The following is a 61,188-nucleotide window of genomic DNA, read 5'->3' as shown; positions in this document are numbered from 1 at the left end:
TCCCTCAGCTCTTCAGCTCAAGGCTAGCGCTCTACCACTTGAGCCACAGCACCACTTCCGGCTTTCTTTTTCTTCTTCTTTTTTTTTTTTGCTTATGTGGTGCTGAGGAATCGAACCCAGGGCCTCAGGCATGCAAGGCAAGCGCTCTACCACTGAGCCACCTTCCCAGCCCTTGTGTTTTCTTTTTTAAGTCTACTGTAAAGCATGAAACCTCACTGGTTACATCAAGGGTTCTTTCTCTCCCTATTTCAGCCACTTCCGTCGATGGTACTACCACCCAGGTGCTAGTCTGGGCATTTTTTCCACATCTGTAGTCGAAATTTGTTCACATAAAACTCACCCACCCTACCCCATACTCTCCCACTTTTACTTCAGGGCCTGGACGCTGTCCCTGAGTTTTTTCCACTCTAGACTAGCGTTCTATCACTTGAGCCACAGCTCTACTTACGACATTTTGTTAGTTATTGAAGATAAGAGTCTCACAGACTTCTGCCCAGGCTGGATTTGAACCGCGATCCTCATAGCTCAGCCTCCTACGTAGTTAAGATTGCAGGAATGAGCACCGGTGCCCAGCCTCTTCCTTTCTTAACCTAAAAACCAACAGTTCCTATCGCTTTCCGCATGTCCAGTGATTGTTTCTTCTAAGTGTTCTGTGGATCTCACCAGCGTTCCCGGGTTGAGCTCGGGGGAACGTCATGACAGCACCTCGCACCCCAGTTCTTTTTCACGGCGTCCTAAGAAACGTTATCGCACCTTTCGATGGAAGCAGTGACATATTTTTATTGAAGTGCAATCATTTCCCAAGCAGCAGAGTGGGCCGCCCGGCTCCCGGTCTGCACACAGCGCAGGCGAGCACACACTGCCGCGCTCCGACGCTAGGGGACGGCCTTTCCCACTTCTCTACGTTAGTAGGACCCTTCCGGAACCTTTCCTGCGGAGCCCTAGGCACTCCACCCGGACAACGCCGCTGAACACACAACACAGCACGGATTAGCTGGTGAATTCTATGCCTGAAAAGTTTGGCGAACTTGTAAGTCACCAGAGACGGGGGGGAAATCCACCCTCAAGCATGGCAGTCTTCAAAATCTAGAATATTTATAAAGTTTTGTATCTTGAAAAGCAATAACGAATCGATTCCAAGAAAAGTTGTTCTTTCTGGTCAGGCACTTATACGAACAGCCACTTGAAACGACCGAGGAAGGCGGGCCGGGAGGTGGGGAGCGGAAGTGGTGGGGCTTTCTACATCCGGAAGTCCCCGGAGCTGGTGCCGGGCTTTTCGCGGAGCCCCCACTTCGGCCCGGGGCTTCGAGGCGGGCGGGCGGGCGGGGGCGGAGGCGGAGGAGTTTCTGCCGGAGCGGGGACCGGGCGGCCCGAGTCCGCAGGGATGAACCTCGAATTGCTGGGTGAGTAGGGCCGGGAAGGGGTCCGACGGCGGGGCCCGGCCGCCCCACCTCGGCGTGCGGCTCAGGCTGCTACGGGCGTTCGGGGGGTGGAGTTGCAGCCGCCGGAGGAAAACCAGCATCTGCGCGGGCAGAACGCGTCTCCTCCCCAGAGCCGCGCTCAGAGCCCAAGTCGGGTAGCACCGAGACACACGGTACTTGTGTGGGGCCGCCTGAGTCGCAGGGACCGAAGGAGTTCGGAGCAGGGTGGGCCGGAGATGTTGGAGACGCCGAGGCCTGAACTGAAGCCGTGACAAGGGGCTGGGTTCCTGGACAGGTTTTGTGAGGACACGAGATGTTTAAGGATAGTTTCCGGTAGAAACCCTCCCCTCCCCTTCCCCATTGAACAGATTTTGGGGAAAGAAAGTTTCAGATGGTCAGGACCGGGCTCTAGGCCCAGAAAGTGGAGTAGTTAACACTGAATGCAGTTGTCACTTCTTGCAGTGTAACCACCAGGGAGGGATGCGTGTGAAGCACCAACGTGTAGTTGCAGAGACATGTGCTTTTAGTCACCTTTTCGTGAAGTAATTTCCTCCCCTACCCCTTATCCAAGTTGACCCTGTCTTCTGAGTTTTCATTAGTTAATGCTTACTATGATAGCTTAGGGATGTCTGAGGTTTTCGGGAACTCCATGCCCGACTTACCGTTTTTAGTCATTAGCTTTCTTTTTTTAAAAAGAAAGACTCGCAGAAGGTGTGCTGACTATCCAAAAGGCTACAAAGAACTTTTAAGAAATAGTCTTACCCAGGCAAAAGCGGCTCATGCCTAGAACCCTAGCTACTTAGGAGGATGAGATCTGGTGATTGTGGTTCAAAGCCAGACCTGGCAGAAAAGTCAGACTCTCTAATTACCCAGCAAAAAGCCAGAAGTGGAGCTATGGTTCAAGTGGTAGAGCAACCAGCCTTGAACAAAAAAGTTCTATGACAGTGCCCAGGCCTTGAGTTCAAACCCCAGTAGGGAGACTAGGGGGAGGGAGGAGAAAAAAAGAAATGCTGTCTTTAAAGAGCTTCTTGTAAGGTGATTATGTAAGCAACCTGAGTACATTGCAAAATGTAGCCTTGTTAAGAGTCATTGCCAGGTGCTGACAGTATTTAGAGGAAGAAGAGGGGGGTCGGGCAAGGCAGTCAGGAACCCCCTCCCCCCCCAACTGGTGAGTGGGGGAGTTGGAGGCTGTGTGTGTTTGTATGTGTGGTTTCTTGCCTATGCAGGCATGTATGCTGAGGATTGAACCAGGTGTTGGAGACCTAAATAGGTATCTAAAGTTGACAAAATACTGACAGAAAATGTGAAGACATGTGAAGGGATGTTCACTAGGAATATGTTTGAATTGAGACAACAGTGAGAAAAGACCCAAAGAATTTTCTTCTTGGCCAGAATGTGGGTACTGTGATACAGAAAAGACCATGAGATGGGTTTGGTTTTATAGAGACTTGAATACCAAGCTGGAAAGGTTGCCTTTTAAGGAAGATAAGGGTAGATTGTAGTATTAACCTAGTAAGAAACTCAGTTGGAGCACTGATTTATAATGTTTATGTGTGGTTGGTTCTTGGAGGGCTATAAAACCAGTTTGGAGGGCTACAGAGATGAGTGGTAAGTAATGTCTGAGGTAGGAAATGGAAAGAAAACACATCAAGAAGACAGTTTTGACACAAGCCCAAATTTTCTTGCATGTAAGAAGTGAAAAATGGTAGGCACAAATAATAGTCCTGTTGATAAAATAGAAGGAATTGGAAAGACAGCTTGGGCATGTTGAGTGGACTGAGCTCAGGTGATATAGGTTTAGTGAGATTCATTGTACAGGTGGACTAGTAGAAACCTTGTTAGTAGATGATAGGACCAAGGGAGGAAGTGGGAGAGGCAGAAAAGTGCCCAAGACAGAATCTTGGATAATTTGCTTTATTTAGGGGGAAAGAAGATGAATAAATGATTGTAAATCAGCTAGCAACCATCTAGTACTTAACTATGGATTAGGGACATTTTCAAGTGCTTTTTGAATGTTTTTTTTTTTTTTTTCTGGTCGAGTGGAAGAGAATGCAAGCTAGTGTGATGCCAGCCCATTGGGGAGCAGTGGGGCTGGGAGCAGAGAGGGCTGCTCTAATCAGTCCTTGGGAAGCTTTGAGAGACAAAATATTGGCAGGGAAACTTTTATTTTTTATTAAAAAAAAAAAGGATGGGGGCTGGGAAGGTGGCTCAGTGGTAGAGCGCTCGCCTTGCATGCCAGAGGCCCTGCGTTCAATTCCTCAGCACCACATAAGCAAAAAAAAAAAAAAAAAGCCGGAAGTGGCGCTGTGGCTCAAGTGGTAGAGTGCTAGCCTTGAGCTGAAGAGCTGAGGGACAGCGCCCAGGCCCAGAGTTCAGGCCCCATGACCAGACCCCCCCCCCAAAAAAAAAAGTTAAAAAGACCCTTCCCACCCCACTCTCCCATCTTAGACCTGTATGCTGCGCTAGTTGCTCCCACCTTAGCTCATGACAGCTTTTCTTGTTAAGTTTTACTGCAACTCATAGTAACAAATACATTCTGTATCATAACCCACTATATAAATGTGTACATGTAACTTGACCTTTCAAGATTATATGTAATCCTTGTGCTCTATTCTAATCTATTAAAAAAAAACTTGTTGCAACTAGTTACATTGATTTATCCATTTATAGGGAGTTGAGTCCCTACCATTTGAAAAACATTAATGTATGATAACTGCCTATATCCAGGATAAAAAGCAGACGTAGGAAAAGCGGCAAACATGACTGGATAATACGAAATCATAATAAAATAATACTTTGCAAAATCTAGAAGAAAGTAGGAAATTTTGTACTATTGGTGTGATTGGCTATAGAATTTGGGGAAAATGGAAGTACCACTTAACCTAGTAAAGGGCTGGAATTGCAGCTAAGTGGTAGAGTGCATCCCTAGCGTGGTAAGACCTGTGACTCTTGTACCAGACAACCAGATAAATAATCTTTCATGCTTTAATTTCCTGTTGTTATTATTTGCTAATTTTTTAAAACGGTACTGAGGCTTGAATTTGAGGCTTTGGGCTCTTGCTTGCCTTTGTGTTCAAGGTTGACACTCCACTACCTGAGCTATATCTCCACTTTTAGCTTTTTATTGGTTATTCAGAGATAAGAACCTGGAACATTTGTCTGCTCAGGCTGCCTGTGAACTTTGATCCACAGATGTGAGCTTCCTAAGTAACTAGGACTGTAGGTATGAACCACCTGTGCTTGGCTTTTTGTTGGTTTTTATAAAGGAAAGAATGTAATAAAACTTTTGCAGACTTAAAGCAGTAGATTTTTGTGTGTGTGTGCCAGTTCTGGGGCTTGAATTCAGAGCCTGGGTGTTGTCCCTGAGCTTTTTCACTCAAGACTAGCTCACTGCCACTTGATGAAACTCCTTATAAGTAGGGATGGTATTACTATACATGATAGCTCAGAGTGCTTATTACTGGTGTACAAATACCAGGAAATGCATTGTGGATGTCTGTACCAAAGTGTATAAGAGATAAACTTAGAGAATTGTTCAGTGAACTGCCAAATTATGTTAAAACCTAAATGTTGTTAAGCATAGTACTTCACCTATTGTAGGTATACATTCTGGGATCACTATTCCTAAAACTCTGCAGGACTGTTTTCCTGTGCACACGTGCTTCTGTGATAATGGTGCTGAGGCTTACACCTATAATCCTAGCTCCTGAGGAGGCTGAGATCTGAGGATCATGGTTCATAGCCAGCCTGGGCAGGAAAGTCTGAAAATCTTCTCCAATTAACCACTAAATAACAGAAGTGGAGTGGTGGTTTAAGTGGTAGAGCACTAGCCTTGAGCAAAAAAAGCTCAGATACAGCATCAGACCCTGAGTTCAGGACCCAGGACGGGCACCAAAAAAAACCCCGAAACCAAGAAACGACAACAAAACCCTTTCAGAGAGTATTTGGGATGAAGATAATGTGACTGGTTTGATTCTTGCCTTCTCTCATCATTCGTTTTAGTAAATACAGAAATAAATTGTGAAATGTTCACAAAATGATGGGGAAAGACTTGCTAGAACTTACCTACCTATATCAGCATGTCTGAAACATTTTGATTCTAGGGTCCCTTGCTTTATACTTTTAAGAAGTTGAAGAGCCCCAAAGATGCTTTTGTTTATATGGAATGTATTCACTGATACTTATTAATTTAGAAATTAAAATGTGTTTTTAAAGCATATTATTCAAAAAATCATTATAAATGCATTAGAATTTGATATGACATATGTACGTATATATAGCTGGTCCTGGGGCTTGAACTCAGGATCTGGGCATTGTCCCTAAATATTTTTTTTGCCCAAGGCTAGCTAGTGCTCTACCACTTCTCGCATTTTGAAGATGAAAGTCTTAAGGACTTTTCAGCTCAGATTGTCATCGACATTATTCAAGATCATGGCTTCCTTGAATAGTCAGGATTACAGGTGTGAGCCATTGTCATCTGGAGAATATTTGGTTCATAAAAATATCTTTAATTAAAAATGTTTTTAAAAAGTCTTTAAAACCTATAATACCAGCCACTTAGGAGGCTGAGATCTAGAGGATTGAAGTTCCAAGGTAGTCCAGGCAGAAAAGTCTGCAAGACTCCATTGCCAATTAAGCAGCAAAATCCAAGACTAGAGGCATGGCTTAAGTGGCAGAGTACCAGCTGTGTGAGCAAAAAAGCCGAGTGACCATGATACTCAGTAGACACTATTGAAAATGACCTATGCAACTTGTGGACAGGATGGTTGGGGGGGGTGGGAATGGGGAAAGTCCAAAGAGAAATGTATTCATTACCTGACTTGTGGAATGGCAGCCCTTGTGTATATCACCTTAATAATAACAATTTTTTAAAAGTCCAAATGAGAGTGCAAGGCCTCAAGCTCAAGCCCCAGAATCAGTGCTCCCCTGCTGTGTTGATGTTTCACCAAATAAAAGCAGACTGGATTGTCATATATCTGCATCCATATTTATTTTGTTGCAATATCACAGGTCATATATCTATCTTCAGGAGAATTCATGTACTACATAGTTACAAAATAAGAGTAAACTGGCAAATACCCTTTTGTGTGTGATATTGGACATAGGTATGACTTCACCCTTAAAAGGGCATCAGTTCCCTGTCATGGCAGGGAACTGTTGGTGCTGCTGGTAAGCTGGTGTGGCTAATGTGTTCCTTACACTCTCTTTGCTTCCTTGCAGAGTCCTTTGGACAGAACTATCCAGAGGTAAGAGACATTTGGTCGTTATGGATCATGGAGACTACATAGTAATTATGTTTGATGAAAAGAAACATTAAGTGATTTGGCATATAGTTTGTTGTAATTAAAAAATGAAGTGTCTAACTTAGAGCAAGGAGAAATAGTCGGTACTGATTGGAGATCTTTTCGTAGTGTTATAAATCTTAAATAAAAAATTACAATTTTAGGGGCTAGGAATGTGGCTTAGTGTTAAAGTGCTTGCCTAGCATGCATGAAGCCCTGAGTTTGATTCCTCAGTACCACATAGAAAAAGCCAGAAGTAGTGATATGGCTCAAGTGGTAGAATGCTAACCTTGAGCAAAAGAAGCTCAGGGACAGTACTCAGGCCCTGAGTTCAAGTCCCAGGACTGGGGGAAAAATTACAATTTAATATAAGTTTTTCATAAGTAATAATATCAATTGTTGCATAGGTTTTTTTTGTGTGTGTGGTTTTTCAGATTTTAATCATTGCTTTTGCTTCTACTGACAGTGTGAAGTGTGCTTTTTTTTTAAACACTGGCATAAGTTTCAGTACAATAATTGTTATTTTCAGAGGCTTGATACCAATGTAAAATCCGATGTAAAATAATGTGTTTAATTTCCCCATTGTTACATACCTGGTAAATTATTTCATTTGGAATGAATTCCTGGAACACTGATTACTAAGTAAGTGTGACTATTTTCAGGATGTTGGTTATGCTTTTTCCGTTTGGCTTTTAGAAAGTTTGTACAGTTACAGTGGTAATGTAAGGGATTGACCACATCTGATTCCAAAATTAGTGTTTAACTTTTGTGAATATTTCTTCATTTAAATTAATTTAGAAAGTATTAACGACTATGCAGAGATTATTTCAGCATGTGTTGCAACTTAAATTCAGGACATAAGTGATAGGGAACACTGTGTGTGTGTGTGTGTGTGTGTGTGTGTGTGTGTGTGTGTGTGTGTGTGTGTGTGAGCGTGTCAGCGTCAGCGCGAGCATGTGCACGCGCTGGGGCTTGAATTCAGGGCTGTATGTGTGTGTGTGTGTGTGTGTTTGTTGTGTGTCAGCGTCAGCGCAAGCATGTGCGCGCGCTGGGGCTTGAATTCAGGGCCTGGGTACTGTCTCTGAAGCTTTTGTGCTCAAGGCTAGTGCTCTACCACTTGAGCCTCAGCTCTACTTCTGGTTTTGTTGGAGATAAGAATCTCACAGATTTTCCTTCTTGGGCTGGTTTTGAACTATAATCCTCAGATCTCAGCCTCCTGAGTAGCTAGGATTACAGGTGTGAACCACTGGTGCCCAGGATAGGGAACCTTTAAGAAACGGTTTAGAAGCCAGGTGCAAATGGCTCATGTCTAGTACTAGTTACTCAGGAGCCTGCGATCTGACGATTGTGGTTCAAAGCCAGCCTGGGCAGGAAAGTCCCTGAGACTCATATCTCATTACCCAGCAAAAAAGCTGGAAGTGGAGCCTTTAGCAAAAAAGTTCAGGGATAGCAACCAGTATCCTGAGTTTAAGCCCCAGTAGTGGTGTTTAAAAAGAATTTTAGTACATGGCCATTTTTGTGTGTACTTGTTTATCTGCTTTGGTTTTTAGGAAGCTGATGGAACTTTGGATTGTATCAGCATGGCCCTGACTTGCACCTTTAACAGGTGGGGCACCCTCCTTGCTGTCGGCTGCAATGATGGCCGCATTGTCATCTGGGATTTCTTGACCAGAGGCATTGCGAAAATAATAAGTGCACACATCCATCCAGTCTGTTCATTATGGTAAGAATTTTTTATTTGTGATGAACCCAGGGTCTTGCACATGCCTGACAAGCCCTCTGTTACTGAGGTGCAAATGGCCCAGAACAAGAACATTTAAATTAATATGTTAAGTGTAAGTTGAAAAAGAAATGAGTGGTAACTGTATTTGCTAAGCTCTACATAGATTTTTCTAGTGGTTTATTGGAGATAAGAGTCTCACGGACTTTCCTTGCCCGGGCTGGCTTTGAACCATGATCCTCAGATCATAGCCTCTTGAGTAGCTACGATTACAGGTGTGAGCCACTGGCACCTGACTTCTATATAGATATTTTAATAGTGTTTTAAGTATTTAGCCATTAATCATGCAGTTTCTCATACAGGTCCTAGAATCACATTTGGGGAAAAATTTGTTGTAATATGGACTTATATCAGGTCCTGTCTAGAACATTTCAGTCCTGCAAGGACCTCTTTTCAGATTGCAGCTTATAGTATAACTGTAGTGTTTACCTTTCATTTAGAATGAAGTCCTGGTTAGCAGGAGAACTTGGAGTCATCTAGCCCAAGGGCTGGAATCCCAGTTGAAGGGCTGGAATCCCAGCCACTGTAGCAATCACAAGCATGCCCCTATTCCTTCACTGGAATAAAGTTTTCTTTTTTTTTTTTTTGTAGGGCCATGAATAAAGTCTTTATTCAACTTCAGGGATGAAATTTGATTCTTCTTAAAAGAGTTGGAATAAAGTTTTCTATCAAATATGTTGATTTTTTTTTTCTTTTTCTTTGTCGGTTGTGGGGCTTGAACTCTGGGCCTGGGCACTGTCCCTCAAGTCTTCAGCTCAAGGCGAGTGCTCTACCACTTGAGCCACAGTGTTGTTTCAGGTTTTTTGAGTGGTTTATGGAGATAAGTGTCTCATAGGCTTTTCTGCTTGAGCTGGCTTTGAACCTCGATCCTCAGATCTCAGCCTCCTGAGTAGCTAGGATTATAGGTGTGAGCCACCAGCACCCAGCTTTTTATTTATTTATTTGCTTTTTCTTGTGCTAGTCTTGGGGCTTGAACTCAGGGCCTAGGTATATTCCTTGAGCTTTTCTGTTAAAAGGCTGGTGCTGTGCCACTTGGCCACAGTTCTGACTTTTTTTCTGGCTAATTGAAGATAAGAGTCTCATAGGATCCTCCTGGGCCTGGCATCAAGCCAGGATCCTCAGATCTCAGCCTCCTGAGTCACTACAATTAAGGCGTGAGCCACTGGCACCTGGCTAATTTGGAGACTTTTTAAAGATGTTTGTGTTTCTTGTTTCACCAGGCCACTTGAAGGATTCTTTTGAGGTAACATTAGATATAAAAAAATACTATGGCTAGCCAGGCGCTAGTGCCTCACACCTATAATCCTAGCTACTCAGGAGGCTGAGAGCTGAGGATCACAGTTTGAAGCCAGCCTATGTAGGAAAACTGTAAACTATAAATAGATAAATCCTGGCTTAAGCTGTGGCTTAAGTGGTAGAGCTCTAGTCTTGTGCAGAAAACCTCAGAGACAACTCCTAGGCCCTGAGTTCAAGCACCAGGACTGGCATCAAAACAGAAATATCATGGCCAGGCAGAGTGTTTTTTATCTTCATTCAATAATTGCATGGCAGGCAGAGATCTAGAAGACTACAGTACAAGGCTAGCCTGGGCAAAAAAGTAAGATACCCATCACAACAAAACAAGCCATGTGTAGTGCGACCCTACTGCAGTCTCAGCAATGTAGAAGGCATGGTAGGAGATAGAGGATTATGGTCAAAGGCTGGCCTGGTCAAAACTGTGAGACTATCCAAAAAAATAGCTAAAGTAAATAGGGCCTGAGGCATTACTTAAGTGGTATAAAAGGCCCTGGGTTTAAACCCAAAACTACCAAAAAGTAGGGCAAGGGGAGGTGGAGGTTCAATCATTAAGAGCATTCTTATTAACTGCTTAGTTAAGAAAGTTTTTGTAATTTGAATAGGTTATAAAACATGTTAACTTGCACAGTTAGGACAGTTTGTGAGGCTTCCACATTTTATCCATAATAATGCTATGATATTTTTACTTCAAAAATGTACTAAATTACCCATTTTCTTCCTAGCTGGAGTCGAGATGGTCATAAGCTCGTGAGTGCTTCAACCGATAACATAGTGTCACAATGGGATGTTCTTTCAGGCGACTGCGACCAGAGGTTTCGATTTCCTTCACCCATCTTGAAAGTCCAGTATCACCCACGAGACCAGTATGTTTAAGACTCCTTCCCCCTGGGTGGGCTTTAGTTCTGTGTGGACAGCTTAGGTCAGGACAGTTGCAGTTTAAGGCTTCAGGAGGCAAAAGCACACAAAAACAAAACTACAGAAAATAACTGTTCTTTGATGCATGCATTTTAAGGTGATTTTCATGGATTTTTGAAATTGTATATGTACTCAAAAATCGGTGGTAAGACTTTGGCAAAGAACAAAGAAAGGAATATATATATATATATATATATATATATATATGTTTTTATTTTTATTTTTTGGTCAGTCCTGGGGCTTAAACTCTAGGCCTGGGCACTGTCCCTCAGCTCTTCAGCTCAAAGTGAGTGTTCTACCACTTGAGTCACAGCGCCACTTCTGGTTTTCTGGTTATTTATTGGAGCTAAGAGTCTCACAGACTTTCTTGCCCGGGCTGGCTTTCAGCTGTAATCCTCAGATCTCAGCCTCCTGAGTAGCTAGGATTATAGGTGTGAGCCACCAGCACCCGGCTTGAAAGGAATAAATTTTAACAACTGGACCTTGACCTGGAGCTTTTTCTTCCTTGATTATTTTGATTTCTTTTGTATGAGAAAACAGTTTTTAATATTAAAACTACTCCATGAAAGAGTAATTCACCCTGCATTGTCCACACATAGCATTTTCATTTCTCAGAGGTCTCTTATAGTCAACTCTTTAAATGGAAAACTTGGGTTAAATAATGCCCCATAGCTCAGTCCATATTTGATATACTTGAATATACATTTTTGTTGGTAGTGGTGATGGGTCTTGAACTCAGGGCCTGGGCACTCTCCCTGAGCTTTCTTGCTCAAGACTAGGTTTCTACTACCTGAACTACAGTGTCATTTCTAGTTTTCTTTAAAAAAAAAATATGGAACGCTTCACGAATTTGTGTGTCATCCTTGCGCAGGAGCCATACTAATCTTCTCTGTATCATTCCAATTTTAGTATATGTGCTGCTGAAGCGGGCACACCATTTCTAGTTTTCTGGTGGTTAATTGGAGATCAGAGTCTCATGCACTTTCCTGCCTGGACTGGCTTTGAACTGTGATGCTGAGATCTCAGCCTCCTGATTAGCTAGCATTACAGCGAATTAGGATTACGGGTGTGAGCCACCAGCACCTGGCTTAAATAGACATATTTTGTGTGTGTATGTGTACATGTGTGTATACAAGTACTGGTGCTTGAACTCAAGACCTCTTGCTCTTGCTTTATCATTCAAGACTGTTGCCATGCCTCTAGTTCTAGTTTTGCTGGTTAATGGGTGGGAAAAGTCTCTAGGACTTTTCTGCCCAGGCTGTCTTTGAACTGTGGTCCTTAGATTTTAGCCTCTTGAGTTGCTATGATAATAGGCATGAGCTCCCAGTGTACCCTGCTAAAATATACATTAAAAATATATATTAAATAAAATAACCAGTATTTTAAAAAAATTATTTCATATTTTACTAATTTATCATAGTTTTTTCTTTTCCAGTCCTGGGCCCTGAGCTAGGTTTGAGTGCTGACCCTGGACTCCTTTTGCTCAAGGCCAGTGCTCTACCACTTGAGCCACTTGCCTTTTTTTGTGATTTACTGGAGATGAGAGTCTTACAGAGTTTCCTGCCGGATCTGGCTTTGAACTGTGATCCTCAGATCTCAGCCTCCTGAGTATCTAGGATTACAGGCTTGAGCCACCAGTGCCTGTCTCATAGTTTTATTTTAAATGATCAAATTTTGTCAAAATAGTATCCCATAATTTCATTCAATTTTTCCCGTTATTCAACATATAAATTTTGTGCTTTTTATGGTTTGAAATCTGCATGGCTTGGGAGAGTGAGAGTAGGGGACAGGAATTGGGGGAGAGGACAGGAAATCAAGCCTGTTGATACCAAAGCAGTAGTCAATGTGCTGTTCATATTTTTAAACAGGAACAAGGTTCTCGTGTGTCCCATGAAATCTGCTCCTGTCATGTTGACCCTTTCAGATTCCAAACACGTTGTTCTGCCGGTAGACGATGACTCGGATTTGAACGTGGTGGCATCTTTTGATAGGCGAGGGGAATATATCTATACAGGAAATGCAAAAGGCAAGGTAAGCCAACCCTGGGAGTTCTTATGCCATGTTCACTTAAAAAAATTTTTTTTGTTATTATAAAGGTGATGTACAGAGGGATTACAGTTACATAAACCAGATAGAGAGTACATTTCTTGTTGGCCAGTGTTACCTCAGGTTCCCTCAGTCTCTCTCTCTGTTTTTCACTCCCATCCCCACCCTCAAGTTGTATAGTTTATTTTCAACATAGTGTCTAGTGTGTGCCACTGCTGTATTTGTTCACCTTTTGTCCTGCTTTTGTGACTTATTTTTTTAAATATCTGTTTAGGGCTTTAACTCAGGTCTTGGTGGTGTTACAGGGTATTAGTGCTCAAGGCTACCATTTGAGCCATTGCTGCATTTCTGGCTTTTTTCTGATGCTTAACTGGAGAAAAGTCTTATTCTGCCCAGACTGGCTTCATACTTTGATCCGCAGAGCTCAGCATCCTGAGTAGCTAGGATTATAGGTATCAGCCACCACTGCCTGGCTTTTTTTTTTTTTTTTTCCCCTTTAAACTGGGATTTAAACTCAACCTTTTTGTAAGTTCATTGGAGATAAGAGTTTCTCAGACCTTCCTGCCCGGGAAGGCTTTGAACCACAATCCTCAGTTCTCAGGCTCCAGAGTAGCTCTGATTACAGATGTGAGCCATTGATGCCTGGCTGTAGCCCAGCTTTTTGCTGGTTATTTGTAGGTAATGTTTAATGGACTTCGCTGCCCAGACTGAGCCTCAGTCCTCTGGATTCTCCTCAGGAACTAGGATTATTAGCCTGAGCCATTAGCTCCTGGCTTGGACTACTTTTTTGAAATGTCTTTTATTCCTGAACTAAGTATGCAATGAGCAAATGTAGCTCATTTTTCCTTTATGCCTTCACAATATTTTTTTTTTTTTTGGGTCTGGTTGTGGGGCCTGAACTCTGGGCCTGGGCACTGTCCCTCAGCTCTTCAGCTCTTCAGCTAGCGCTCTACCACTTGAGCCACAGCGCCACTTCCAGCTTTTTTTTTCTTTTTGCTTATGTGGTGCTGAGGAATCGAACCCAGGGCCTCATGCATGCAAGGCGAGTGCGCTCTACCACTGAGCCACCTTCCCAGCCCTTCATAATAATTTTGTTTCTTAGATTTAGAATCGACAGAGATCATTTGACCTAGAAGAAGCTAAAAGGTCTTTTGTTAAATGGTAGTAATGAAAAGACATTTCAGCTGGCAGAACTGCAGCACTATGCCTATTAAGTAATAATTTCCCAGTTCCTGCTCTTAACTAATCCTTGGCAACCATCTTCTGCTTTGTCTCTGTGACTTTGACTGTTGTGCGTACCTCTTATATGTGGAATCATGTGTTCTCCCTTGCCATACTTGGGTTGCTTCTACTTCTCAGCCTTTGTGAACAATGTTAAACACCATATTTTAAGAGTGGATGCTTTAGACTCAGTCCTTAGTTTGAAGAAGTAAAAGGTAACACCAGTACTGGTATTAATGGGAATAGACATGTTTGCATTGCTATTCAGCCTCTGCACTATTTTAGAAAGAGGAGCCAGATCAATTACTGTCAGTTATCAGAATACTTACTTAAAATTCTTTTTTTCCCTGTAAACTTTAGATTTTGGTCCTAAAAACAGATTCTCAGGATCTTGTTGCTTCCTTCAGAGTAACAACTGGGACAAGCAATACCACGGCCATTAAGTCAATTGAGTTTGCCCGGAAGGGGAGGTGAGTGTGGCCTTGTCATCTTTGTATGTGATGGTATTTTTTGTTTTGGAGTTGTGTTCTCACTCCATTCTAAGTGCAGGGATTACAGGCATATATCACCATATTTGGTCAGATCCTGTTCTTTTAGGAACAGGTTTTAATAGTGAGTAGAATGTGAAAGAATGTTGAAAAAAATTTTTGTTGTTTTTGTGTATATTCTAATATTGATTGAAATTGTTAGAAACACAAAGTCTGGTTCCTGATTTTATAAAATTTCCCTCATTGAACTTGAAGTTATATCTTCTTTGTTTAATAACCAGGTCCTTTACAGAAAAGGTACTCAAGAGGTCAGAACTTATTCCCAAAATGTCTGGCACATCCTAAGCATTGGATAGTTTTATTTCATTTTTCAAGTGGGGGTTGAGACCCCTTGCCACTAAGCTCTACCACTGAGCTAAACCCCAGCTCCTAAATATTTTTATAATTAGAACTGGTATCATGAAGTTTATGTTGCAGTCAAATATGCATATATGCACTTACATAAAGCATATTTACCTATTTTGTTTTTTGGTTTCTTTTGGTGCCAGTACTAGGACTTGAACCCAGAGCCTGGAAGCTTTCCCATTAGCTTTTTTGCTCAAGGCTGGTACTCAATATCTTGAGCCATATTGAGCTCTATTTACACCTTTTTGGTGGTTACTCTTCTTGCTTGGGCTGGCTTTGAATCCAGTTTTCAGATCTCAGCCTCCTGAGTAGGTAGGATCACAGGTATGAGCCACAGCACTCATTCCCTATTTACCATTTAATTCCAGATACTATCTTGCTAAGTTTGTTTGTCCAGTTAGAGATAGATATATCAACAAAAACGGGAAGAACCAGGTGTCAGTCAGCAATACCAATCATCCTATTCTGTTTAGGAACACCCATATGTACTTAGAGGACTTTCATGTTCAGGATACTCTGTGTGTGTATGTGTGTACACCTGTGCATATGCATGTGTATGTTTATGGTACTGAGGATTGATCTAGCCAAGCACTTTACCACTGAGCAGTCCACCAACTCAAAATACTCTGAATTAAGTACAGCACAAGGCTGTGTTAGAAAGTGCTAAAATACTTTGTGTTTTGAACATATTTCTATGTTTTGTTATTACAGAAAAAAGTTGGGTGTTTATAAATGATATGCTTAGTGGCTCATGCCTGTAGTCTTAGCTGCTCAGGAGGCTAAGATCTAAGGATCATGGTTCAGAGGTAGTCAGTGAGACTTTTATCTCTAATTAACTACCAAAAAGCCAGAAGTAGAACAGTGGCTGAAGTGGTACAGTGCTAGTCTTGAGCTAAAGAAGCTCTTGACAGCACCTAGGCCTTGAGCTTAAGCTCAGGGACAGACATACACACAAAAATAATGACCTATTTAGTTTATTAACTCATTAAGAATATACTGTATTCTAAACAGGCCAGAGAAATGAATTATTAATGTACATTGAATATAGGCTTGTGAACTTAGTAAGCTCGCGTCAGTTTAGAAATCTTGGTTCTCAGTTAAGTACTGATGATAGCTTAGACATGCTGGAGTCAGAGTATATAGGAAGAATAAAAAAATTCTCACTGCTTTTGCTTTGGAAGGTGACAGAAGTTTTTAAGTATTCTAGTCTTAGATTTTTACTTGGTTTCTATGTTTTTTACTTGCTATCTATGTTACCATTCTAATAAAATGATAGTAGTAGAAATTGTTAACAGGATATTTTTCTCCTTTCTGTAGTTGCTTTTTAATTAACACAGCTGATCGGATTATTAGAGTTTATGACGGCAGAGAAATCTTAACCTGTGGAAGAGATGGAGAGCCTGAACCCATGCAGAAATTGCAGGACTTGGTGAATAGGTGTGTATGGTAGTCCAAACGTGTGTGTGTGGTAGTTCTTCCCTTGGCCTCAAGTTCCAGTTCCCTTTGGGGACTTTCTTTGTTCTTTAGGACCCCATGGAAGAAATGTTGCTTCTCTGGGGATGGAGAGTACATAGTGGCAGGCTCTGCCCGACAGCATGCCCTCTACATCTGGGAGAAGAGCATTGGCAACCTGGTGAAGATTCTCCATGGGACAAGGGGAGAACTCCTTCTGGATGTAGCTGTGAGTGGAGCATGCCATCTCGCTTGTCATCTGTATAGCCCAGAACATCTTCAGTCTGTTCGAATAACTCATTTTTCTTTGCCTCATTAAATTTTAGTGGCATCCTGTTCGACCTATCATAGCATCCATCTCTAGTGGCGTGGTGTCCATCTGGGCCCAAAATCAAGTAGTAAGTATTCCTTTGGTTGATTTGCTTTGAAACTCGATACTCGTTTTAGTCAAAGAACTTTATATTATAAGCTCAAGACTACCTAAGTTACTTTCTTTGCATATGTGATGCTTACAAAGTAGATCAATAAGTTCATTGTATATAGTTCTACTTCATTTTGGTGAGAAGTTCTTTTTTTCAATTCAAGTTATTTTATGTCTTGATTTTACTTTGGACAATTTTAAGCTTTAATTTATTCATTGTAGTCATAAGAATTTAACATTTTACTTCAAAATTGTATCTTAAAGAAAGCAGGCAATATCAATTAACTTGGAACCATTTGGGTAGAATATACTTTAAGGTGGTAAACCTTAAAGCATATACTTAAAGAATATACTTTAAGGTGGTAAACCTTAAAACACACCTACTTTTTACTCTTCATGTTCAAACAGAACTCAGCATATTATGCACATTTTTCACTTGTTAGTGTCTAGTTACTACTTTCTCATATGGTGAACTAGTGTTTTTTGTTGTGGTGTAGGAAAATTGGAGTGCATTCGCACCAGATTTCAAAGAGCTGGATGAAAATGTCGAATATGAGGAAAGAGAATCAGAGTTTGACATTGAAGATGAAGATAAGAGTGAACCTGAGCAGACAGGTAATAATTCTCAGCACAGATAGGACTGCCAGAAGGAGGAGTGATTGCTTTACTTAATCTTAATTTGTGTAGTACATTTCTTTCAGCACTTAGTCACCTGTCACAGTTTTCAGAGTTTCAATTTATAGCATTACTGGGCCTAAGCAGCTCTCTTGACTTCGCACTCTAGGTAATTAAGTGACATTGTGCAGTAGCACCCATAGTGGGGCTGAGTACTCAGCTGTTCTCTCCTTTGTTAGTAAGAGAAAGGTCAGGAGCATGGGCTGTGGACTCAGACCCCTTTGCAGAATACTTCCTCTATAAAATAGTGCAATAGTAGTATTTGTTCTGTCCTATAGGATTGTAGGGAATAAATGTTCAAGTAAAGGACTTAATATATATCTAGCCCATAATAAACACTCAGATGTCATTTTCTAATACTATGTTCATTGTTACTGTTATCTTCTGAACTTCTTTTTTAAATCTTTTTTTGTGTGTGAGGGAGTGGGTATTTTGAATTCTGGGCTTTTGCTCAAGGCTAGGCTATCACCTAGAGCTACACTATTTTTGTTTAGTTAACTGGAAATAAGAATCTCACAGACTTTCCTGCCTGGGCTGGCTTTGAACCTCCATTCTGAGATCTCAGCTTCCTGAGTAACTAGATTACAAACATGAACCAGCAGCACCAACTTTTATAGATAGAACTTCTTGAAGATAGAGATTAGCCATTTTATATGCTTCATGGTGTGTGGCGCAGACTTTTACATGTGGTGGGACTGGTGACTAGACATGCTCGTTGTGCTCTGTTGGCACTACGATAACACCACAAGGCAGGGGTTCCTGGGCTACTTCTGGAACAGGACCCTGGGGGGTGGGATTGAGGTTGGCGTTTGCAAGGGGCTGTTCCTCACTCATACGGCACACTGGCACGCCTCCTGTGCACTCCTTTCTTTTCACCAAGGGATACAGAGTGCGCTGGGTAGTTCGAGCAGCCTTCTCAGACTTTCACATAAATTTTCCATCTTTCCTGTCCCCAAGCACATTGCACATACCTTCACTGCACTTATTGTAGTAAAGTCAGATGAACACTTTGTGTCTGTTTTCCCAGTAAAACTTCAGTTTTTACTAAAGAGCTGTTCCTAGCTTTCTTGGTCATTGGTCATTGCTATTTCCTGTGCCTAGCCTCTGGTGAAAATTCGGCCCTTCTTTGCTAGATGATTAAGCAAATGAACTTTTTTGTTTTCTTCCCTGGTAGCTCCTGATTTGTAGTTGGGAAGATCATGAAGCTGTAAGTAAAAAGCAATTTTCCACCTCTGAGACTTCTCCTGTGTATTACAGGAGCCGATGCCGCAGAGGATGAGGAAGTCGATGTCACCAGTGTGGACCCCATCGCTGCCTTCTGCAGCAGGTGAGCTGCAAAGAAGGCAAGGTACATTTGGGCTGTTGCTCCTGTTTCTGCTGGGGTACTGCTTGGTTCCCCTGCAGTCCCATCTTGAGTGTGGAGAGAAAGAACTCCTTTGGTGTATAGGAACTGAAATGCAGTCTTTGTCCTGTAGTCCTGCTTTCCTGGCCCTTCTCCCCGATACAGAACTTTAAAAAATGGAGGTCATTTATTCAGTTTCTCATTACTTGTTCTGATTTCCTTATTTGTCTTGACATTCTTGATCCATACCCATTGTGTGCACTTAACATAGGTGTTAGAGTAAGGGCTCGTGGTTTAAGCAACTGTCTCCTCTTTTTTCCAATCCCTTGTCTGATCCTGTCCCAAATAGTGATGAAGAGCTGGAAGATTCAAAGGCTCTGTTGTATTTACCCATTGCCCCTGAGGTAGAAGACCCAGAAGAAAATCCTTACGGCCCCCCACCAGACGCAGTGCAAACCACCCTGCTGGACGAAGGGGCTAATTCAGAGAAGAAGCGGCAGTCCTCAGCCGATGGCTCCCAGCCACCCAAGAAGAAACCTAAAACCACCAATATAGAGCTGCAAGGAGTACCCAATGATGGTAAGGGCCACCTCCACGGGCACTCTCCAGCACAAACTAGCAGTTTCCTGCTTGAGTGACTTTGGCCTTAAGGGAATTTCCCCACAAGTCTTTTTATAGTGCTTTACAGCCTTGTAATGACTGGGTCTGGCGCACGTGTGTGTGGGTGTGCGTGTGTGTGTACACTGGTCCTGGGCCTTGAACTCAGGGTCTGGGCATTGTCTCTGAGCTTTTGTTTGCTTGCCACTTGAGCCACAGCTCCACTTTTTTGGGGTGATTAATTGTAGATAAGGGTCTCATGGGCTTTCCTGCCTAGGCTAGTAGTTTTGAACCATAATCCTCAGATTGCAGTCTCCTGGGTTCACTTTTAAATTGGGGAAATTCTGCTCTTCAGTGCCTTACCTGAGATGACACATATTTGTCTCCTGACACATGGCTCAGAATTTGCCTCCTTGAACTGTTGGTTTTCTTTAATAAAAATGTTTTCCCCATAAGAATGGTTTTACTAGGTAGTGAGATACTGATCAAGTGTGAGTGGTGTTTTTGATGTTTGCTGTTGTTTTTACCAGTACTAGGCTTTGAACTCACAGACTCACACTTGCTTGGCTTTGCTTGTTTGACTTGGCATTCTACCACTTGAGCCATGTTTCCAGCCTGGCTTTTTGCTGGTTAGCTTTTTGAATTAGAGTCCTGTAGACTTTCTGCTTTTGCTGGTTTTGAGCTTGGCTTTTTCAGTAGCTAGTACTACAGGCATGAGCCACCAGTACCTGGATCTCATTTTATTCTTTCTGCTTTTACAATGTGACTTTAATTTTTTTTTTTTAATTAAGATGACAGGGCTGGGAAGGTGGCTCAGTGGTAGAGCACTTGCCTTGCATGCCTGAGGCCCTGGGTTTGATTCCTCAGCACCACATAAGCAAAAAGAAAAAAGGCGGTGGCGCTGTGGCTCAAGTGGTAGAGTGCTAGCCTTGAGCTGAAGAGCTGAGGGACAGCGCCCAGGCCCAGAGTTCAGGCCCCACAACCGGACCCAAAAAAAAAAAGATGACATACAAAGGGGTTACTGTTTTATAATTTATAATTATATAAATATACTTAAATAATATATAATTTTATAATTTATAATGCTTTGGGGGGCAGTATTACCCCTTCCTTCATACTCTCCCAGTTACAGTGCAATTTTGAAAGGTTTTATTACTACGTTCTGGGGTGGGTAAAGTGGGATGTGTGTTTGTGTGTGTATGTATGTGTTTGTGTGTGTATGTTTGTTCCTGTACCATTGGGCATCCTCCTCTCCTTTAGCAATCTACAGATCAGTTAACTGTGCAACTACACATTTTCCTGATGTTTTCAGTGCATCTATTCTGTTCCAGGCACCATTGTAGTTTATATGCCACTGCTGATATTTCATTGACCCTGAAAATTGTTTTACTGTTCCTGCTTTGCAAAGGGGAAAATTTAGGCTAAGGTTATGTAACTTGCCCAGGATCCTACAGAAAGTGCTGGAGTCAGAACTCCACCCGGGTCTGTCTGGTTCCAGAGTATGTGCATATACTCATGAATGCATTCTGTTCTGCCTTGGTTTGCTGTGGTATCTTTCAGCTACTTTATCAATTTTGAGTTGCCGTGGCTTTTAAGGGCCATGTATGCCCTTTGCTCTAACCTCCAAAGATACTTGATGACCATTCCCATTTTTAAAATAATGAACAAGACAGACTTTCCTGCTTGTGTAGGTGACTTGGACCACAGAAGCAGTGTTCTTTGTGCTCAGAGGTCTGGTGGGGTGCTGAGACCAGTGTTGTGAGGATCCCTTTCCATGCCTGTCTGTCCTTCTACAGAAGTCCATCCACTACTGGGTGTGAAGGGGGATGGCAAATCCAAGAAGAAGCAAGCAGGCCGGCCTAAAGGATCAAAAGGTAAAGAGAAAGATTCTCCATTTAAACCGAAACTCTACAAAGGGGACAGAGGTTTACCTCTGGAAGGACCAACGAAGGGTAAAGTGCAGGCGCCCCTCAGCCAGCCCTTGGCAGGTAAGGACACATTGGGAGCACTGTCTGGCTTGCTTTGTGGCCTTGCTTTGTTCAGCCCCTGACTTCCTTTAACTGCAGCTTTTTTTTTTTTTTCCTTCTCTCTTGTTTCCAGCAGCAAATAATCTCTGAATTTTAAGCAGCTAAAGACAGGCTAAATCAGAATTGGATTAATTCAGTGATTCTTAACCTTGGGTCTATAAATAGGTTTCAAGGGGCCTACATTCTCCTGATAATAAACGAAAAATATTTTATGGATATTTTTCTGGGGAAGATGCCCATAGCTTTCACCCAGTTTTTATAGAGGAATCCATGACCCCCAAGAATAAGAACCCCTGGTTTAATCCATTTCTTCAGCTGTTTTGGCTTTAAGTTTCTTTTGTTTGTTGGTATGTTTTTTCATTTCTGGTGTTTTGTTTTTTTTTGCTTCAAATAAAAGAGCCAAATACTCAGAAATGTAAGCTTATCTTACAGCTTCTGCTTGTTTAACTGTAGCATCTTTTCTGTCTTTTTGTTGCGTGAACTCCACCAGTGGTGGTTGTCTCTGTCTGGGGACTCTAGAAACAGTGAAGCTGTTAGTATAACTAACAGGAGGAAAAGAAGGCTTTCAGTGTTCCTCCCACTGAAAACAGGAGGAGAGAACCAAAAGACCAGAAGCATATAAGTATACCATGTAGTATGTTAACTCCTCAGCTTTTTCTTTTTTTAGTTTGTTTTTGTTTTAGACCTAAAGCTTTTGAAAATATCTGTTAGTTTTTTTTCACTTTTCTATGATAGAGGAGAATCATGATCAGTATCACCTCTTTCATTAATCTCCTCCCTTCCTCTCAACCCGACCCTTTGATGGAAGAATTTTGCTGGGGAATGGGAAACTTTTTCAGTCTTCCTGTCAAAGAGGGATACTATGAACAAGATTAAATGGTCTTTTGCTTAGAAAATATCAGTCTAGATTTCATTTCTATTAAGATATTGTTGAATTTTGGAAGTACATGCACTAAAACGTTAGTTAATACATTGCTCTTAGTTTTTCTTTTTGTGGTTTATTGTGTAGACTCTAAGCAGAATTGATGAAATATCAGTAGTTGTATTTAGGTTTTAGATTCTTTTCTACAGGGAAGCTCAAGTGATCACTGTGTTAAGTATTCTACTCCAAGTTGGCTAGATTTAGATTTAGTTTTCATGGGCCAACACCATACCACGAACACCAATATTTCTTTTCCCAGTAGCAGTATTTATGATTCATCACTGGCAGTCAGTTACCAGCTCCACATTCATTTCTCCTAAGGCTATGTCTGTCTGCTAATAGCTTGAACAGTCCTATGAGCCTTGCAGATCGATGACTGACTAGACATAAATAAACTCCATCCTTCCTTGGCCCATTTCTTGCACAGACTGGTGCCACTACAGAAGAAGCTTGATGTGGAGGTGAAATGCATTTTCTTGGCACGGAGAGCTCAGTTGCTTTAGGGGGATTTAAACGAGGCCAGATGTGTTCAATTAATTAAAATGCTGTCGACATAGTCTCCTAGCTTCTTGGAAGCCTGTCTGTAAGGACTGGAGGTGCAGCCAGAAGTGCTTGCCTAGCATGAGTGGGGTCCCCAACACCACCACCAAAAAAAAAAATCCCAAAACTCTGTTATTAATCATGTCTTTGCATAGGAATTTTATGGTAAATGGTAAGTAAACCCCTTAATTTTTTTTAAAGCTCACCCTTTCTTCAATAACACAGTAAATTTAACTTTGACTTATAATTGATGTGGTCACTTAGCTCTATAAATGAGAGTCAAAAATATTTGTTTTTTTCAGTCCTGAAGGAATGGGTCTTATTCCCTAAAATTCTCAAATACTGAGGACATACATTTTAGTATTTATGCATCTAAACATTTCATAATCCCTTCTAGTAATTGATAGTGCTGTTATGGATCATTAAGGACATAATCCATACTCACTTGGTTAACAAGATTAGAGGAAACACTCACTTCACCAAAGGCTAATACTTGCATCTTGGAAGAGCAGGGTGCTTTATGCTTTATGTGTGTTCATTTCTTAATTATTTTTGTTAGGTGGGTCAGCCATAATGGAGGCAACTTTATCTCTCACAAGGACTAACAATACCCCTCTGTGGGGTGTTGGCATTTTATAATATACACAAAGCAACCGCATAGAGTACTACCACATTCCCCACCACTCCTGATTGCATGCATTATGTGCTTCCCCATGTGATCTCTTCATCCTCCTCCAATTTTCTTCTTCTTCTTTTTTTTTTTTTTTGTCAGTCGTGGGTCTTGAACTCTTGGCCTGGGCACTGTCTTTGAGCTCTTCAGCTCAAGGTGAGCGCTCTACTGCTTGAACCACAGCGCCACTTCCGGTTTTCTAGTGGTTTATTGGAGATAAGAGTCTCACAGACTTTCCTGCCCTGGCTGGCTTTGAACCACAATCCTCAGATCTCAGCCTCCTTAGTAGCTAGGATTATAGGCGTGAGCCACTGGCGCCCGGCTGGAGCCAATTTTTTTGAAGGCAAGACTACAGGTATGCACCGCACATACCAATCTAGGCAAATGACAGATGGTAATATCTGCAGCTCATAGCTACTGCAGAATCAGTTCTATAAATTTTGAGTAGCCCTACCAGAAAGCCAGTGTAGGCTATTGTGTCATAACAGGAGATTGTGTATTTCAGGGAAAGTTGGAAGGCAAGTAAACCACTGTAGAATTCCACCTGGAATGTGGAATGATAGAAAGTTGTTGGCCATCAGCTCATCAGTGTCCAGTAGCAACAGGGCCACATCCATGAAGATGCACTGTATTGAGGGAGGATGCACCCATTGACGCTTGGTGAAGGTGACCCTGAGTTAGGGACTGTCCAGGGACTATCTTACTAATGTCTGTTCCTCACTACCTTGAATGCTCTCCAGTGGACAGGACTCAAGCCAGAAGTTTGAGATATGAGCAGAACCTGTAGTGTATTTATTGCCTCCTGAGCAGCAAATGCCATCTGTAACAAAGTGCCCAGAGGTGTGGTTTGTCATATACATCATCCAAAGGCCTCAGATGGTGGCATGAAGTACTGATGTGCACCCACCTGGGTGTGTTACAGAAGCATAGGCCAAAGCCAGAAAGTACTGTGTGAGGGGGTGGGTAAGGTTTGCCATGCCAATTTCCCTGCTCTGGGCTGCTGTGCAATACTGCTACTCCCTGGTGCTGCCCCCACCTTGCACTTTGAGCCACCTGTAGGTCACTTACTGAATCATCGGTTGTTTTAAATACTTTGTATGAGCTAAGTGTTCCCTCCTTCCCCTCCACTCCTTTCTTTCTTGGTAGTTCTTGATGACTGATTGATGAATTCCTGCTAAAGTCAGTTGAATGTTCTTGTCATTCTGTGTGATCTTACTCTTTGTGTGCTGACAAAGCTGGGGTTTGGACATCCTGATGGAGTATTTTCTTAGGCAACTCTAGTTTGAGGGGACCACACATACTGTTGATCTTAAACTGAACTTTCCAGATTTCCTGTTTGTTGCAGTAAAGGACTTGTCTCTGTGGTGCTCTGTCTATATCTGTTACCTTGCTTTGGTTTTGATTTGTTGACTAATGTTCCCACAAGCCTGTATGTGTCTATGGGTTTTCACAAGAATGCTGATGGTGTGGAACAGGAACTGCTCACATAGTGTAAAGTATTTGTTTTTTTCCTTTTCCTTGGGGGACAGTACAGGGTTTGAACTCAGAACTCCACACTTGCTAGGCAGGCACTCTGCCACTGAGCCACACCTTCAGCCCTTCATTGGTTGTCTTGTTTGCTACTGAGGCTGTTTATTAGTGATTAAGTTGCTTTCTACTTCACGACTTAGTCTCTTAAGTAACAATGTTGTGTTCATTTTCAAAGGTTGCAGGGAAATTGGCCAGGGTACCTATAGGAACAGTCAGGAAACCAGACTTAAAATAGCAAAGGCCTGCTATCCATATTCTTCAAGTTTAAATTTGATTTTTACAAATAAATTTGATTTTTTAAAAACATTCATCTTCAGTAGAGTTTGTGTCTTAATTACACTCCATCCTTAGGCAAATATGAATATTTTTTACTGCCAGTTTTCATTTGTACTGGAACTTTGGTGTGTGTGCTGGTCCTGGGGTTTGAACTCAGGGCCTGGATGCTGTCCCTGAGCTTTTGTGCTCAAGACTAGGTAGTGCTCTACCACTTGAGCCACAGTCCCACTTCAGGCTTTTTTAGTAGTTAAAAATGAGGCTCATCACATTTTTACAGACAAGTTTGTTCTTTCATAATCAGGACAGTTAGTTTTCCATTATTTGCTTGCCTTCAAGCAGTCTGTTAGCCCCCATTGCAAATGCTGGCTGGATCTCTTTACCTCATTTTTCCTTTTATACTCCTAGTTACTATTTCATAGCTGCCCCTTTGAGGAGGACCCCAGAAGTGGAGCAGCTTCTGTGGAATAATTAGGGATGTGGTCATTTGATTTTACTCGGTAGGATTTTGTCTTTGTGCAGAGATGCACACAGTGGTTTTCATTAGCATTCTCCTCAGGATTCTCTAAGACACAGTGGAGCCTGAATAAGGGTTTCTTGTCCACCATCAATTATTTAGTATATAATTAGTCTAATAAATGAAAGGTTGAAAGGTTATTTCCCTAGAATTTTCTTTATTTATTGCACTTTTTAAATTGTCAGGTACCTAGGAGAATGGTTAATAGCATAGTAAATGTGTAGAGTCCCAGTTATTTTGTCTTTGGGACAGTATGAGAAAAATCAGGACTGGGGTGAGGGTTTGGATTTGGGCTTCTGCTTCTATAAGGAATACTTGGGAGCTGGAGTTGGCTATGACTTTTTCCTCAGAGGGGGAGTCCTTGGCTTGTGTACAACCAGTACTCAGGAGTATGTGTATCCTTCAAAACAGAGCTGGTCTAAAGTGATGCTAAAAAAATCTTTTTTGTGTGTCTAATCTCTTTAGCAGGAGGAGCGATCTCAGAACTGTTATGAAGGCTTGCCAGCTCTTCGCTCTTGCCCATGCTGCCATCAGGTGGCCTCCAGACAGTGTGTTCAGCCATTCAAGATAGACTTTAACTTAAAACCGTCTCCGCTTCCCAGCCAGGAGGTGGAAGGAGTGAAGTTTATGTTTGAATGAAGAAGTGAACTATGGAAGAAGAGCGTATGTCCCTTTCCCTTCCAAGCATAAGTCCAAATCGGCTCTCAGGAATGAGGATTCATGAAGACATCCTATAGGAGATTTGGCTCTCTCCACCTTTAACCCTTGGTTGTGGTGCTGGAAAAAAGATGCCTGTGGTGTGTCCTCCAGCTGCATTGCACCGGCATCACTCACGTTGATGTGTCATTCCTGTCTCCTGTTTGCCTTTGCCCTCAGTGCATGTCCTTGAGTGACTAGTCCTAACCCTAGGAAAACTTCCTTCATTTTTAAAACTTCTCCTTTCCCACATGCCGCCTGTATTTCCATGCTGTGTACAAAGGTTGGGCAGAAAAGAAAGTGCTTGAAAAGATTTCAAATGTGCAGGAAAGGAAGGACGATACAAAGGCCTTCTTCCTGTCATAGTGCATTTTGTCCAAAAAGTTGGGCTCTAAGAGATTCAGGGTTTTTCCTTGTATTGCATGTTTTCTTCCAGTATTGGTTCAATCTCATTAATAATCATGGTTTTCGAAGATAGCTAGCTTTATCCATTTCCAGCAAAAAAACAAATCATCAGTAGTTTACCTGTGCTGGCTTCCAGTGTTGGAAACAAACCAAGATGTTTCTCCACAGCTTTTTTGTGGGGGTGGGGGCACTTGTGCAGGGACTGAAGTGAAACCCCCAAAATCAAAGCAAAAGCAACTCCATTCAAAATAAAGATCAAGGGACATTGTTGTATCATTGCCTGTGAAAACCTGTCCCTGTCAGCCATTTTTCCCTTCCCATAGCCATGCCCTTCTAATTTTTTAACTATGTTTTCAGTCACTTCCTTTCTGTGAAAGGTTGCTAGCTTTCCCTCCCTCCCTCCCTTCCTTTCTTCCTTCCTTCCTTCCTTTTACTGTTCTTTAAATAAAAAGCAGATCGGATGGATGTGTACATTAAGTGTTTGAAATTTTCTGAAAATCCAGTCAGGAAACCAGGTGTGGAAAGGGCTTAGTAACCTTCCTTTGAGTAGCGTTTTAAGCTGACCAGAAGTGCTTGCTTACCCTGGATCATATTTTCAAAGGGGAGTTTGAATACTACACTAATTGTGAAATCTGTCAGTTGGTGGATGCTCCTTTAGCAGCCAGACACATTGATCACCTTTCAAATTACAGGGTAGAAATCAAAGGGCACACCAGTGAGAGCTTCTTTCTCCCAGCCCATCTTTTAGAGCAACAGATAGATATTTTTTAAATTTTTAAAAAAGATTTTTTCCCCCAGAAGTAGGAGAGAGAGCTCTGCCCAAGTCAGTTGCAAAATGTCTATTGTTAGTTGCCCCTGCCCCTTCCCCAAGTGCTCATTTTTGTGAATTTATGTGAGTTGGACAATGGTTGAGAGAGGGAGGTGGCACACAGGACCTGTTTTTGCCTTGCAGACATCTGTCTGCCCCAGTTCTCTGGGCTGCACACTGCAGTAGTGTGCAAACGATGATACAGAGGGTTCTGCCTTCTATCCATGTGTGAAGCAACTCGGTCTTCTCCGTGCATGGGCCTCCTCTGTGCACGCACTACGTTGTCTGTCAGCTCCCCAGCTGACTCCTGAGGATGGCCTCAAGCCTCCATCCGCATTGCCTTTAGCAGCAACTCCTAATAATGACTTAGGATTTTAGAAGTTTTTTTCTTTTTCTTTTCTTTCTTTTTTCCTTCCTGCTCCTCTCAGCTCTCCTCACTTGTTTGAATTTCTTGATTTGTATAAATGTATATTCTCTTTTCCCTCTTGTCATCTTTCCTCCACCCACTGTTTTTGCTTTTTAAAATGTTCTGTAGTTTTGTACAAGATGAGACTTAGCCTTGGGTATTTCTTGCTAAGCTTTAATGCTTTGTAAATAAAATTGAATGTTTATTAAATAAAAGGTGTACATGTTTGTTTCTAAACATCACTGCCAGAGCTCACCCACTTGGCTTTTATGTAACAGAAGTTATCTGGATTGAGGTTGGATCTCTGGACAGGACAGAGCTAGAAGTAGGAATTCTAGAAGTGACAAAGACACATGCCCAGAGATCTAGAAGTGGGGGGGGGGGGCATTCTGGAAGAGACAAAAACACATGCCCAGAGATTCCAGCCTTCCGTAGATATTTCCTAGTCCAAATACAGTTAAAATCCTCTTCACTAGGCTTTGCCCCAGATCAAATAGCTTTAAAATCCATTGAATACCTAGATGTTTCAAAAAGTCTGTTAGTCTGATTTTAACAAAGCCCTAATCTGAATGTTTACTTACTATTGTATGTGGCTGAGAGCCCATCTTTGACATCATAGCTGTTTCATAGCAACTTTGCTAACCTAAGCAATGGATGAGCTCCATTCTGTGGGCACAGGCAGAGAGCTGGGTAGCACCTTCCATGCCCTGGGTCTCCTTGGGAGAGGAGAGTAGTGTTGTGTGTGTGGAATGAAGCTGAGACTGTCTCGCTCCTTGTCTTCCTGATTTTTTATTTTTGCAATCCCTTACCTGAGCAGTCTTTACAAAGTGTTCTGAGAGAACTGTATTTTGGCATTCAAGGTGCCTTTCCTGAAGTAGGGAAGTCTACGTTTACTAAAGAGGACATAGAATTAGAAATTCAGGAAGGGTAAGTCACTTGCCTCCCGGTCCAACGTTCATCATCCTTTTTCTAGAAGGTTTAGGCAAATTCATAGTAAAGAATTCAAGATACTGAACTTAATTCAAATGCATCTTTTTTCTCTTAGACTTTAGTAAAAATTTCTTAACTTGATTAGCTTTAGCTGGGGATTTGGAAACCTTTAATATTTGCCCCATGGTGAGAAATGGAGGGACTGCACCATGCACTTAGGGTAATGAGAAAATTCACTCCAATTTATGAAGTCTTCATCTTGGTCCTCTTAAGAGGTGGATGTAAATTCTTTGAGAGGATGTCGGGGTGTGACTCAGTGGTAGAGTACCATCTTGGAGCAAAAATCAAGAGCTCAAGTCTCTGACTTCAAGCTCCAGTACTGGTGCACATGCATGCGCATGCATGCACACGCGCGCGCACACACACACACACACACTGGTACAGTGCTCATTAACAAGCATAGACAGTAAATCATAACATCGTGACTTTTTTTTTTTTTTTTTTTTGCCTTACAGCCTTAACCTGTGAGTAAGTCTGGACTTTTATGTACTTGGTTGTATTGCGTTGATGATGCATGCTCCTATCTTGACTTGAAAGGATAGCCATATGGAAGGAATTTAGTTAGCCAAAGGGTTCATCTGGAATACATGGAGTGCTTGGCTGAGTGATATCTACCAAGACATGAAGGCCACTTGTTCCATCCTTGGGATCCTGGTGTTGGCCACCTACCCTGCGGTGGTGACCTCACCGGAAACAATGGATATCCCTAAGCCGCTACAAGAAGCTGTGGGGGAAGTCCTTGTCAATGCCACAACTTGTTCTGTCACATGTGGCCTTGGCTATAAGGAGGAGACTGTCTGCGAGGTGGGCCCTGACGGGGTGAGGAGGAAGTGCAAGTCTCAGCGCTTGGAGTGTCTGACCAGCTGGAGCTGCGGGATGCTCCATTTCACCGTGCTCGCGGGGAATGACTTTGAGCTCAGCTGTCTCAGTGCAGATATCCTAGAGGACGGGAAGGAATCATTCCGCTTCACCTGGAAAGTCGCTCGGGGTATTATCTCAATTAACGATGTGATCTTCAAACCCTACCGATCCACCTTGCACTTCCTCCTGTTCAAGCCTGCTCTGGAGTCTCACTCGGGCACGTACCGCTGTGATGTGCATCAGCTGAAAAACTTGAGGCTTGTCAAGAGGCTCTATTTTGGGCTGAGGGTCCTTCCACCCAAACTAGTGAGTCTGAATTTCAATCAGTCCCTTACTGAGAATCAGAGGTTGGTAGATGAGGGCTTGGAAGTTAATCTAGACAACTATACCACGCCTTCTCAACCCAAGTGGCAAAAGAAGGTGGCATCAGCCTTGGCCATAGGTGTTGCCATTGGAGTGGTTGTTGGGGTACTGGTGAGCATCGTTCTCTGCAGAGTGCTGAGTGGGACGTATAGCACAGAGAGCCTGGGGAAGCTACAGGCCTTTCCACGCCCCGGCCAAATGGCAGGGGAAGAAGAGCACAATGTGCAGCTCCGTGGTGGCTCTGGGTGGTGACGTCCAGCTTAGTGTCCCAGATGGATTACTTTCTTAGCTCCCAGCCACTAGGGCTCAGGATCCTGACTGCAGACACCGCTCCTCTCCTGAAAAGAGTTGTATCTGCAAGCCTGCATTCCCTTGCTCTCTAGCATAGCTTGTATGCTCCCCATCAAGAGCCGGTTATCATGGCAAAGAATGTTGTAGCAGCTGTTACAGTAAAAACATTTTTTCCTTCTTCAATAAAGAATAATTCACAGTAGCTATATGGAGCCCTCACTTGTTGCTTTCATGTTCTTTAAAATTCCTTGTATTTGTCTTGATTGTCCCATAGCCTGACTTTCATTTTCCTTGGGTTTCTTGGACAAATGGCTTTGTATGGGGAATGTAGCAACACCTGACCCGGATATGTAATAGACAATCAGTAAGTGTAAATAAATGATCTGCCCTCTTTGTCCTCCTAGGTGAGCCCTCTGTATTGAGTGTTAAGTTGAATTTCCTGGAAAAACATGAGATCCTTCACCTGATCATGGAGACAGTCCCTGGCCTTGATCCCTGCTTCTTCCACTTTCCATGCCTGTATTGGTTTCTTGGAGTAGCCCAGACTCCCAGAAGAGAACTAGGACTTTCAGTCCTTCATGGAAAGGCCAATCTAAGAGCCTCAGGAACCACTCAGTTTGGGTCTGAGCTAGCTGGATTATGGTACCATCAAAGAAAAGGCTCTTGGCCACATGTGAACTGATAGAGCTCAGCTTCCCTCATCTTTTCTAGCTACAGGAGTAAGAATCACAGTGACAGGATCACCTGAATGACTAAAAAATATGCCTGAGCTCCAGCCCAAAGATGCTAGTCAGTTTCAGTTATGGCTAAGAATTCATGATTAATTTTTTTTTTCTGCCAGGCACTGATGGCTTATACCTATAATCTTGCTACTCAGGAAGCTGTGATTTGAGGATTGTGATACAAAGCCAGCCCAAGTAGGGAAGTCTGTGAAACTCTTACCTCCATTTAACTACCAAAAAAGCCAGAAGCAGAGCTGTGGCTCGTGTGTAGATAATCAGCCTTGGGTGAAAAAGTGAAGGGACAATACCCAGGCCCCGAGTTGAAGCTCTAGTGCTGGCACGCATGCATACACACACCACATACACACTTCCTTGTAGATTAAAACTATTTCAAATCCAGATAAAAGTTGAAAGCTTCAGTGCCCACCCACAGTCTGCCTCCCATTGCTGAGATCCATCAACATCTTTCTAAATATGTATTCATTTTTGCTGAACCATTTTGTTGTGACACTGAAATCTTAACCAGGTGCACGTCTGCTTAACCAGGAGAACAGGGCCTTTGTCACAACTTTACATGTAGTCTAGATTTAGTTTTCTTAGTTTACAGAATCAAGGCTTTTTGATTTTTGATCCAAATCAGATATAAAGGTTCATGTACTGTGTATGAACTTTTTTGCCAATCCTGGGGCTTAAACTCAGGGCATGAACACTGTCCCTGAGCTGCTTTTGCTCAAGGCTAGCATTCTACCAATTGAGCCACAGTGCCACTTCTGGCCTTTTCTGTTTATGCGGTACTGAAGAATTGAACCCTGGGCTTTGTGCATGCTAGACAAGCACTCTACCACTGAGCCACGTTCCCAGCCCCAGTGAAAAGATCTTAAGATTTTACACAGCTCTTCCCCTCATCTGTCTGCTGCAGAGATGATTTCAGAAGACCTGGTCCTGGTCCTGCCTCTGCTATCAACTGTAATTGAACAAGCAGACTGATGCTCATAGGCCTCATCTTTGAAATGTGTTTGTGAGACAATCCAGTCAGGTTTGTAAACTGCTTTGGAAACTGGAGTGTGTGATTCATGATGCTTTTGTTCAGTACTGAATAGGTTGTTAAAGCATCCAGGACTTTTGTACTTGAAAGAGGACAGTGAAGCAGTATATTCCTTTGTATGTCACAAACTCAATATCATTATGGAGGGGCACTGCTTCCTATTATCCAGATGAAGAGACTGAGACCCAGAAAAGAGCTGAAAATCTTGTCCAGCATTCTGCTGCTGGTCAACTAGTGAAGATAACCCAGTCCAGTGCATTGAGTTCTGTGCATGTAATGTGCCCCAGCAGGGCTACCGGACCCAAGTTGAGTTCTTTCATAGCTCCCAACATCCCCTTTGGGTGTCAAATAAAAATTTTCCCTAGTCAGTTGCAGTGCTATACTGGAGTCTGTGTAGACCCCTTCCTAGGCTGAATAGGCCTTGGGCAGAGAGCTAAGCACTGAGTAGAGGGGCCTCTACCCACCTTCCCTGTGCATGTGTTATCTGTAGTAGAAGTCTGATCACATGTGTGGAACATAAGTGAGAGAGTTGGCTGGAAACTAGTGTCCTGAGTGGAGAATGGCGGCAGCAGCCATGTCTGTACCAGTTGCAGGGTATTAATCTCTCCGGGATCATTGAATCCATCACCCTACTTTGTGTTAGGCCACACTGGTCCCGGCTGGCAAGATGCCTGCTCTTCCCCTCCTAGGTCAGAATGGAGCAGTGTGGACTAAATGTTGGAACCTTCTTCAGGGTTTTCCACTTCGGAGCTGGCTGGCCCCTGGCGTCATAGAACAGACAAGGAGATATGCTCGAGCCAGGTGATCAAAATACCCACAGCTGCTGCCAGCTGTCTGAGCAGGTTGAGAAACCAACTTTATTTAAGAACTGTCTGCTACCAGAGTCAATAAATAACTACCGTTACACATACAAGAGTGGAGCAGTGGGCTGATGGGGGTGGGGCTCCATTTGAACAGGAACTGTCTGTTGAGTCAGCAGTCTGACAACACGCTAGCATTTGCCCAGCCCTGAGGGTCTCTGAGCTGTGGGTGCTATGTTGGAGGTCTCTGGGATCGAGGCAGAATGGATCCCAAGGGCACCTTCAGGCAAAGCTATCTGACCTGCTTGCTTCCTCTCCAGTTTTCTCCTGTTGCTGTGACTCCCCAAAGCCAAAACCATATATACAAGTTCCCAGTCACCCCCACCCCCATGCCCGGCCACTGGCACCTGTTTCCATGGAGCTCTTTCAAGTCCCTTAGAAAAGTGCCTATCTGATCTCTCTTAACACTCCTCCAGGTAAGGCCCAGGTTCAAGTGAGCTAGGAGACAGCACCACAGCTGTGCCGGGGACAGCTGTGAGGCCACTGCTGTCCCTCTGACTGCGCGCAGATGCCGTCTGTCAGACTCAGGTTGACAAGGAAGAGAAAAAGTTCCTGTGTTGGTGGGGAAGGGACGAGGGCAGTAGGCTGTCATCAGCCATGGAACTTCCTGACAGCACGCAGGCTGGTTGGCTGATGGGACTGCCTAGGGGCAGTGCCTGCTGGGGAAGGCACTGGGTTATGAGCAAGTTGCTGGGGCGAGGGTCTGCCCTCCTGGTCTCCTTCACGAGGCAGGGACCACACAGGTGGTGTCTCTAAGACTCTTCCTGTGCCAGACACTTGGATTCTAAGAATCTCACCTCTGGAAGGACGGTCAGCGTACCCCACCCCCCTCCATCGATGACGTCACCACGCCCACTGCCACCATGCCTGGAAAGAAGCTGCTCACTCCCTAAGCCTTGCTGATGTCTAACTTCAGCCTTTCTTCTCAGTGTGACTATCCAAAGAAAAAGAACCCCCACTTTCATACCCTGGCTTTGTTACTCCCTGGCCCCTTGCGTATCCTTGGCTGCCGGGAATGGAAGCAGAACTGAGATTCCCGGGGCACTGCCCGAGTGCCGTGGAGAGAGCTGCCCTTTGCCTGGTACACATCTGTATTGCCATGGCAACAGACCCAGCAGCCCAGCACTGGAGCCTGAGCCCCTGTGTGCTGAAGGAGAGCCCCGAAGAGCGGCCTACAGGCTGTCTCTGTCTGAGTCCGCAAGACATTGTTCCACGGCGCTCTTCCAGCAGGACCACATTCTGAGAAGCCATCTATCTAGCCTAGCCTGCTTCTCGAAGCAGTCCATACATCTCCACAGGAAGCCATTCCCTCTCCCAACCTTGCACATCCTCCATTCACCTACTGTCTTACTAAACCCTCATGGGTGCTCTACCCCCAAACCTCTGGCTGCAGGAGGCTAGAGTTTCCTCCCTCTGGGCCTCCCAGCAGGCTGCCCTCCTCCCTTTCTCACAGGCCTCATTAGAAGCAAGGTAAGTGTAAGTCTATGTAATTCTTCAAGCCAGCATGGGCACCGCAGCCTCCACGTTCCTGGTGAGATTCGGTGCCAATCCAGCTCATCTGCCTGCCAGGCCCCGTGTCCCTGAACTCTCCTGCCCTAGCAGCAAGGGAGAAAGCAAGGAGTCAGACGTTGGAAGGATTCCTTAGTTCAGGGTCACTGGTCTGATGGAGAGCCAGGCTCAGGTCAAATCACAGCCAGCAAGACCAGGGTCTGTGAGGGAGGACGACTGTATAGCTGAGCCCCTGGTCCCCTGGCACACGATGGCTGTGAGCACACACTCTCGCTGGAGGTAAGGCTGGCCTGGGGGTTCCCAGAAGAAGATGTGTGAGCTTCCGTTTTTAAAAAATTGTACTGAGTAAACATCAACATAAAAACTGCCCAAGAAAATAGAGCAGGACTGAAACGTTTAAAAAACCATAACAAAATAGAGCTCTAGCTGTAAACTACAGAAAACAGGCTCCCGAAGCTGCAGTGGCGCCTGCCCTCGAACACCCATCCTGCGGCTCCCATAGGTGAAGAGTCACCTGTCAGAATGCAGGCTTTGGGGTCTCCTGGTTGTGCTCCCCACCATTGCCTGGGTGGGGACTCTCCTTGCTTCGGCCTCTCTTCTTGAAGCAACAGGGAGGGGAGGGGCTTCAAGCCAGCTCTATCTACTTCAGTTCCCAGCAGAAGCCAGGCTCACAAGGCAAAGAAGGTCTGGAAGTAATTCTGGATTTTATGCTGACCCCCACGACTGCCATTCTGAACTCCTTGTAGCCGACATTCAGCCCTCACTGGCCTTAGCCACCTTCCGAACCACAGGCCCTAGCTATTCAGCACTGCCTCCTTGCTGTGCACAGACAGAGCCTGGGCCAGGTGGTTAAAGAGACTTAAGTTCTATTCCCAGCCCTGCCACTTACAGGCAGTGTGGCCTTGGGAAGTCTCTGGCCCTAGTTAGACCTCCATTCTCTCATTGGTCAGGGATAAGTTGAGCTTTCAGGTCTCTTTTGGCTCTGCTAGCCTGGTCTGAACTCAAGGTAGGAGTTAACCCCCCCCTTTTTTTTCCTTCTGGGGACTTGAGAGATCAGGGGACCCTTGGGAGAAAGAGGTGTGACCGTTGATCCAAGGAGTTGCTGGGAGCAGGCAGGGGACCCACTGATGCTGGCTCATCATTCCAGGACAAAGAATGAATGCTGCACTGAGACCTGACATCCGGGGCCTTCAGGCAGGGGCAGGGGGGCATTCGTGGGTCTGCTGCAGGGTCTGGAGGAAGAGGGTCATTGTGGCTGGCTGTCTCCTGCCCCCAACCTGGAGGGGCCATGCAGGGTCAGTCTTGATGAGGTTCGGGGTCCCCCCTCAAGCCCTTCGGTCACCCAGCCACCTGACGTGGCTTTGTCTCGGAGGGTGACAGGGTTGGGTTGGCAGTGTTGGCTGAGAGGAGGAGGCTAGTTCCCCTTTTTCACCAGGTGTCCCAGCCTCTCAACCCTCTGAGCTCCCACCCCAGCAGCCTGAGGGCTAGGAGTCCTGGGGGACTTCCTAGGGTGGAGGTCTAGGTCCCAGGGCGTCACCCTCCAACCCAGCTGAGGGAGGCAGATGTTTGAGCCCTGTCTCACTTCTTCAGCCCCTTCAGGCTGTGTTCCTGCGGGGCCTTGGGCTCTGCTCTCAGGTGGCGGAGTCCACGTGCCGTCCCAGAGTACCATGGCTGCTGATATAAAGGAATGCCCTAAAACTCCTTTTCCTCATAGGCTGTTCCTTCCATCCGGGACCCCAAGGGATCCAGGCATCTGGCTAAATGGCAATAAGGAAGTCATTGCCCTGGTGCCTCTTGACTTAAAGAAAAAATAATAAACTAATAAAATCTTCGCATGGTTCTATCCAGCTGGCAGAATAGGCAATACCCTGCCCCCTATGGAAAGGGCTCTGATGAAAATAGTAGTTTAAAACTGACGGTTCTCAGGCACAGTGTTGGGCCATGTTGGCATCAGGAGGGGGCCGGGGCCAGCTGGCTGTGTCTATCCGAGGTGAGTATCCAGCTCCAGGGTCAGGGGTAGGGGTAGGGTGGCACCGAGATCAGAGCTCCAGGTAGCCGATGAGCAGCAACATCACCGTGGAGTGGGAGAGGATGGGGCCGGGGTGCGGGGCCGGGCGGACTGCCAGGTTCTCCACCATCATGCTTGTGCCTGAAACCGCAGAAGAAATGGGGAGCTGTGTCAGTGGGCCTGGAGCAAATCCACCCCACCCCACTTCCCAGAGAAGACAGTGCTGGTGGCTCATGGTAGCCCTGCTACCCACAGAGTTGGTGAGGGTCTTTGGCCCTTGGCCTTGAGCCTGATTCCGTACCACCACATAAAAGGCACACTCATGGCCCTGGCCCTCAGGGAGGTTTTAGGGGTGCAGAAAGGTCAGCAACACGGAAGCTCCTCTGGCCCCTGCCTGCCTTGTCCTTAGCCCTGGGGGTCCAGGTGGGAGCTGGCTGGGGTGGAAACGAACCCTTAAGCAGGCGTCTGGGTTGGCCCTGACACTTGTGGGGTGGGGGAGACGGCACCTCCTTTCCTCACGATGTGGACTTCTGCTGGGGTACCGTCGCCCCCAGGCCCCGTGGTCCGGATCTGTACCCGGGCGTGGCCAATGTCTTCCAGTACCGGGATTTCTATCCAGTTCTTGCCGGTGATGTGGAGCGTGGGGGCTGGGTGCAGGTCATTCTGGTACAGCATCTGTGAGAAGGGGGGTTCCCGGTATACCCTCCTCTGATTGGGGTACTTCCTTCTGTCTTTCCCAGCTCTAGGCATGGAGAGAAGTCCCTACAGTTCCTGGCCTTCAGGTTCTGTCTCCTCACTCTTCCTCCAGTTTCCCACTGGCCTGGCTAGTTGGGGGAGGCAAGCAAGCAAGCAGCTCTACTTTCTGCAGACACTGGAGGCTGGCGGGCCTCCATGGTGCCCATCCCTGTTCCCCCCCAAATCTGGTGTTCCCACAGTGATCCCCGAGTGGTCCCCATTCTCCTACTCTTCTCCTGAGCTCCCAACAGATTTCCCAGCTACAAACTCTCACTCAGACTCCACTGGTGATCACTGCAGCCTCCAGGTTCACTCCCGGTCGGGAAGGAATCCCTTCCTCACCTTATAGCCAGTAACTGCAGATTCATTTCTCAGGGGGACCACAGGGTCCCATTTGATGCTGAGGCTGGAGCTTGAGAAAGTCCAGGAGATGTTGCCCGGAGGTCGCCGGGGAGCTGCCGGGGAGGAAGGGAGACGTCACACCCTCTCGCTGCTAGCCAGCCCCTTGCCAGATGCCTGCCTGTACAGCAGGCACACCCAGAATATTCTGTAGCCACTGCCTAAGAAACAAAGCCAGGACAATTCAAAGGGTGGAGATGAGGCATTAGCCACTGTCCTTGAGCTTTTGTGCTCAAGGCTACAGCTCTCCCATTTGAGCCAGCTTTTTGGTCTTTAATTGGAGGTAAGGGCCTCATGGGCTTTGCTTCCCAGGCTGATTTCAAACTGAGATACTCAGACCTCAGCCTCCTGAGTAGCTAGGATTACAGCATAAGCAACCAGTGCCCAGCTCACCCTCTTTTCTTAATGGACCCTCTTGTTTCTTTCCAGTTGAGGGCATGTGGGGTACAGCAACTATCTTGTCATCGAAGCATGATCCTGGAGCCCCTGCCTGGACACACACTCTCACCTCACCCCTGGTGGACAGACTCACGGGACTTCATGGTGGTGGCGTTGGCAGAAGGGCTGGCAGGCCCGGTTCCTGCCCTGTTGTAGGCCCGCACTGTCAGGTGGTACTTGGTATTGGGCTGCAGGTCGTTGACGCGAGCAATGGTGTCCAGTCCTGCTGTCCTCACTCGGTCGGCTGCTGCTTCTTTGTCTCCGGCTTTCCAGTAGCGAATCTGAAGTGGACAGGGTGTGCTGAGGTCTGTGATGAACAAAGCCCGGGGTCTTGGGGTTTCCCTGCTTTGGGCCCTCTAACACACTCTTCCTCTCCTGCTCACCCAGTCCTCTGAGCCAGACTCTGCTCAAGCACCTAGAGAGCAGGGCCATGCATGTGAGTGCAGGCTCTGTGTCTCTGGGTGCCTGGCAGAGTGCTCAGTCCAAGGGAAAGGAGCTCCATACACGGGCCGAATGGGGGAGCAGGTGGTGGGTGGATGATGGGAGGGACAGGCCCAGCCTGGAGATGGCCAGTCATATTGCCTTCATAGTGTTTATACCCAGACCAAATAGCCCATCTGCACCCCATGACTCTGCAGCCGCAGTAGGGGTGACCAATGAATTGTCATTGGTCCCCACCGAGCCCTGAAAGCCCAACACCCCTCTTTCTCCCACCCCATGCTGCTCACCTCGTACCCCAGAAGGATTCCGTTCACGTCCTGCTGCACGGGTTCCCAGGTCACGTTCACCTCGGAGGCGGAGACCCCCTTGGCCCAGACCTTGCTGGGGGCCACTCGGGGTTCTGGGGATGATATCTGATGGGTGGGGACTGCCCAGCCCTGCCTGGGTCTTGCAGGGCAGTGTTCCCCCGCCCCCGTGGGCTCTGGAGGAGGGCCAGTTGGGGCTCCAGGAGGTCCCCTCTTGTGCAGGGCCCCACTAAGGGGACCAGGATGTCCAGGACTCCAGGGAGGCGGCTGGGCTGGGTACGGGTGGGGGTTGGGGAGCAGCCCACCTTCCTCAGCCGAGTGCACCAGGGCGGTGAGGCTCTCGGGTCCGGCCCCACGGCGGTTGTAGCTGCGGATCTTGACCTCGAAGGGTGTGTAGGGGAGGATGCTGCGGTTGCTGTACACGAAGTACTGGGCGTCGGCGCCGGGCACCTGCGCCGTCTGCCAGGCGCTGCTGCCCTGTCTGCGGAAGGACAGCAGGTAGCCGAAGCCGTCTCCGTTCTGGTACTCTCGTGACATGGGCTGAGGGCGAGAGCGGGTGTGGGCCAGGGGCACGGGTGGGTCACCTGCCCATCACCTAGGGGAAGGGGTGGCCCGGGGACATGGCAGGGGAGTCTGTGGTACTTGGGGGGGGCAGGGGACAAGGGAGCCAGGAAGAGGACAATGACAGCTTGAGTCAGAACCGATGGTGGCCCAGTCTGGGCACTGCTCAAGGGGGTGAGGAGGAGAGAGGAAGGGGCAGGGCTTGTCCATCCCCAGAAGCAGAGGGCTCATCCTGCCCACCCTGGCAAGCTTACAGTCCAATTGACCATGAGCTCTCCTGGGGCCCCGCCGCCCCCGCTGAGTCCGGATGGTGCCACTGAGGGGGCTGTCAGGGACAAGGACACAAGAGTGGCTCATTAACAGACATCTAGGCACCAAAAGACTCTTCCCTTCCCTTCCCTTCCCTTCCCTTCCTTCTCCTCCCTTCCCTTCCTTCTCCTCCCTTCTCTTCCCCTCCCCTTCCTTCTCACTTTCTCTTTCTCCTTCCCTCCTTTCCTCCCTCTTCCCTCTTTTCCTTCCTTCCTTCCTTCCTCTCTCCCCCCCTCCCTCATTCTCTCTCTCTCTCTGTCTCTGTCTTCCCCTTTCTGTTTTTGGTAGTAAAGGAGTTTGAACTCAGGGCACTTGAGCCATGCCTCCAGCCCTACATTTTGCTGGTTAATTGGAGATGGTGTCTTGGGACTTCTCTGTCCAGGCTAGCCTCAAACCGAAATCCTCTGGATCTCAGACTCTGGAGTAGTTAGGCCATCTTGGCCTTCAGCCCACCTCTTTTCTAACAGTATTTCCTTAGGCCTGTTACTTAACTGATCTGAGCTTAATTCTTTCCCTCAAGATGCTGTTTCTCTCAATGGTTATAACAGAAATAAAATTAAACAAAGAGTGGCTAGCATATAACTTATCTTTGTCCTTCCTACTCCTGTTGGCTTAAATTACAGAGCCCAACTTCACTTTGCTTTAAGTTAAGGGCAACTAATAGCTCAGCCAAAACTAAACCAACAAACCCATTAAGAAAACAAAATCAGGTCTGGGAAGGTGGCTCAGTGGTAGAGCACTTGCCTTGCATGCCTGAGGCCCTGGGTTCGATTCCTCAGCACCACATAAGCAGAAAAAAAAAGCCGGAAGTAGCGCAGTGGCTTAAGTGGTAGAGCGCTAGCCTTGAGCTGAAGAGCTGAGGGACAGCACCCAGACCGAGTTCAGGCCCCACAACCAGACCCAAAAAAAAAAGAAAACAAAAAAAGAAAACAAAATCAGCTGTCTGTAACTCTAGCTACTCAGGAGGCTGAAGTCTGAGAATCATGATTCAAAGGCAACCTGGGCAGCAAAGTCTGTGACACTCTAATTTCCAATAAACTACCTTCCCCCCCCCCAAAAAAAAGCAGAAAATGGAGCTGTGGCTCAAGTGGTAGAATGCTAGCCTCGAGGAAAAACCTCAGGGACAGTGCCCAGGCCCTGAGTTCAAGCTCCAGGACTGGCACACACACACACAAAAGGAAAGGTAAAGAAAAAAAAGAAAAGAAGAAAAGAAAGCCAAAGACCAACTCATCACAGGATATTTTATCACTAGTTTTCTTCTTTAATTTCCTGATTGCCTCTAGCGTTACACAGACTGCTGATAAGACAAGGGCAGGTACCATCAGCTTGAGCGGCACAGCAGGGGTTTGAAATCTTTCTGCCCAGAAAGCTGTACGTAGATACTTGAGCGGGTTCTGATGCGGGCATCTTCACCCGCATGAACTCCCTCTGCCCTGAGCAGAGGGCACTGTAATGAACCCTTCCGGGGTAGAAAAACAGTCCAGAGCAGCAGCACACTGTGTCTGAGGTGATACAGCTAGAATTTGAACCCAGCTCCTGTGGTTTTAAAGTCTATCATCTTGCCTTTGCACTGTACTTGTCTCTGGGCTCCGCCTAGTCTGGTATACGGCAAGAAAGACACGCCCTCCCACCCCACCTCATCAAGATGCTCAGAGGCCAAGAAATGGCTTCCTCGGGATGTCTTACTGGGGAGAGGAACCAGTTAAAAATGCTGAGTGACTCCCCAGCCAGAAGGAGCTTGAAGGAGAACATGCTGTGTGGGAGTGCATGGGCCACAGGACTGGGCAGGTGTGGGGAGGGATGCAGGGCTCTTGTGCCAGGCCCGCATATGGGATGGGTCAGAGGATGGGTAGGAAGCCTTGGGTAGATGCTGCTGGGGGGGGGGCGGTGATGAGGAGTCTTCCAGTTTCTCCCCCCTTCCCCACTCAAGTTCTGCACCCATACCTTTCTCTGTAGGTAGGGGTAGAGTATTACTCCTTCCTGCTGCTCCCAAGGAGCCATCTAAAGCAGGGCTTGCAGACACTGGCTCCTCTAGCATCCTGCAGCATTTCTCTCTCTCTCTCTCTCTCTCTCTCACACACACACACACACACACGGACACGGACACACATCACCTCCCAATAGAATCAATCATTTAACAAAGTTTTGGAGAACAAGCCTTTCACAAATGTCCCTTCAGGATATATTTAAGAGCCAAACTAGCTTGGCGTGGTGGTACACACCCATAATTTTGGCACTGGGGAGGCTGAGGCAGCAGGATTGCAAGTTGGAGGCCAGCGTGGGTTACACAATGAGTTTGAGGCCAGCCTAGCTCATGGTGGCACTGACTCAACAGAAACAAAACATAGCCAGATGACTGTGGCTCACATCTGTAACCCTATCTACTTAGGAGGCTGAGATAGGAGGATTTTGAGGTCTGAAGCCAGCCCAGGCAAAACAAAAAATCCAGGTCCTGACTTGTCTTTTGTCATGAATTTTGTCAGCAGAGTTGGAACTCTCTAGTTTTAAGAGGTGGGTTGCTCACTGGGGGCCCCCTAAAGAGGGCCAAGGTCTCCCTCTGCTGAGAGTTCCTTTCTGGACACCCCGAATCCTGACCTGCTTCCTTGGTCCGGATCCTGCTGGAGGGCCCACTGGGCTCTCCTGTGCCCAGGATGTTGCTGGCTATGACCCGGAACTGGTAATCCATCCAGGGCGTGAGGCCCATCACCTGAGCGGTCTCTGCATTGCCCTCAATGTTTGCGGGATCTGCAAGGAAAAGCTCTTGATTCCCCTTTAGTAATGATGGGGGGCTTTTGCTAATGTTATGTGCACCCCTACACCCCATGAATATTTTCATTGCTCCAGTAATAATACTTCCAAGTCTTAAAGGCGCAGCTCGGAACATCTCAGACCAAGTGTTTTATCCTGCTGCGTTTCTCCCACTTTCTGTGCAACTGTCTCCCTGCCTGACCAAGGGTTCCCTTTCTCCAGACCCCTGCCTCCCATCACAGCACACAGCCAGGCCTTATCAATACCCACCCAAGTGGGGCCTCACACTTACTGGTCCGAACCTGCTTCCATTTCCCTGCAGGTAGAGTGCGAGCTTGCAGGGTGTACTTGGCAATGGGGCTGTGGTTGTCAAAGCCACGGCTCCAGCTCAGCTGGACGGTGGTGTCAGCGATGTCCCTCACGACCACCCCTCCTGGGGGACCTGGTGGGCCTGTATAGAAAGACAGATCCCACCGCAGGGTCAGCTTCCAATGGAAGCCAACCTCTTCCAGGCCCAGTGGGGGTGGCGCAGTACCCAAACTGGGCAGCAGAGGGCGTAGCGAGCACACATAGAAGGGGGGTGGGCAGTGCCATGAGCGGGAATAAGGCGTTGTGTGGTGGGAAGGCTGGATCTCAGGCTGGGGTCTGGGCCGGGCTCCCAGAGGTGATGTACAGATTTCCCAGCAGTGACCTTGAAAACTGACCTTGAAAACAGGGCTACTCACTGGGCTCAGCAAAGTGCTCCCCCATTCCCACAACCTTGGCTTTCAAAGAAAAATATTCTACTTGTCTAGGACTCATGGAAGCCAGGCTCATGAGCCATGGACGTGTCCCCCTCAGGGACTTCTGACGGCAGCTCCTCCCCCACAGCCTGGGGGTGTGAGGAGGCTGGAGAGCAGGTCACACGGCCCAGGGCCTCCAGGGGAGCAGGGGTGTATGTGTGTCAGGGCAGAGGTGGGAAATCTGTCACCTCGAACCAGGACAGTGGCCTCCTTCGATGCCCCGTCCACCACTGTCTGGGCCAGGCACGTGTACTTCCCTCCGTGGCGCAGCTGGGCATTCAGGAGGGTCAGGTCCCCAATCGTCTCCTTCTGTACCCAGGGACGGAAGTGGGCGTCAGGAGATACGGCACACAGAAAACAACTGAGCTTGGGGGTCCCCTGGCCCTAGGCCTCACCACGCTGGCCCTCCGGTAGTGTCCCCCAGGCTTGTGGAAGTCAATGGGGAAGTCGTCCAGGGTCCAGGTGAACGTGAGGTCCATGGTGGGGTCGTGGGAGGCGTGGCACTGGAGGGTCAGGTTGTCGCCCAAGTTGATGTCCGCGCTCGAGGGGGCTAGAGTGATCTTGGTTGCATCTACCAAAACAACAGTGGCTGCCTGGGGGAGTTGGGGGAGGGAAGGGCCCGGGGGGGGGCCCTGGGATAGGGCCAGAAGCCCCAGGAAGGGAAAGGAGGATGGCACCCGTGAGCTGAGCCATGCACCGTCTCTTACCCCGCACAGACAGGACCCCGGTGCTGTTGGCTTTGCCCATGAAATTCTCAGCAAAGCAGGTGTATTTGCCTTCGTCAGAACGACTGATGTTCCTTATAATCAAGGTTCCATCTGGAGTCACAGTCACTCTGCAGCAAGGACAAAGCACATCTGCCAACCCAGGGGCACGCAGGGATCAAGGGGAGAGGACCCCCCACCCCGGGGAGGGCTCGGGGGAGCAAGAGCTGCTTGTGGGGCGCAGGGTACCTGCTGCTGTTCACCAGAATCTCAGTGCCCTTGCTCCAGAGCACCGTGGCTTTGGGAGCTGCCCGGGGCTGGCAGGGGATAGCGATCTCCCCTCCACGGGCTGCAGGGATGAGGCGCCGCACAGGGTTCTGCCTGAAGTCGGGGGCCAGGGCTACCAAGGAACGGGAGAGACGCAGGATCTGTGTCACTGTCGTTAGGAAGGCACCTGACTATGCAAAGCTGCCTTTTACTTTCTGATGTGCGATGTGCAATCTGTAGAACACACCCAGCATCCTCTGGACCACACCACCAAACCTGCCTGGACTACGCAAAAGCTCCTGCTGGTCATCGCCTTTTTCTTTTTCTCTCCCTCCCTCCCTCCCTCCCTCCCTCCCTCTTTCTTTCTTTCTTTCTTTCTTTTTCTTTCTTTCTCTCTCTCTCTCTCTCTCTTTCTTTCTTTCCTTTTTTTCTTTCCTAGTTGTGGAGCTTGAACTCAGGGCCTGGGCATTGTTCTTGAGCTTTTTACTCAAGGCTAGTGCTCTCCCCCTTGAGCCACAGAGCCGCTTCTGGTTTTTGGGGGGTTAACTGGAATTTAGAGTCTCACAGACTTTCCTGTCCAGACTGGCTTTGAACTGCAATTCTGAGTAGTTAGGATTACAGACGTGAGACACTGGCACCTGGCTCAACTTCCTTGATATCATGTTCTTTTTATGACTACTGGCATTATTTATTGGATTTTGTGCTTCATTTGTCCCTCTCCAGTAATAAAGTTTACTGGACTGTAAGCTAAGAACTGATCACTAGTGTTCATTCTTTAGGAGGTGTTGAGTCAATATCAGTGAAGAATTGAGTAAATCGTAGTTAAACCTCAATGAAAATGAACAGGGCAGGTATCATTACGTCCAGCCCAGAGAATGCTGGGCTGTAGCCATCTGCAGGGCAGTCAGTCTCTTTGTGGCTCAGCTCATTTTTCCCCTTGGAGTGGCAGTGTGTGGGTGAGGCCATCACTGCCTCCATTTCTGTACAAGAAACTGAGGCAGAGAAATGCATAACACAGTGGAAGGGTTGGATTAAGCACAGAGTAGATCCATTTGGTTTTCCATGCCTCCTGCCACCTTTTTCTCCTAATGTCACTGCAGCAAGTATTTGCTTTGCCCAGACATGAGGTGGAAGCCCCTTCTCTCCACACCCCCCCCCCCGCCAGAGCTCTCAATTTAGTGTCCTGCCTTCTTTCTTGAACCTAAGTCCTTCTAATTAGAAGCCCCTGGAAAACCAAGGAAGACTGACCCCTGCGTGTGTGGGCGTGTATGTTCACGTGTTGTGGTGTGTGTGCCATGTGCATGTGTGTGCTTAGAGGCTCAGAACCCCTGCACCCCCGCCAGGGGGCCCAGGGATGTCTCCGGCCCCCTCCCCTGCTCTACCCCATCTTTTACCTTGCACAGCCAGCTCTGCACTGGCGTAGACAGTGCCATGTTTATTCTCTGCCACACACTGGTACATTCCTGAGTCCTCCAGGCTCAGCTTAGAGAACTGCAGGTCCCCGGCCGACACCTCTACCCGGTTCTGTGCAGAAAAACCCAGAGGGGGGGGGCAGGGGGATTAGCACAGAGGCCTGGGTGTGGGGAGGGGCAGGCAGGGGCACATACCATGGGGGTTCTAGACTCATGGTCCCTTGGCTTGGGGCAGCTCTATCTCAGAGCTGTCTGGAATCTCAGAGCTCTGAGACACACCTAGGACCACACTCTTGGTTTGTGGCTGAGTTGTGGCTGGATTAGGTCTCTGGAATTCTACCCAGTTGACCAGCCTGGGCACATGTGACTCTGGGATGGAGAGAAGCGCCCCAAACCCCCACCTGACACCTTGATCAGCCTGGCAGGGAGGGAGGACGAGGCCCACAGGAAAGGGAGGTGGTGTGTGGGAGGGAGGCAGTCCTGGTGGCATACCTGGGAAGCCAGAGGCTCTCCGTTCCGCAGCCAGCGCACGGTGGGCCGGGGCTTGCCTGCAGCCGCGCAGCCCCAGTGTAGGTTGGAGCCGATGTCAGCCTCTGTGTCTGAGATCACTTTGAGCCACTCAGGCTGAGCTGGGGAACAAGGGCGAGAAAAAGATGATTGGGAGGAAACTGAGGCTTCTGGGATGGGCTGGAATGGCAAGACTGCAGTACTGGTGACAGACAGCAGAGGACGCCACCTGCTTTCTGGGCTAGAGAAGACAAAAGGGGGAGGGAGGCCAGAAAGAGGCTGGCAGAAGAGAGACCGCACTCTGTGGCTGTACCAGTGGCTTGTCATTTTATTTTATAATTTTGTTGGTCATGGGGCTTGAACTCAGGGGCTGGGCGCTGTACCTGAGCTCTTTTGCTCAAAGCTAGTGCTCTACCACGTGGAGCCACAGAGCCACTTCTGGTTTTCTGATGGTTAATTGGAGATCAGAGTTTCACAGCCTTTCCTGCTGAGTGGGGCTGGCTTTGAACCGTGATCCTCAGATCTCAACTTCCTGAGTGGCTAGGATTACAGGCATGAGTCACTACCACCCAGCTTTCATTATTTTATTTGACTTTTTAGCAACTTAAATCACTGCAAGGCCTTCGCTGTGCTTTCTGTAGCCCTAGCTGACATTCTGTTTGTTCAGAGAGGTCCTGGCCGGGACCAGAGATGGGAGGGTCGCTCAGTCTTCTCCTCGGGGACAAGGGTGGAGGCAGGAAAGGGGGAGCAGCCAGGCTCTGTACCCTGCACGATGATGCGGCCCTGGACGGTATCTCGGCCCTTGGAGTTCTCCACCTCGCACTCATAGGTGCCCTCGTCCTCAAAGCTCACACTGGGAATTTGCAGGGTGGGCTCGGCCGTGGCCCACTGCGGGGATAATGTGCCATCCACCTTGCGCCACTTGATCCTGGGGACGGGGCTGCCAGAGGAGAGAGACACAGGCAGAGGGAGCAAGCGGATCAGGCGGTGCCACCTGGGTATCCATAGCACCTCAGAGCCAGAGCCCAGCCTTCCTCAGATGCTGGCAGGGGAGGGGCTGAGGGCATGTGTGAACCGCTCTCAGGCTCTTCTCTGGGACCGGCTCAGGACACAGTGGGGGAGGGAGGACATGAAGCAGGGCTCCTCTATACCCACCCCAGGCCACAGCTAGGAAGCCAATGAAGTTGATCTGTACCCCGAAGCTGCCTTTCCCTCCCAGGCACACTGGTCAGCAGTGGCCTGGGACCTGGGTCTTTATGGGTCCCTTCTCCCACCACTCCACTTCCCAAGGCACTTTGACAATCTGTGTATTAGCTTGCACTAAGAATCGGTGAGTCCCACAGGACCTCCATGCCACCTGCCTAATGGTTTTCTAAGGGCATTTCCAAGCCCTGGATCCTGTGTCCTGGGTGGCTACGCTTTTCTCAGTAACACTTTCCAGAAAGCAGAGGCCCAGGGGACATGTGAGGATCGGGAAGACCAGAGTTCAAATCCCAGTTGCTTATTCATTCCACACACATTTACTGAGCACCTGCTACTGCGAATGGCGCAGTCTCGGTGAAGCCTTTGTGATTTTTTAACTAATGGTTAACACACAACACTTCATCAAATGCCAGGCACTGCTCTAAGGGCTGAAAGGTGAGTTAACTTATTTAATCTTCATAACAAGCCCCTGCAGACATAGTGTTATTACCATTCAACAATAAGGAAATAGCCCTAGAGAGGTTAGGTAATTTACCCACAGTCTCCCAGCCAGCCAGTGGCAGAGCTGGGATTTGAACCAGGCAGGGTAAGTTGGCGTCTCTACTCTGTGATTCTTGCTTCCAGCCCTGCATAACATCCATAGGCCTGACCCTGCCAGGCTCAGGAAAAGTAATCCATGTGCGTGGGGCCCCGGGGTGGGGTGCTCAGTGGGGGTGGGCGATGCCCCTGTGTGCCGCCTCCCCCCCGTGTTCCCAAGGGGCTCCTACACTGCTTACTTCCCAAAGGCGAAGCACTCCAGTGTCACCTGCTGTCCCACCAGCGCGTAGGTCTCTGGGGGGAACCGGGCCTTGATGCTGGGTGCAAAGAGCCGGGGGTCTGGGGAAGAGAGGCATTCGCAAGTAACAAGCCAGTGACCCCGGACCGGTGTTAATGTCACTGCTCACAGCCCATGCATCGGGTAGGGGAGTGGAGTGTCAGAGATTGCCCTTTCCCCTTGCGGCCTGGGGCACAGGTTCGGGAGCTTTCAGCAGGGGGACTGGGGCTCCCAGAGCCTGGATCCTGTGCCCCGCCAGCTGGTCTTCTCCAGCCCCAAGCGAAGCCCTCGGCCCTTCCAGCTCCCTCCTCCGCCGTGCCCTCCGGCCTGACCTTCGGCTGCCAGGTTGAGCTGCGCGAACTTGCTGAAGACGCTCTTGGTGGAGAAGTCCATGTGGCTGGTGGCCAGGCAGGAGTAGTTGCCCAGATCCGAAGCGTTGGTCCGGGCGATGTACAGGTTCCCTGTGGTCTGGGACACGAAGTGACGCCCGTCCGTCGGGATGAAGTTGGGGAACTCATTGAGGAGCCAGCGGTAAGACAAGCCTAGGAGGTGGGGAGTTCGAGGCAACCACGGGGTGCTGGGCTCACAGCCAAGCTGGGTTGGACCCCACCATAGGGGAGGAGGATGAGCACGTTGTACCCCAAGCCCCCCCATACACAGAACTGGAGCTGAGGGAAGAAGAGGCTTTCGCTCTGTCCCAGCGGGGAGCACACACCTTCAGGGACAGCTAGGAAATGATCGACCCAAAGGGAAACTGAGTCATTTCACGCTGGGACCCAGGATGGAGGCGTCCAAGAGTCACGTGCCACCTCTTCTTCCTCCCCCTCTCTGCCGAGCACGGGGAGCCCCCTGCGCCCCACTCACCGGGGTAGTGGGCCGGCGGGTTACATGGGAGCATCACCCCCCAGCCCTCATGGGTTTTCACCGGGTCTCGCTCTTCCTTGGAGAATTCCTGAAGAACTGGAGGTGGAGACCAGGGCTCAGGGGCTGTCCTGCAACCTGGGGGCCCTCCCGGCTGCCCCCCATGGGGGAAGAAGCAAGTCACTAGGGTCGGAGGGCAGCAAAGGCCTGCTGGAGGTGTCGCCCTTCCTTTCTAGGCCTTTCCTCCTCCCCCACCCCCTAGGGTCTCCGTCCCCTGTGGGTCTCACAGCCAAAGCGGAGGACAGCCTCCCTGCTGACCACCGTGCCCACTGGGTTTGAGGCCAGGCACTGGTAGACGCCGGCATCCTGGGCCTTGGTGGGGTTGGTGATGACCAGGTTGCCCCCCACCAGCTGGTGACGGGACCCCGGTTCCAGCTTCATCTCCGTGCCGTTCATCTTCCACCTGCAGCGGGCACAGGAGAGCAATCTCAGTCCTAGCTGACATAAGGCTGGCATGAGGGAAAAGTGTGCCCGGCAAAGGCCTCACCTATAGGTGGCTGGAGGGCTGGCCCGGGCACGGCATGCCAGTGTCACCTGCTCCTCCGTGGACTCCTCTGGGAATAGCAGGCCGAGTGGCTGGTCTTCAAAGACAGGCCCGAAGGTGGCTGGGGAAGCCCACGAGGAGCTCTGAGCTGCAGGCGGGACACCACCAAGAGGCCTCAGGGCCTGAGGCTAGCTGGAGAATCCCCCCTGGGGTGTACCCTCCCGCAGAACAGCAGAACTTCCTGTGGTGATGGGTTTTGCCATTGTTCACATTATCCAATATGGTGGCCACCAGTTACTGGCCACTATTGGGAACTTGAAATGTGGCTAACGTGGCTGAGGAACCAACATTTCAAAATTTGATTTGTGTGTGTGTGTGTGTGTGTGCGCGTGTGTGTGTGCGTGCGCGCGTATATTCCGGTACTGGGACTTGAACTCAGGGCCCTGGGCTCTTTCTTTGCTTTTCCACTCAAGGCTAGTGCTCTACCACTTGAGCCACACACCAGCTTTTTGCTGGTTAATTGGAGATAAAATCTTGTGGGCTTTTCTGCCCAGGCTGAGTTTGAACTGTGCTCCTCAGAGCGCAGCTTCCTGAGTAGCTAGGATTATAGGTGTGAGCCACCAGCCCTTGGCTTGATTTGATTGAATTTTAATTAATTTAAATTTGATTTTAAAGAAGCAGGGCAGGGCCCATCTACTCAAGCTGGTGGAGTCAGCTCATTCATCCTGTGCTTAGTTATGAAGTGCCTGCTGTCTATGTGGCTCTGAGCTGTAAGGAATAATCAGACTCAGCTCCTCTCCCTGAAGGAGGGAGAGGGGGCAGAAAAGTGAGTCTGTAAGGTGACATGCTGTCGCGGTGGCTTAGGATGGAGACTCTCAGGTCCTGCAAATGGAGGACCCCCCCCCCGGGAGCCTCAGGGGAGCATCATGGAGGAACCGATCTGCAGGCGTACGAGGTGTGAGAAGACGCACTGGCCAAGATGGGGGAGACAGGATGTATTCTGGAGTCCAGTGCTGGACGGGACAGTGAGGCCCAGTGAAAGGTTGCTCTGGTTGGGGGCTCCTCCAGCTAGCAGTGTGACCTTAGGGCAAATTACAGGACCATTGGGCTGGGAAGGTGGCTCAGTGGTAGAGCACTTGCCTTGCATGCTCGAGGCCCTGAGTTCGATTCCTCAGCACCACATAAGAAAAAAGCCGGAAGTGGCGCCATGGCTCAAGTGGTAGAGTGCTAGCCTTGAGCTGAAGAGCTAAGGGACAGTGCTCAGGCCCAGAGTTCAGGCCCCACGACCGGACCCCTCCCCCCCAAAAAAAGAAAAAAAATTACAGGACCATTGTCTTCATTTGTGTAAAGGAAAGAGGATGCAGCTGGGCATGGTGGAGGCTGCGTGTAATCCCAGTCACCTGGGGAGGCAGAGGGAGGAGGCTCAAGATCCAGCCAGGGCCAAAGTAAGAGCTCCGATCTTGAGAAGCAAACTAAAAGTGAAAGAACTGGAAACACTACCAAAAAGCTGCAAGTGGAGCTGTGGCTCGAGTGGTACGATGCTAGCCTTGAGCAAAAAGAAGCTCGGGGACAACACCCAGGCCCTGAGTTCAAGCCCCAGGACCAACACATACCAAACACACATACCAAAGAGCCACACAGCAAATGCATGACACGGGCAGACTGAGACCTCCTGAAATTGCTAAACAAACAGGTGCTACACCTGCAAGGGGCATTTCTCTGTCCCCTGTGCCAGGGGACACTGCTGTCTGCATGTGCCATGGGGCAGGGACAGGGCCTCATCTGCCTTTGCCCAGGAGGGTCTGTCTACTGCCTGGTGGCGCCCACTCGCTCTGCCACTTTGGCGTCAGGTGAGAGGCAGGTCCCCCTAATTGGCTCCTACAGGTGAGAGGCAGGTCCCCCTAATTGGCTCCTACCTCAATGATTTCCAGCCCCTGTGGTGGGTGGCGGAGGGAAGGGTCCCCATTAACCAATTAGTGCCTCCTTCCTTGGTGCATCCAGCTGCCAGCCTTCTTCCCAGGCTGGACCCCTCCCCCCCCCACCGCAGCTGAGGCCTAGCCCTGTCCCCCTACCAAGAGTGGGGGGGCAGCTGTCAAGCAGCTCTGAGAACAAGTGGGGGGGCGGGAGGGAGACACACATCCCCTGGGCCTGAGCCCCTCCCTGCCACCCGCCATTACTCTCCCTCACTACCGCCCGGGGGCCTCGGGGCTGGGAAGCCCAGCTTAATCCTGAGTTAATGAAGGTGGTAGAGGGTAGAGACCCTGCTCCAGCTGGGACCCCCGAGGAGGGAGGAGGCGGCGGCTGGGCTGCAGCCTCTTTGTACACTAGGAGTTTGCAGGAAGTGTGGGGGTGGGGTGGGGCACACTTGTACTTTTGGCCTGTCTTTCTTCCTGAGAAGAAAGCTCTCTCCTTTGTACCAGCCATATGCATGCCCTCACATGCACCCCAACAAACAACTCAGATGGCCACAGACACATTTATACACACATCTGTTCCTTGCACAAAAGCTGCAAATGACCACGCATGCTCATCTCCCTAGGCATGTATTTATAACCTGCTGATGATAAGCAGTGGCAAAAACGAATGCTATCATTGATTCGTGTTTACTGTGTGAGGATGCCTCCGTCCACACTTCTTTCTTCCTCAGAACCCTTTTACCAGGCAGGCACTGTACTTACTTTTTTTTTTTTTTTTTTTAGTCATGGGGTTTGAACGCTGGGCCTGGGCACTGTCCCTCGGCTCTTCAGCTCAAGGCTAGCGCTCTACCACTTGAGCCACAGTGCTATTTCCGGTTTTCTGGTGGTTTATTGGAGATAAGAGTCTCACAGACTGTCCTGCCCGGGCTGGCTTTGATCCTCAGATCTCAGCCTCCTGAGTGTGAGCCACCCATGCCCAGCTAAATGCACTGCACTTTCTTACTTCACCAAGGTGGAAAGTGAGACTCAGAAGGGTTTAGTAACTTGCCCCGGGGTCACACAGCAGGAAGCAGACCTGGGGCAGCCAGCCTTGCCCCTCTCCCCTCCTGCCAGCTTCATGCAGGCAGCACCCCTAATCACCATTCTTGACCTCAATTTCTGGACCATCTGGGGCCCAGAGGTGCGCAAGCAGACTCCCTAGGTGTGAGGCTTGACGATCCAGGTTGTGCAAATCCCCTGGTCGCATTCTGAAGGGTTGAGGGTCCAGCACCAGGCAGCAATGGCTTCTGGGCATAGCCAACCCCCCCACCCCTCCCTCATACTCCCATCCCCACAGCTCATGGGCACCCACACACGCCCCACACTTTCCTATGGTACATACACACCCACCTGTGCACGCCCCTTCTCACACCGTGCACACACGTGCGTGTGCACGCATGCACACACACATGTCAGAAATCTTGCACAGGCCAGGCATGGTAGTTCACACCTGTAATCCCAGTTACAGGAAGTAGAGAGGGGAGAATGACAGTTCAAGGTCAACTTGGGCCAAAAAAAAGAGCAGCCAGACCTTAGCTGAAAACAAAGGAAAGCAGAAAGGGGTGGGACCTGACTGCAGAACACTTGCCAAGGAGGTCCTCAGTTGGAACCCCAGTACCAGCAGCCCTGCCTTCCCAACAATCACAAAGCCTTGCAGAGGAAGGAAGGGATGGAGAGATGGAAAGCACAGGCACCTCCCTTGCGCTCCTCCTTGCTTTTGGGACCAGGGATTCAGCACGGGATTCTGGTATTTTGTGGGGGGAGAAGATAGGAGGGGGTGCAGCAGGCCATCAAGAGATGAGGTGCTTTCTGGGCAGGGTGTGGGCACCGGCAGGGGATTTGCCTCTTCTGCCTCTCTGTTGCTCTGGGGTGGCAGGCCAGGTCCCGCCTCCCCTGGCAATTGCCCTCTGACCTCTTGAGGTCTGCAGACCCTGAAGGCTGCCCGCCCCAATGGCGCACATGGAGTGGGTGGCACCAAGTTGTCCTGGGGGGGGGAAGGGGCGGGGCAGGGATACTGAGGGACCCAGACCCTTCCTGTGGGTTCAGGGCTCCCTGCTCCTCTGACAGGGGCACTGGGGAGCTCCCTGACTCTCTGGCTGCAGAGTGATGGACACGTGCCTGTGCAGATGACCAGGACACAGGTCTGTGGCCTAGTAGGGGTGTGGTGGGAGGTGTGGGGGAGTTGGTGAGTGGGACTCCAGGACTGCAGAGAGGAGCGCAGCGCCCGCCCTGGGAATTTGTTGGGGAAAAGAAATAACCAATTGACCTAGGCCTGGTATCAGGCTCAGAGACCCCCCCTCAGCGGTAGCCCTGGAGACCCCCAGTTCTGGGACCCCCCTCCCCTCTGTGGGGACAGGTAGCTTCATGAGCTCCCAGTTCTTCTGCCATCTGCTCTCTGCGTTTTCTCTGCTGGTACGTGGGGCCCCCTCATTCCCTCTCCTAGAGGTCAGCCCACTGCTCCCATCTGAGACTCCGGAGCGCTCTTGAGCTTTTTTGGATCTGATGGGCCTGCCTCATGACCTTCTCTTTCCCACGTGCTGACACTGGGGCTTGAACTCAAGGCCTCTCGTCCCCCCTCAGCTTTCTGTGCTCAAAGCTGGCACTCTATGGCTTGAGCCACACTTATACTTTTGGCCTTCTGCTGGTTAATTGGAGAAAGAGTCTCTAAGATTTTTCCTGCCCAGGATTGGCTTTGAACCACAATCCTCCAGCTCTCAGCCTGCCTCCTGCATAGCTAGGATTAGAGGCATGAGCTCCAGAGCCTGACACCATGATCTGTCTTTTCTGGGGTGGCTTCTGAGCCCTTGAAAGGTGGCTTGTGAATCGGAGGACATTGTTTTCACTGAATGGAATGTTAGCAGTCCATGTCCACTGTCTGTTGGACAGTGCAGGCCTAGCTCTAGGAGGACTGCACGGAGATCTGGTCGTAGCATAATTTCCTGTGTGACCAGGGTAGCCCACTCACCCTTCCTGGATCATTCTTTCCTTCACCCACAACACAGCAACGACTCATTGTCTCTCCTCCTAACCTCGAAGGGAAGACCCACAGATGGGCTCTGGGCGCTGTGCCAGGCAGAGGCAATTACTTCTGTAGTCATCACCCAAGCCAGGACAAGCATCACTGCTAGCCCAGGTGAACGCTCTTACCTGGGGAGGAGGCGAGGGTCCAGGTGACCAGCAGCGGCAGCAGCGGCAGTAGGCATGGCTTCTTCCTAGTGAGGGTCCCCATGCTGGGATCCCAGGCCAAGGCAGGAATCAGAAGAGACGAGCCTCAGCCCAGCTTGGGAGAGTCTGCCCAGAGGCTGACAAGCACCTGGGGAGGCAGAGATGACAGAGGACTCTGAACCAAGGCCTGGCCTTCTCTCAGGCACCTGCATCTGCTTAGTGAGTGAATGCTTCTCTTGCCTGGGTCGATGCTGGAGAAATCGCTTAAGAGCTCATCCGCCATTCCTCCCCCCCCCCGCCCCAGCCCCAGGGGAGGGGCTTGGCTATTACCTTGGACAATTTCCAAGGGCCTAGTGCCTCCAACTGCCCCTTTGGGAGTCTGGCTCTGCCCTGTTTTGCTGCCCCCTCCCCCTCCATAAGCCGGTGGGGGTGCTGATCAGATGGTAAAAGCTGGGCAGTGTTAATTGGGAGGTAAGAGTCCACCTGCCTGCTTGTCCGAGCTAGCCTAGATGTCCCTCCACACAGAGTCTGGAAGAGGGCGGGGCGGGAACCTGGCTGTGGGGGCCCCCGGATGCCCTCCTCTGGTGATTGGCAGATTGGGTGGGACTTGCTCTCCCTGGCCCGTCCCCCATCTCTGCTGGGTAGGAGCTCAAAAGCCCTCTCTGGGAGCTGCATCAAGTCTCTTCAGACCAGCCCGCTTTTCTTAGCCACACCCTGGGGCCAGGGTGCGCAGGTAAGGCACTGACGTGCTTCACATGACTGATGGGGAGTCATGACCTTAGATCTGTTAGCCATGTCCCTAGCAGGCCTCATGCAAGAGTTCATGCAGCTCCCAGGAGGACGTTGGCTAGTAGGGACTTGGTTCCATCTGCAGCTCCCGAGGTCCTGTGCTGGACCCGCCGTAGAGAGCCAGGCAGCATCCTGACCCAGCGATCTCTCCCTTCCTAGCATCTTGAGAGTAGGGGTGGGCCTAGACCCGCTTCCTCATCCACTCTCTTCCCTCTATTGGAGTGCAGACTTGGGGTCCTGTCTTCCAGTTGCAGTGTGCCTGGTCACCAATACCATGATTTGGTGCGGCCACAGCAGCCAAGGTGCTTGCCCGGCTGCAGATTCTGCAGCTCTGCCGAATCCCCCTGCCAGCCTGTGGCAGTCTAGGCACAGGACAGGGTCTGGGTGGGGGTGTTTGTGCAGTCTGGCCATCTCTGGACCTGTGTTTTACTATTTGAGATGGGTTTCTTGGCCAGAGAGCTAAGCAGCTGAGAGCTGTCCTCTGGGTGGGGCTGGTGGAGAAGGAAGGTATACAGGGCTCTGGGATGCACCTGGAGGCCAGGGCAAGACCTGAAGATGAATGGGAAAATCCACATTCACTTTTCTTTCCCTTGGAAAGAGAGTTCCCACCCTCTCCACAGGGAGGGGGAGGGGGCCTGCGGGGAATCACCAGCCTTCAGCCTGCACAGCCCTGGCTGCCACCCAGAGGGGCTGTAGGAGGGAGGAGAGATGTGGTCCTGGGGCCTGTCCAGGAGAACAGGGCGAGGCTGCTGGGCAGAGTCCAGAAGCAGGGTGCTGGGAGATGAACAGATAGTGGCCCTTCCCCACCTGATTCCAGCCTCATAGCTACTTCTCCTTGTCAGGAAGGAGTGCAGTCACCACCTGCCAGACACCTGCTCCCCTACTCCTTGCTACTCTCAGTTCCAGACCAAATCCAGACACCTCCAGCCTTCTCTGACAACCTGCTCACCAGTTTCCCTGCAGCACCTCCGGGCCACACATTACCCTTCCAGAAAGCGTAAAGAACTCGGTTCCATGCTGGGTGACACCCTGTGGGGAGAGCGCCTGTAATGCTCATCCAGGATCCCCATGCCCAGCACCATGCCCAGCACTATATCCACACATTTACAAACATTGCTTGTATGCCCACATCTCACCGTGGTTCTGTATAGCCGGGAGACACGGCTGCACCAGGAGCTCAGAATATCTCTGACAGGATGATGGTCTTTGGTGTTCTTTGGGAGAACCCCAGGTCAAACTAACACAACACACACACACACACACACACACACACACACACACACACACGCACGCACACACACACACACACAGGTCTGCTGGCCAGGTGTCTGTTCATGGGAAAATGCCATACCCTGAGCACTAATGCAAAGAGTTCTCCTCAGAATAGAAAAGCACTGGGACAGCTTGGAATCTTCCAGCATTTGGAACCTGGTGGGCAGGAGCTGGTCATATGGGCTTCATCTCCGAACAGCTCTGTGAGCTTGGAGAAGCTCTTTCTCATCATGGAGCCTCAGTGTTCTTATTAGAAAGATGGAGTTTGTAATGAGTGTTTTGCAAGTCGTTCTTGCATGCTACAGGCGGTAACCGAGTGTTTTCTGCCAAGGTCCCTAAGTTACTATGAAGCTTCAGGCCAGTGGGATTGGCAAGGGGAAGAAAGGAACTGGGGGGGGGAGAGAGAGAGAGAGAGAGAGAGAGGAGAAGATGCTCTCCGCCCCTTCCCCCCTCCCACCGGAGCATCTCCACTTCTGTCTGCTTCACGGAGCGAACTTTCCAGGAGGTTTCCTTGTGGGAAGTCTCCTCGAGCCAGGTTCAAAACTCCCTGTTGGCCCTGGCAAGCCACGACCTGGTGCCTGGCAGAGAGAAGATGCTCTGTCTTCATTGGCTCCAGCCTTCTGTCAGCCTGCCAGAGTGGGAGCTCATTGTGGGCTGTGGGGCTGGCCCGGGCAGAGCTGGGCTGCAGAGGTCCACCCGGAAGGGACCAGACCAAGGCGAGGCCTGGAGAGCATCACAGTGGCCCCCTGTGGTGGTCAGGCTCATCTGCTGTCTCTATTTTCACAGGCGATCACTGTAGATCATGGGAAATCCAATCTCAGGGCTCATCTTTTATGAAGTTCAGTGTAATCCAGATTTCTACCAGCATCTTTCCAGCCCAGGGGGCTTTGGGGACATCTGGGGACTGGGATCTACAGCTTTAGAGCAGGTGTGAGTCGGGCCAGCAGGGGTGAGAACTTGGAGTGGCTCTTGGGGGGCACTGGACACCAGTAAGCTCCATCAGATATATACTGAGCCCCACGGTGTGCTGAGGTCTTGGATGAACAGTCTTGTACACACCTATGTGTGGATACACACAGACTCTCATAGTTTGGGCTTAAGGCTGGAGTGTATTATTGCTCCCCGAAGGTGAGACAGTCAGCATCCATCCTTGCCTGAGTCTATTTCCATGACAGCATCCCTTGACCATGTGCCAGGCATTGTGCTGAGTGCCGGGGCGACTGTAATGGAGACACTGCCTTTATGGACCTCTGACCAACAGAGAGCAGCCGTAGGACGAGTGTACCAGTTCCCAGACCAGCCATCGCCCCCACCATCTGCCCTAGGACATGTTCTAGGATGCCCGCAATGGAGGGGTCTTTTTGTTAGGAGCAAGCCTGGAGTGGAGCTATGCCAGGCCCAGGCTTGAGCCAGCCCAGCCTCGCCCAGGCCAGCTGCCCTGGTGCAGGAGTGCAGGCGCAGGCTGGCACAGGCGGGCACAGGCTGTTGCAGGGGGGCTGGCCCAGCACATGGGGGAACTGGCTACTTGGGGGTCTAAGGGAGTCAGGGGGGAGCTGGCGAAAGTTCTCAGCCCAGGAAACAAAGGGGAACAGCTGGAGGACAGAGGCAGTGAGCTAGACTCCAGCACGCAACAGGGCTGGTGAGGTTTGCTGGGCTAAAGACTGTTGCTTGGAGCCAGTCAGAAGATAAAAGCTACCTTCTCCCCAAATGGTATCTCTTGGGGTGCCAAGATTGTGGAGGCTGGAGCTGTGAGGGCCTGCTAACTTCTGCTAACTTCTGTCAGTGGGGAAAGGCAGAGAGTAGATTATTGTCAGCTTCCGAAGTACTCTAGCAGCCCATGGGGTCCTTCCCTTTGCCTCTATTCTGTACTATAGCCATAGCCCCAGGGGTTCTCAGGATAGGGAAAAGGAGTCAGCCAGACCCCTGAATAATTATTATAACTTTAGTTATCACTGTCATTCTGAGCCTTCCCTGGCCCCTGGGGAGAAAGGGGAAAAGTCGGAGCCAGCCTTGGCCCTTCAAAAGTGCTTGGGGAAGAAGAGAGCTTCTGGAGGAGCCTGTATGGCCCTCCTGTGTCTGTGGATACTCCAGCTGTCCCAGCAGACTTCCTGACTCAGTTCCGGCTCTACACCACACTCACAGCTGCTCAGGGCACTGTGTCCTGGGCAGGCGCCTCCCTCCTCTTCCAGGTGTGGTGAACCTACGTAAGCACCAGCAGCCGCCCAGCCTACGGCACGATGTATTCAGGTCAGAGGTGTATGTGGGCTCTCCCCCACAACACTCCTCAGCCCCCACCTCCTGCCTCAGAGGACGGAAGAACAAGTTCAGCACTGGTCCTCTGCTTAAGACAGGAGCTGCCACCTTGGACAGCACCATCGTCCTCCAGGAAGATTGGGAACCAGTTTAAGCGCCCCGGGCCCCTGGGAGACAGGGCTCTGAGGTGGGGGCCATTGAGGTGCTCAGCATGCAAGGCTAGGCAGCAGGTGACACGGGGAGGCAGGGGAGACGCCAGCTGAGAGTTGTCCACAGAGCCTGGAGCCAGACAGGGACTTAGGGTAGACATGGGATGGGGCTTTCTCTTCAGCTCCAAATGGGGGACAGAGAAGTGTAGCCACACCTCCCCTCAGTCTCCTCTGTGTGCCCCTTCCCTCCACCCCCAGCTTCTTCTGCCAGCTCTTTTCGTGTCAGCAGCTGGTTGCCCGGGGCCCCAGCCTGGTGCTGATGCGGGAGTTGGGGAGATGGTGACCCCTGGGGCTCGTGGATCTGCCCGGGCTCTCAGCACTGTACAAAGGGGAGTCTGGCCTTGATGGGCAGCCTGGAGTCTCTGATCATCCTGTGCGTGTCCTCTGGGGCCAGATACCCTTCAGAGTAGGGAGGGGACAAAAGCAGACTTAGGTCCTCCCAGAAGGAGGCTTGGGTCCAGAGACAAGCCACTTTGGGCTTTTGTTTGTTTGTTTTGTTTTGGTCAATTGTGGGCCTGGATGCTGTCCCTGAGTTCTTATTTGCTCAAAGCTAGCACTCTACCACTTTGAACTATAGCACTACTTCTAGTTTTCTGGCAGTTAATTGGAGATAAGAGTCTCACAGACTTTCCTGCCTGGGCTGGCTTTGAACCATGATCTCAGATCTCAGCCTCTTGAGTAGCTAGGATTACAGACATGTGCCACCAGCATCCAGCCACCTTTGGTTTTTCCCATTACCTGTCTGGCTGCCTGTGTGGTAGGAGCAGCAAGCACTGGCTTTGGAAGAAGGACCCTCTCCCCTTTCTGATGTCAAACCCAGGTCTTCACACACTAGAAAAGCAGGCACTGGGCTACACTCCCAGCCCCTTCTTTAGAGACGCTGGGTGGGGGGTAAGAACAATGGTCTCCCTCCATCTCCACAGAGGGGAGACTCCCTCAGTGGTTGGGCAGCTTCCTGCAGGCTGGCTCAGGGCAAAAGTCTGGGCAACACAGCAAGAAGGCTGACCTCTGCCGGACATGGTGGATGGGGGAACCTTTGTGGTCTTCTTCGAGGTTGGCAGACACTGTGGGGATGGGGGTCTGGTTCGGGGAGACCCAGCAGGTTTTCGCCAGGGGGCTGGCTTGCGCAACTGAGTAGGAGGCTCTGAGCTTCCCTGGGGACCCGTGTGTCCCTGATGGGGGAGATGTTCAGAGGGAGGATGAGGACATCTCATATTTTTGCTTTGGTTGCTATCTTCCTCAGAAAACAAAGAAACCTGGGCTCATTGTGAAGTAAGAACTTGTTAAGTGGAAGAAAGGCTGTTCGTTCTCCAGGACGGAGTTAATGAGGACACACAAGTCCCTTTGTGATCACTCCGGTCACCAAGAGCATTCACCAAGGGCCCCCTGCGGCGTGGCCATTTACAGGTCGCCCAGCCTCATCTCTCCCTCTAGGGATGAAACTAGATCCTGACTCCAATTTTCCAGTCCTCTTGAAAGTCATCTCAAAGAAAGGCAAATGGCTCACTTCCTCCTTAGGAAGTATCTCCTCTGGTCTAACTTACATCCCTCCTGCTTTACTGGCGCTTTCTTTGCTCCGATCTTCCCCATGTGCCAATCAACCACTTCTTCCCCGACCTCTGGTTTTACCCCAGAAATCCCTCCAAAAATACAAACACCACCCACACTCCGGCTTGGTAATTGTACTTGAAATGTGCTTTCTTGCCAACATTTATCTTGAAAAGGTGTCTT

At 48.7% G+C, this 61,188-nt stretch overlaps 3 protein-coding genes across 5 annotated transcripts; 2 read left to right on the top strand and 1 right to left on the bottom strand.

Moving 5' to 3' along the window:
* Window positions 1-1,296: 1,296 nt before the first annotated feature.
* On the top strand, window positions 1,297-28,345 carry Rbbp5 (retinoblastoma binding protein 5). 3 transcript variants are annotated; one of them, XM_013017497.1, is made up of 14 exons: window positions 1,297-1,403; window positions 6,642-6,667; window positions 8,254-8,426; window positions 10,502-10,642; window positions 12,563-12,725; window positions 14,322-14,431; window positions 16,172-16,291; window positions 16,382-16,535; window positions 16,633-16,704; window positions 17,225-17,342; window positions 18,660-18,729; window positions 19,094-19,323; window positions 21,138-21,215; window positions 26,286-28,345. In XM_013017497.1, the coding sequence occupies exons 1-14, from the start codon at window positions 1,385-1,387 to the stop codon at window positions 26,312-26,314; spliced, it is 1,503 nt and encodes a 500-aa protein (XP_012872951.1). In that variant the 5' UTR covers window positions 1,297-1,384; the 3' UTR covers window positions 26,315-28,345. The 3 variants fall into 3 exon arrangements, with proteins under 3 accessions (XP_012872951.1, XP_012872949.1, XP_012872952.1); XM_013017495.1 differs by having other exon boundaries at window positions 21,138-21,329; XM_013017498.1 differs by having other exon boundaries at window positions 1,305-1,403; window positions 8,310-8,426; window positions 21,138-21,329.
* A 1,401-nt stretch (window positions 28,346-29,746) lies between these two features.
* On the top strand, window positions 29,747-30,601 carry Tmem81 (transmembrane protein 81). The gene has a single exon (XM_013017324.1). The coding sequence runs from the start codon at window positions 29,747-29,749 to the stop codon at window positions 30,599-30,601; it is 855 nt and encodes a 284-aa protein (XP_012872778.1).
* A 6,214-nt stretch (window positions 30,602-36,815) lies between these two features.
* On the bottom strand, window positions 36,816-54,998 carry Cntn2 (contactin 2 (axonal)). The gene is made up of 23 exons (XM_013017323.1): window positions 54,917-54,998; window positions 53,682-53,753; window positions 49,818-49,962; window positions 49,558-49,733; window positions 49,274-49,369; window positions 48,742-48,951; window positions 48,372-48,471; window positions 47,157-47,332; window positions 46,378-46,514; window positions 45,868-45,997; window positions 44,456-44,606; window positions 44,210-44,337; window positions 43,898-44,073; window positions 43,691-43,811; window positions 43,013-43,171; window positions 42,568-42,717; window positions 39,918-39,988; window positions 39,408-39,642; window positions 39,085-39,197; window positions 38,451-38,637; window positions 37,862-37,974; window positions 37,291-37,459; window positions 36,816-36,925 (listed from the first exon to the last, which is right to left on the bottom strand). The coding sequence occupies exons 1-23, from the start codon at window positions 54,996-54,998 to the stop codon at window positions 36,816-36,818; spliced, it is 3,207 nt and encodes a 1,068-aa protein (XP_012872777.1).
* Window positions 54,999-61,188: the final 6,190 nt, after the last annotated feature.

The sequence above is a fragment of the Dipodomys ordii genome, unplaced genomic scaffold (assembly GCF_000151885.1).
Source record: "Dipodomys ordii isolate 6190 unplaced genomic scaffold, Dord_2.0 Scaffold35, whole genome shotgun sequence".
NCBI classification, from domain to species: Eukaryota; Metazoa; Chordata; class Mammalia; order Rodentia; family Heteromyidae; genus Dipodomys; species Dipodomys ordii.
Note: the sequence above shows the minus strand (reverse complement) of the source record. Positions and strands in the feature narration are given on the sequence as shown.

Bases quoted from the DNA above. Each gene is read 5' to 3' on its own strand.
- Tmem81 (XM_013017324.1), top strand. From the start codon at position 29,747: ATGAAGGCCACTTGTTCCATCCTTGGGATCCTGGTGTTGGCCACCTAC.
- Rbbp5 (XM_013017495.1), top strand. The intron at 8,427-10,501 runs GTAAGAATTTTT...TTTTCTTCCTAG, and splicing joins CATCCAGTCTGTTCATTATG to CTGGAGTCGAGATGGTCATA. The intron at 10,643-12,562 runs GTATGTTTAAGA...ATTTTTAAACAG, and splicing joins CAGTATCACCCACGAGACCA to GAACAAGGTTCTCGTGTGTC.
- Cntn2 (XM_013017323.1), bottom strand. From the start codon at position 54,998: ATGGGGACCCTCACTAGGAAGAAGCCATGCCTACTGCCGCTGCTGCCG. The intron at 44,074-44,209 runs GTAAGAGACGGT...TTGTTTTGGTAG, and splicing joins CGGGGTCCTGTCTGTGCGGG to ATGCAACCAAGATCACTCTA. The intron at 42,718-43,012 runs GTAAGTGTGAGG...TTTTCCTTGCAG, and splicing joins ATGGAAGCAGGTTCGGACCA to ATCCCGCAAACATTGAGGGC.